Consider the following 72,089-nt stretch of genomic DNA (forward strand, 5'->3'; position numbering starts at 1 on the left):
CTGAACTTGAACTCCATTTTAGTGTAGCTCCTTTTCCTCCTGATCTTGTCTGTGGTCTTTGTGATTTCCTGTGTCTTGTTATCAAACTCTTGTATAAACTTTGGTGACAAATCTGTCAGAGATGGTACCATGCCCTACTTCTAGATATTGGCATTGAGGCAGTATTTGGATTGTACATTTCTAGGTATATCAAACAAGTCCTTTAATCAGAGTTGTCCATCTGTTGTAGCTTCCACTTGCTCTTATACTCAGAGTTATGAATCACAGATAATTCCCACTCTTTATACAATTTACCACCCCAGTCCTCAGGCATTTTAGCATCAGTGTCACAACTGTGTTCAAGATTTTCCAAGCTTCAGGTCTGTGGGGTTAATAACCTTAGCCAGTCTTCCTAGTCTTTCAGCTTGGTAGCTTCTGAATGCTTTCTGTTTGGAAGGTTGCTCAGGAAGTCTTTCCCAATCATTCTTGACACGATTTGGCATTGAGAGCTTTGACCTCATAGGTATTGTCTAGCTACACTGCTAGTTTGTACGCGGTCATCATCTATATGCCATCTATATAGCCGTGGTGATCAACATGCTGTTGCCATTGTAGCTGAGGGGAATTGTGTCTTATTGGTGCTGTGGCCACAGACGTCAGGCCAAATATAATGATGTGTTCTGAGTCTCTGTACATCTCCACCTAGGCCAGATTTGGGAAATAGCTTTATATAGCTGCTCCCAGATTGTTTGAAGTTCATTATCTTTCTCTTGATTGTTGTGGAACTTGCAAGAACCAAGGATGTGTTGGATAAAATAATGTTTGTGCTTAGATTCCATTGAGCTGTAAGTCTATTGTCTTACAGTTTCTATTGCTGTCATGAAACAACATGACCACAAAGCAAGCTGGGGAGGAAAGGCTTTATTTGGCTTACACTTTCATATTGCTGTTCATCTCCAAAGGAAGCAGGATAGGAACTCAAACAGGGCAGGAACCTGGAGGCAGGTGCTGATTCAGAGGCCATGGAGGGGAGCTGCTTACTGGCTTGCTTCCTCTGACCTGCTTAGCCTGTTTTCCTATAGAACCCAGGACCACCAGCCCAGGGATGGCATTACCCACCAAGGGCTTGGCCCTCCCCATTGATCACTGTTTGGGAAACTGCCTTGCAGCTGATCTCGCAGAGGCATTTCCTCAGCTGAAGCTCCTTCCTCTCTGATGACTCTTGCCTGTGTCACAATAATGCAAAACCAGGCAGTATATCCACCTCTCTCCTGCTGGAACTGTTCCTTGAAGATGGTAGCCTCAAATTCATGCAAGAAGACAAAGTAGCACATCAAGGAGGCATGGTAGTCACCAAGTTGGCAGTCAAAACTGGTGGCACTCCAGCTGTGAAAGATTGTGGACCCCTTGTTGTGCAGCATAGACCTCAACTGGCACCCTCAAACTTCCTGCAGGAAACAGATATTTTGGTCTGATAATTTTAAAACTCTGGTGTGAAAATTCCAGTCTTTGGATTATTGCATCTATTCATAAATGTTATTATTGATATTAACTAGATTTTTCTTCTGTTTGAGTTTTATTACCCATACTTGTCTTTTTTGTTCTCATTTGCCTACTTTTTCTTGCCTTCAATGACTATCTTATAATGTTACATTTTAATTTATTTAATAGTTTCTCACTATATAATTTTTATCTCCCTAGTGTTTGTTTTATGGGTTACTATTTATATATGTTCTTATAGCATTTTTAAATTACAACATTTATTTATTGTAGGTGTGGGGGTCAGAGGACATCTTTCTAGAATTGGTTTTCTCCTTCCATTATATGGGTTATGGGAAACTGAACTCAGATGATTCAGTTTGACAGCAAGTGTCTCATCTTCCTGAGTTATATCAGGGTCCCAATTGACACACTAGGAAAAATTCAATTTCTTCTTTTCTTCTTACACACACACACACACACACACACACACACACACACACACACACTTATGTATATGCCTATAATCCATCCTTACCACACTCATTACCCTGCCGTCTCATATCCCTCTCCCACCTGTGTCAACCTTGCCTCCTTCTAAAAAGTCTCCCCTTTCACTGCCATGTTTTTTGTTTTTGTTTTGTTTCGTGACCCAATGAGTTCAACCAGGTTCACCTGTATGGGCATAGGTATGGAACTATCCACTGGACCATGATTATTTCCCCAGTGGCTACACTGAAGACAATGATCCCCATTCTCCAATAGCCAACAACTGGTAGTAACTATTTAGGGCTGAGCCGGGCTCCTTGAACCACTGCTCCCGTCCATGACTGAATGCTGACAAGGCCTGTCTTATGCAAGTCTCATGTAGCTGCAGTTGTAAGTCAACTGTCTTAGTTACAGTTTTTATTGCTGTGATGAAACAACATGACCACAAAGCAACTTCTGTGAGTTCATAAGTGCAAGCTGCAAGTTCGTGTTTGCACTGGACCATGTCCTGTCCACAAGCAGCATTTTACAGTCCTTCTCCCCATTATGTTTCTCTTACATTCTTGCTGCACTCTCTTCCAGGACCTTCCCTGAGTCTTGAAGAGAGTGATAGGGATATTGAATTTAGAGGGAATAGTTAGCAGTCACTTAATTCTTACCATTTTTATTGGCCTGTTTGTTATTTATCAATCTTTGTATTACCACTGTTCACTACAAAATTAAGTTTCTCTGATCAAGGCATTGAGAAACACTAGTCTATGGATGTAAACACTTGTGAGTCTATTTAGTAAAATGTAGGTTCATCCTTAGGGCCTAGGACCTCCCCAACCATGTGACTTTGACCAGATATGCAGACCAGACCTTAAAACCAATCTGAAAGCAGTTGGTCACTCCCATAACAATCATGCTACTATTGCACCAGTGCTCATATCTTACTTGGCAGGCTGATATTACAGCATTCACAGCTGACTTTTCTCCTCCAGATGCCTATACAGCAAAGCTAGCCAGAAGAGAGGCAGATTCTAGCTAAGTTCTAGCATGATTTCTCTGTGCTCTGTAAGCTAAGTGTATGGTATCTTCAGTAATAGGATCTTACCATCAAATTCTGGTAGGTAATCTGGTAACCAAGAGTGACCATTTGTATCTTATCAAACAATTTGAGATTTATAGTAACTTAGTTCCAGAAAGTACAGAAAAATGTATCTTCTTAAATACTATCTTCAAAGCAGAATCATTAAGATATCAAAAGGAAAATTAGTCCACAGAACAAGGTGATAAGCACTCCCAGGGCCCCAGAATGGTAAGGGATAAAGTCACACCATTGACAACAGCAACACATTTGCAGGTCAGCAGCAATACTGAAGAACACTGGGGGGAAATACAGGGTGTGTAGCTTTCCCAAGAGCCCAGGAGTGATTGTGCAAACTCTCTTCAGCTCACTCACTATCTCAATTTCTACTACAGGAATGGCCTTTAGCCCTAATCTTCTCACCAGATTGGTTGTCTACTTAATTTAAAACCTTTTCCAGTTTTGCAACAAGCTGCCTTTCAAGGCATCTGCTTGCCTTCCAACTCTCTGAGAAGACCCACATGTAGAGAGAAGCCTTTTTCTTGCCAGCCGCTTTGGTTTTTTCCCCACCAGTTGCCTGGGCTCTGCCACGTTGCAGTCCCCAAATGAACACACAGGACGCTGTATTAATTATGAATCTGTTGGCTGTTTGCTTGTTCCTTACTGGCTATCTTTGACTTAAGTATTTAACCCATCTAAGTATTTCTCTTACCAGACATCTTACTTCTCTGGCGGGCTACATGATGACTGCCTGTGTTTCTCCTACCCAGAGTCCTCTTGGACTCCTAGTCCCACCTATCTTGCTTCCCTATTGGCCAACAGTGCTTTATTGACATATACATAGGACTTCCCCATCATCCACACATTCTCACCCCACCAAACTCTGGATGTGCACAGTTTGGATTGCTGCTCTCTTTCCTCGTTGTGCCTCAATATAGAACAGTCACTGCCAATATCACCCAGTGTCCCTGCAGATGAATTAACACACATATTCCAGTGTTCTGCAGACTTGCCTCTACAAACAGCATTTAAAAAAACACATAACAGACCAGTTTCCAGAATAAACTATAGTGAAGAAGTTACAATTCAGTGCAAATATTTTTAACTGCTTCATTCTAGTTTTCCTCGGGTGAAAAAGTGGTTTCATATTATTAAAAATGTAACAAAAACGCTCCACCCACTTCCCCCCATCTCTGCCACATTTTGAAAACAAAGTAAAATTTCCTATAGCCAGGAACTTTTTCTAATGTTACATATACTATACTCAAGGCACATCTGATGATATATTTTTAACACAGTAGGTACCAAAGTATGTTTAACATATGATTTCTTCAGGATCCCTCCCCTTTCTGAATTCCAAATGGAGGAACTGAAAGTGTGATATGAGACTGGCGATCCGTATTCTATCTTTGGCAAGCTTGTCAAGCACTATTGTAACTGTAATGTGAAAGAGCTGTAAACTAGGAACTTCCTTCAGTTATGAAACACCATTCTGCACTGCTGCTTCTTGAGTTCTTTCTTCTTTTAAGTTCTTAGTCCTTTCTTCTCCTGGAGTACGCGGTAGCTTAGGAATTTCATCGCCAGAAGCTCGGGTTGGATCATTTATTGCCTTTTCTGAAGGATCATGCTATTCAATCATATCTTTTGCCATTTCTTTCTTTTTTTAGCCAAAGTTTCCCTTGGGAGGTTTCTTTGTTTGCTCTGAGACTCAGCTCTAGAAATATAATCTACAACTGAGACTAGCCCATTTTCATTAACTAAGGCAGTATCCGATTCAGTCATTCCATCCATCAGAACCACATCTTCATTAGTCCTTCATCTACGAGACCATCTACATGGTTTTTAGTACTGTGAAGAGATTTGCTGGCATCAGTGTCTGTAGTCTGATCTGATTCTGTATTATCAAGTAAGCTGTATGGATTACTGTCTGGATCTTTGAGCACAGAACTGATGGAGGATTTGCCACCATGTGGTCCACCATGACCTCGACCCCCAGAAACACTTCTGCCTTTTCCTCCTAGGCGTCTCCTGCTGTCTTGCTGATGTCGAGTCTCTTTACTCATCTTTATGCTCAGATTCTGTTTCGGAGGGATTAGACAGCTCAGAATTTGTACCATAATCGGAGGTATAATTAGGACCCCGGCGACCTCTGCCTCTTCCACTATACGACCTAGAACCAATCTGTCGCAGCTGTTCATCAATCTTCAGGTGTTTTGTTCTTAGTTGTTCCACTTCCTTTAAGTAAGCAGTGAGATGTTCTAGAAGAATTTATGCATCTCCAATAATTTATTTAGTGCCAACAAATGCAAATGGAAACCATTCCATCTTCTCTAGGTAATTTATTTTCATTGTCTCCTTCAATTCTTACTCGAACCACACTGGATTTATCCACTATTTCTAAAATAACTTTGCCATTTTTCCCAATAACTTTTCAGACAAGATTCCTTGCAACTTGAATAAAATCCTCCACAAATTCCAAGAAACCCATAGATGTTTTTACAGCCTCAGCATTCTCTTCATAGATTGTAAATGTTCCTGTATCTTCATATAACTCAATGGCAGTTACTCCAGGAACCTCCTTAACCTGGTATATGTTACTACCATGTGTTCCTATTGCCAAGCCCATTAAATTTTCTCTCACAACAAATTCCTCATGAAAAGCTGCTGCAAGTTGTTTTGTGCATTCTAAAAGCATAGTGGCCTCTTCATTTCTGGACATAAGCATCAGCTTTGTCCGAATACTTGGCAAATACATATCACCTAAGATATTTACTTGCTTCACAGTTGCTTCACTGGCCGACAGTTTCATTAACTGGGTAGTTTTAGGACGACAAAAAGTTCTGCATGCTCCAACTGCTTTATTAAAATATTTATGGGCATTTTCATTAGCACACACCACTCTCAAATCCCCAGGAAAATCCACGGTGCACTTCAAGAAGGTGGGTTTTTTTGACAGTTTTATTTTGATTGACAGGCCTCAGTCATTCAAACGTGACTATTTCATTATAAGTGGCATCACAAGCAGCATATTCAATGACATAAAACTCTCCTTCGTCATTCGAACATTAGCTAGCTACTGTCCACATGTCTCTTGGTCATTTGCTCTCGAACATACCTCTACTTCATCTCCTTCACCAAATTCTTTTTTATATCACATGGTGGCAGTGATCGAACTTCATCAAACAGAACCTGGCGTTCTGGTTGCCAACTTGTAGAAAACCCTGTTGGAGCCACGAACCTTCACCATCAGCTCCGCTATGATGGAACACCAAAGGCCACTGGTGAAAATCTTAAATCTGTAAACCTTCTGACACAAAACACCAAGGAAATCTGGGACACAGATAAAATTCAGAATACTGGGAATACAATAAAGAGAAATATTCTAGCTCAAAGTCTCAGAAAATATTTTCAGCAGAATCATAGAGGAAAAAATCCCTAATCTAAAGAAGGACATGCCTATATAGGTACAAGAAGCTTACAGAACACCAAATAGACTGGACCAGAAAAGAAAGTCAGCTTGCCACATAATTATCAAAACATCATACAGAACAAAGAAAGAATTTTGAAAGTTGCAAGAGAAAAAGACCAAGTAACATATAAAGGCAGACCTATTAGAATGACACCTGACTTCACAATGGAGACTCTGAAAGCCAGAAGGTCCTGGACAGACATTCTGCAGAATCTAAGAGACCAAAAAAATCAGCTCCAGGCTACTATATCCAGCAAAATGTTCAATCGTCGTGGATGATGAAAACAAGATATTCTGTGATAAAGCCAAATTTAATCAATATCTGTCTACCAACAAAACCCTACAGAAGGTGCTAGAAGGAAAACTACAAGATTAACTACACCCAATAAATCACAGGAAATAAATTCACACCAGCAAAATCAAAAGAAGGGAAACACACACACACACACACCACCACCACCACCACCACCACCAGCACTACCACCACTACCATGACCAACGCCATCACCAACAACAAAATAACAGGAATCAGCAATCATTGCCATCTCTCAATATCAATGGTCTCAGTTCCCCCAATAAAAAGGCAAGGACTAACAGAATGGATGCAAAAAACAGGATCCATACTTCTGCTGCATCCAAGACACAAATCTCAACATCAAGAAAGGTCTTATTTCAGGGTCAAAAGTTAGAAAAATATATTCCAAGTAAATGGGCCTAAGATGGTATAGCCATTTTAATATCCAACAAAACAGATCAGTCCAAAATTAATCAAAAGAGCTGAGGAAGGTTATCACATATTCATCAAAGGAAAAATCAACGAAGGAGACACTGCAATTGTTTGTTAAAGATTTGTTTATGTGAGGGGAGTAGCTGTTCCGGATCAGGTACAACAGGACCCAGCATAGGGTCCAGGGGACCAGGTAGGAGGCTAAGCGCCCCAGATTCCTGTTCTTCTCCACCCACGGGACCAGCATTTGGACAAGGAATAGAAGAACCACCAGATTATTGGACTTGTTAGCACCCACCAAAAGGGAACTCTGGTCCCCAGACCAGTAAGGGGCTCTTTCTGCACCCACAAGAAGAAGAGATGGGAAAGAGACAATACAAAAACAAACTCAGCAACAGAAAAACAAATATGACACCACCAGATTCTAGAGACTCCACACCAGCAAGACCCCAACATTCCAGTGCGAACGAAGCAGAAGAGAACGACCTTAAAAGCAGTTTCATGAAAATGATAGAGGCCCTAAAAGAGGATATAGGAAAATCCCTCAAATAAATGGAAGAAAAAACAAACCAAAAAATTAAAGAATTGAAAGAAAAAACAAACCAAAAAAGGCAGGAAATGGAAGAAGAAACGAAGCAAAAACTGCAAGAAATGGAAGAAAAAAACAAAGCAAAAAATGCAAGAATTGGAAGAAGAAACATACCAAAAAAGGCAGGAAATGGAAGAAGAAACAAAGCAAAAAATGCAAGAAATGGTAGAAAAAACAAAGCAAAAAATGAAAAAATGGAAGAAGAAACAAATCAAAAAAGGCAGGAAATGGAAGAAGAAACAAAGCACAAAATGCGAGAAATGGAACAAAAAGCAAACCAAAAAATGCAAGAAATGGAAGAAAGAACAAACCAAAAAATTCATAAAAGGCTACAAATGGACGAAAAGATAAACAGAAAATTGCAAGAAGCAATGCAAACACTGCAAGGGTTGAAAACTGAAATAGAGACATTAAAAAAATACAATCTGAAGAAAGGCAGAAAATAGAAAAGCTGGACAAACAGTCAGGCACTGCCGATACAAGCATTACCAACAGAATAGAAGAGATGGAAGAGAGAATCTCAAGTGTTGAAGATACGCTAGGAGAAATGGATTTATCAACCAAAGAAAACCTTAAATCCAACAAATCATTAACACAAAACATCCAGGAAATATGGGACACCATGAAAAGACCAAACCTAAGAATAATAGGTATAGAAGAAGGAGAAGAAATCCACCTCAAAGGGGCAGAAGGCATATTCAACAAAATCATAGAAGAAAACTTTCCCAATCTTAGGAAAGACATGCCAATGAAGGTACAAGAAGCCTACAGAACACCAAATATAGTGGACCACAAAAAAAATCCCCTCGCCACATAATAATCAAGACCCCAAACATACAGAATAAAGAAAGAATATTAAGAGCAGCTAAGGAAAAAGGTCAAGTAACATATAAAGGCACACCTATTAGAATTACACCTGATTTCTCCATGGAAACTCTGAAAGCCAGAAGGTCCTGTGTAGATATTCTACCTACACTAAGAGACCATGGATGCCAGCCCAGACTACTGTACCCGGCAAAGCTCTCAATCACTATAGACGGAGAAAACAAGATATTCCATGACAAAACTAGATTCAAGCAATATGTGTCCACTAACCCAGCCCTACAGAAAATTTTGGAAGGAAAACTCCAACCCAAGGAAGCTAACTACAACCAGAAAAACATAGGCATTAGAGAATCCCTCTCTACCAACAGCCAAAAGAACAAAGGGGTGAAATTCCACACATAATTCCACCACCAACAACCATTGCAAATTGAAGAAGGATGAACAATCAATGGTCATTAATATCCCTCAATATTAATGGCCTTAACTCACCCATAAAAAGACACAGACTAGCAGAATGGATTCAAAGACAGAACCCTTCCTTCTGCTGCATACAAGAAACACACCTCACCCTCAAAGACAGACATTACCTGAGAGTTAAAGGTTGGGAAAATTTTTTCAATCAAATGGACCCAAGAAACAAGCAGGGGTAGCAATCCTAATATCTAACAAACTGGACTTTAAAATAAAATCAATCAAAAGAGATGAAGGAGGTCATTGCATACTTATCACAGGTGAAACCCACCAAGATGAAGTATCTATCCTGAACATCTATGCCCCAAATACAAAGGCATCCACATTCGTTAAAGAAACATTATTAGAACTTAAATCTCATCTAAAGCCCCATACAGTTATAGTGGGAGATTTCAACACACCACTCTCACCACTAGACAGGAATACCAGACAGAAACTCAACAAAGAAGCAAAGGGTCTAATAGAAGTAATGAACCAACTGGGATTAACAGATATCTATAGAACATTTCATCCACATAAAAAAGAATATACCTTCTTCTCACCACCACATGGAACCTTCTCAAAAATCGACCACATACTTGGCAACATATCAAACCTCAGCAGCTACAAAAAAATTGGAATAACTCCATGCATCTTATCAGACCACCATGCTTTAAAATTAGAAATCAACAACAACACAAATTGCAGAAAACCTACAAACTCATGGAAATTGAATAATGCTCAACTGCACCATCCCTGGGTCAAAGAGGAAATAAAAAAAGAAATTAAAGATTTCCTCGAATTCAATGAGAATGAAGACACAACATACCCAAACCTATGGGACACTTTGAAAGCAGTGCTACGGGGGAAGTTCATAGCACTAAGTGCTCACATGAAGAAACAGGAGGATAGTTATACCAGAGAATTAACATCACAGCTGAAAGCTCTAGAACACAAAGAAGCAAACTCCCCCAGGAGGAGTAGACGCCAGGAAATAATCAAATTGAGGGCTGAAATCAATAAAGTAGAAACCAGGAAAACAATACAAAGAATCAATGCAACGAAGAGTTGGTTCTTTGAGAAAATCAACAAGATAGAGAAACCTTTGTCCAAACTTACCAAACAGCAGAGAGTGAACACGCAAATTAACAAAATCAGAAATGAAAAGGGGGACATAACAACAGACTCTGAGGAAATCCAGAGAATCATTAGGTCATACTTTGAAAACCTGTACTCCACAAAATTCGAAAATTTAAAGGAAATGGATGGCTTCCTGGATAGCTATCACTTGCCAAAACTAAATCAAGAACAGATAAGCAATTTAAATAGACCTATAACCCCTATGGAAATAGAAGCAGTCATCAAAAGTCTCCCAACCAAAAAAAGTCCAGGTCCAGATGGCCTCAGTGCAGAATTCTACCAGAAATTCAAAGAACAGCTTATACCAATTCTTCTCAAAGTGTTCCACACAATAGAAGCAGAAGGGTCTTTGCCAAACTCTTTCTATGAGGCTTCAATAACCTTGATCCCAAAGGCACACAAAGATACAACTAAGAAAGAGAAATTCAGACCAATATCCCTCATGAACATTGATGCAAAAATACTCAATAAAATACTGGCAAATCGGATCCAAGAACACATCAAAACAATCATTCACCACGATCAAGTAGGTTTCATCCCAGGGATGCAGGGATGGTTCAACATATGAAAATCCATCAACGTAATCCACCATATAAACAAGCTGAAAAACAAAAATCACATGATCATCTCACTAGATGCTGAAAAAGCCTTTGACAAAATCCAACACCCCTTCATGATAAAGGTCCTGGAGAGATCTGGGATAACAGGGACATACTTAAACATAATAAAAGCTATATACAGTAAACCAACAGCCAACATCAAACTAAATGGACAGAAACTCAACGCAATTCCTCTAAAATTAGGAACAAAACAAGGCTGTCCACTCTCTCCATACCTTTTCAACATGGTACTTGAAGTTCTAGCTATTGCCATACGACAACAAAGGGGGATCAAGGGAATACAAATTGGGAAGGAAGAGGTCAAACTTTCACTGTTTGCAGACGATATGAGTTTACATCAATGACCCAAAGAACTCTACCAGGGAACTCTTACAGCTGATTAACACCTTCAGCAAAGTGGCAGGCTACAAGATCAACTCAAGAAAATCAGTAGCCCTACTATATACAGATGATAAAAGGGCTGAAAAAGAAATCAGAGAAACATCACCCTTTACAATTGCCACAAACAACATAAAATACCTTGGGGTAACGCTAACCAAACAAGTGAAAGACCTGTATCGTAAGAACTTTGAATCTTTAAAGAAAGAAATTAAAGAAGCCCTCAGAAAATGGAAAGATCTCCCATGCTCTTGGATAGGTAGGATCAATGTAGTAAAAATGGCAATCCTGCCAAAAGCAATCTACAGATTCAATGCAATCCCCATTAAAATCCCAGTACAATTCTTCACAGACCTTGAAAGAACAATAATCAATTTTGTATGGAAAAACAAAAGACCCAGGATAGCCAAAACAACACTGTTCAACAAGGCAACGTCCGGAGGCATCACCATCCCTGAATTCAAGCTCTATTATAGAGCTATAGTCCTGAAAACAGCTTGGTATTGGCACAAAAATAGACAGGTAGACCAATGGAATCGAATTGAAAACCCGGGTATTAACCCACACACGTACGAACATCTGATCTTTGACAAAGAAGCTAAAAATATACATTGGAATAAAGAAAGCATCTTCAACAAATGGTGCTGGCATAACTGGAGACTGGCATGTAGAAGAATGCGGATCGATCCAAGTTTATCGCCATGCACAAAACTTAAGTCCAAATGGATCAAAGACCTCAATATAAATCCAGCCACACTGAACCTCTTAGAAGAGAAAGTAGGTGGTACCCTTGATCAAATTTGTACAGGAGACAGCTTCCTGAACATAACACCAGTAGCACAGACAGTGAGATCAACAATTAATAAATGGGACCTACTGAAACTGAGAAGTTTCTGTAAGGCAAAGGACACAGTCAGCAAGACAAAAAGGCAGCCCACAGAATGGGAAAAATATTCACTAATCCCACATCTGACAGAGGGTTGATCTCCAAAATTTACAAAGAACTCAAGAAGCAAGTCTCCAAAACATCAAAGGACCCAATTAAAAAGTGGGCTGCAGAACTAAATAGAGAGTTTTCAATAGAGGAGTCTAAAAATGGCTGAGAGGCACTTGAGAAAGTGCTCAACATCCTTAGCCATCCGGGAAATGCAAATCAAAACAACTCTGAGATACCATCTCACTCCTGTCAGAATGGGTAAAATCAAAAACACCAATGACAATTTATGCTGGAGAGGATGTGGTGAAAGGGGGACACTCCTCCATTGCTGGTGGGAGTGCCAACTGGTTCAGCCACTTTGGAAATCAGTACAGAGATTCCTCAGAAAAATGGGAATAAACCTACCACAAGACCCAGCAACTCCATTCTTAGGCATATATCCAAAAGATGCCCATTCATACAACAAAGATGTCTGTTCTACTATGTTCATAGCAGCTTTATTTGTAATAGCCAGAACTTGGAAGCAACCTAGATGTCCCTCACCCGAAGAGTAGATAGAGAAAATGTGGTACATCTACACAATGGAGTACTATTCAGCAGAAAAAAGTAATGGAATCATGAGATTCGCAGGCAAATGGATGACACTAGAAGAAACCATCTTGAGTGAGGTAACCCAGTCACAAAAAGAGAAACATGGCATGTACTCTCTCATATATGGATTTTAGACATAGATCTGGGGAGTGCCAGCCTACAATCCTATGGCCAGAGAGTCTGGGAAACAGAAACTTCATTTAGTGGCTAATCGAAGAAGAGGCAGACTCTTTGGTTAAGTACTGAGCTGAACTCAAGAAAGCCAGTAACAGAGAGGGAGGACTGATGATCAAAGGGATTAAGACTGGGCTGGTTTAACCCCCAGATACAGCTGACCAGACAAAGGTTAACTCTTGAATCCCAGGCATCAGCCTGGGAATCCAGCATGGGACTGATCAAGACCCCCTGAATCTGGGTGTCAGTGAGGAGGCCTAGGTAATCTATTGAGCCTTGTGCAGCAGATCAGTACCCATCCCAAGTATACACACGGACTTTGGACTCTCATAGAACAATGTGAGGTGCACTCTCACCCTGAACTCTTGGGGAAGGGTCTAGGCCCTGCCCTATATGAAATGACAGACTATGGACACCCCCATGGAGGGCCTCACCCTCCCTGGGGGAATGAGGGGATACGGGGGGGGTTTGAGGGAGGGTACGGGAGGAGGGGAGGAAAAGGGAGAGGAACCTGGAACTGACTTGTGAAGCAACCTTGTTTCTTATCTAAATTTAAACTGGAAAATAAAATAAAAAAAGATTTATTTATGTATACAAATGCTGTATTTTTGTGTGTGCCTTCATGACAAAAGAGAGCATCAGATAGATGTTTATGAATCACTATGCGGTTGTTACTAATTGAACTCAGGACCTTTTAACCACTGAGCCATCTCTCAAGCCCCAGGCATTGCCATTCTTAACATCTATGCACCAAACAGAATGGAAACCAAGTTTGTAAAAGAAAAGTTGCTACAGCTTATATTATATACTGACCCTCACACACTGAGAGTGGGAGACTTCAGTATCACATTCTCACCAATGGATAGAGCATCCAGAAAAAAATCTAAATAAGAAATGCTGGAGCTAATAGAAGTTATGAGCCAAATGAGTCTAACAAATATGTGCAAAAATATTTTACCCAAACAAACAGAATGTAATTTTTCTTTGTACCTCATGGAACTTTCTCCAAAATTGACCCTTTCATACAGTTCCTCACGTTGTAGTGACTCCCAACCAAAAAAAAAATTATTTTATTGCTACTCTATAACTGTAAATTTGCTACTGTTATGAGTAGTAACATAAATATCTGATAGGAAGGATATCTGATATGTGACCCACAAAGGAGTTGCAACCCTCATTTTGGGAATCGTTGCTCTAGAGAAAAAAGGAGTAATCAAACCCAAGAGGCAAAGACGGCAAGAAATAATCAAACTTGGGGCTGAAGTCAGTACAACAGAAACAAAGAGAACAACACAAAATATCAATGAAACTAATAGTTGGTTCTTTGATAAAATACACAGATAGGCAAACCCTTATCCAAAGGCAAAAAGGCAGGGCGGGAGGAAAGGAAGGAGGGAGTAAGAAAGCGAGAGACAGAGACCAAAGTAAGAAGAGAGGGGGAGAAGAGGAAGAGAGAGTAGGCTATGGGGGAACAGGGAGGTTGAGTGGGGGGTAGAATAGGGGGAAGAGGTTAGAAGACAGATCTGGCACCAGTAAGACCTCTAGTGATCTACAAGGATAACACCAACTGGCAAACTAAGCAATAGTGGAGAGACCACCTTAAATGCCCATTCCTGATAATGAACAGTTAAACACTGAACTAAACCCATGGAACCCAGTGACAGAGAGGAGCGATGAGCAAATTGGCAAAGAATGGCAAAACCAGCAGAGACAGCTGATCTGAACAGGGGAGAGCTCTTGGACCCCAGACCCACAGCTGGGAGGCCAGCATGGGACTGATCCAGACCCCCTGAGTGTGAGAGTCAGTGAGGAGGCCTGGGCAACCTATGGGGCCCTGAGCAGTAGATCAGTGTTTATCCCTGGCATACAAACAGACATCGTGTGTCCATAACACAAAGAAGAATGCTCTCTCAGCCTGGACTCTAGGGGAGTGCCTGGACCCTGCCCTGAGTGAAACGACAGAGTATATATAGATATCCCCTATGTGGAAGGAAGTGGGCATAGGGTGGGAGGCTGGGGGGGGATAGTGAGGGGTGTGGGAGGAAGAGAGGGCGAGGGAACTGGGATTGACATGTGAAGCAAGCTATTTAAAATTAAAGTAATAAAAAAGTGAAGATGGAGTAAAGTAGGAGTAACATAGTAAAGATTCTACCAAAAGCAATCTATAGATTCAATGAAGTCTACATCAAAATTACAATATAATTCTTTACAGTTCTTGAAAGGACAAAGCTAAATTTCCCATGTAGAAAAACAAAAACCCAGGATAGACAAAACATTTCTGAACAATAAAAAACTATGGGAGGTATCACCATTCCTGATTTCAACTTGTACTACAGAGATATAACAATAAAATCTGCATGATTTTGGTATAACAGCAGACAAGTTGTCAATGGAATAAAATTGAAGTCCCAGACATAAATCCACATACATATGGTCACCTATTTATTGATAAATAAGCCAGAAATACACACTGGAACAAGGTAGTTTCTTCAACAAATTGTGGAGGTCAAACTGGATGGATGTTTGTAGAAGCATGCAAAAGACTCATACTTATCCCCATGCACAAAACTCAAGTCCATGTGGGTCAAAGACTCAACGTAACACCAGATACACTGAATCTGATAGAAGAGAAAGTGGGGCATAGCCTTAACCACATTGGCACAGGAGATAACTTTCTGAACAGAACAACGTTGGCACAGGCATTCAGATCAACAGTTAATCAATGGTACCTCATGAAACTTAAAGGCTTCTGTAAGGCAAAGGACACTGTCAATGATAAAATATCAACCCACAAAATGGGAAAAGATTCATACCAATTCCACATCTTATAGAGATCTAATATCAAAAATACATAAAGAACTCAAAAAACTAGAATCAAAACCCCAAATAATCCATTTTTAAAATGGTATAGAGAGCTAAACAAAGAATTCTTAATAGAGGAATCTCAAATGACTGTGAAAGACCCAAAGAAATGTTCAACATCCTTAGCCATCAGGGAAATGCAAATCAAAATGACTTTGAGATTCCATCTCACACCTGTCAGAATGGCTAAGATCAAGAGGAAGTGACACCTCATGCTGTGGAGAATGGGGAGCAAGAGAACACTCCTCCTCTGCTGGTGGGAGTGCACACTTGTACAGCCACTTTGGAAATTGGTCTGGTGGTTTCTCAGAAAATTGGGAATCAATCTACCTCAATATTCAGCTATACCACTCTTGGGCATTTACCCAAAACATCTTCCATCCTACCTCAAGGACACTTGCTCAACCATGTTCATTGTGGCTGACATTATTCATAGCAGTCAGAAGCTGGAAAAAATCTAGATGTCCCTCAACAGAAGAATGGATAAAGAAAATGTGGTACATTTATACAATTAATTATTAGTCAGCTGTTTAGAAACGGTATCATAATATTTGTAGGCAATGGATGGACCTAGAAAAAACATCATCCTGAGTTAGGTAACCCAGGCCCAGAAATATAACCCTTGCAGGTACTCACTTATCAGTGGATATTAGCCATTAGTAAATGATAACCAAGCTACAATCTGTAGCCCCAGAGAGGTTAGGTAAAGATGAGGGGATGCATGGATCTCCCTGTGAAGGTGAAATAGAACAGATTTTATGAGTGGATTGGGGGTGGGTGGGGATGGGATCAGGTGTGTGTGAGAGAGTGGGGGGTTAGGTGGAGGAAGAGAGTTCAGGGAGAGACTGATGGAATTGGGTGGCATTTGGGGAGTGGTATGGAAACCTAGGACAGTGGAAACTTCCTGGAATCCACGGAAGTGATCCTAGTGAGGATGCCTAAAAATCAGAGATACCGAGTCTCAACTGGCCATCCTTTGTTGCCAGGTGAGGTTTCCAGTGAATGCACTGGGCTTCATTCAATTTTTGGCCAAGGGAGGGAGATCCATGGATTGCTTTCCACAAACTGACAGCTAGGTCCCATTGCCAAGTACAACATCCACACAACTCATTGAACATGGAGAACTCAAGGTAGCACCTATTTGAAGCCCTCACCCTTATATTCTAGTCTCCCTGGTGTGGGAAGGTACTCTTCAGGCTACTAAAAGCAAACGTGGACACCAGTCCAGCTACCAAACATTTGACCTACAATCTGTCCTGCCTGAAAAATATGCTAGGGTAATGGTGACACAGAACATGTGGCAGTAACCAACAAATGTCTGGTTTGACTTAATATCCACTCCATGAGAAGCAACCAATGTAACCAAGAGCCAGGGACTAAACAGCCCATAGTCCTAAGGTAAAACCAAATACTACTAGTCTAAAAAAGGTATCAGAAAATGACCCCTAATGATGTTCTGCTGTACTCAGATTTGTGCCTTATCCAGTCATCATCACCAAGGCTTCTTTCTCCAGCAGATGGGAACACATGGAAAGACCCACGACCAGACATTATATATAGTGAGAGTCTAATCAGGAGGTCTCCATCAAATCCCTGCCCTCAGAGCTCAGGTAATCTCTAGGAAGAGGAGGCAGAAAGAGTGTAAGAGCCTGAGTGTGTAGAGGACACCAAAGATGGCTAAGGATATTGAGCATTTTCTTAAGTGTCTCTCAGCCATTTTACACTCCTGTATTGAGAATTCTCTGTTTAGTTCCTTACCCCAATTTTTCATGGCATCCTTTAGTGTTTTGGAGACTTGCTTCTTGAGTTCTTTGTAAATTTTGGAGATCAGCCCTCTGTCAGATGTGGGGTTTGTGAATATCTTTTCCCATTCTGTGGGCTACCTTTTTGTCTTGCTGACTGTGTCCTTTGCCTTACAGAAGCGTCTCAGTTTCAGAAGGTCCCATTTATTGTTGATCTCACTGTCTGTGCTACTGGTGTTATGTTCAGGAAGCTGTCTCCTGTACCAATTCCTTCAAGGTTACCTCCCACTTTCTCTTCTAAGAGGTTCATTGTGGCTGGATTTATGTTGAGGCCTTTGATCCATTTGGATTTAAGTTTTGTGTATGATGCTAGATATGGATCTAGTTGCAGTCTTCTACACGTCAGCCTCCAGTTATGCCAACAGCCTTTCATTTTTCTACTTGTCCATTTTTGTGCCAGTACCAAGCTGTTTTCAGGACTATAGCTCAATAATAGAGCTTGAAGATAGGGACTGTGATGCCCTGGAAGTTCCATTATTGTACAGGGTTGTTGGGGCTATCCTGGGTCTTTTGTGACCTGAAAAACTCTACAGGGGATTTCCTACAGCAGATAAACACCTTCAGTAAAATGACAGGATATAAGATTAACTAAAAAAATCAGTAGCCCTACTACATACAGACAATAAATGGGCTGAGAAAGAAATCAAAGAAACATCACTCTTTACAATAGCCACAAACAACATAAAATATCTTGGGGTAGCACTATGCCAACAAGTGAAAGACCTGTATAGCAAGAACTTTGAACATTTTTGTATTCTTTCATTTAAATTAGAAACAAGCTTGCTTCACATGTCAATTCCAGCTCTCTCTCCCTCCCCTCCTCCCCCTCCCCTCCACCAGCCTCCCCCCCCAGCCCCACGCTCAATCCCCACTCCATTCCCCAGGGAAAGTGAGGCCCTCCATGAAGGATCTCCAGAGTCTGTCATTTCATCCAGGGCAGGGCCTAGGCCCTCCCCCAAGTGTCCAGGCTGAGAAAGCATCCCTCATTGTGAGATGGGCACCCAAAGTCCATTCGCGTGCCAGGGATAAATACTGATCTACTACCCAAGGCCCCATAGATTGCCTAGGCCTCCTCACATAGGTAAGCATGGTACCCCAGAGAAGGGGAATGAGGCAAGATCTCCTGAGCAGATTGGGAACATAGAGGAAGGGGAGAGGGAGGAGGGAGGGAGAGGGGAGAAGAGGAGGGGAGAGGAGGACATGGGGAGCAGGAAGGTTCAGTCAGGGAAGAATAGAGGAGAACAGGACTCCCATAATAAAGAGAGTCATTATAGGTTTGAAGATCTGGCACTGGTGAGATTTCCAGAGATATTCAAGGATGACACGAACTGGCAAACTAAGCAATAGTGGAGAGGCTACCTTAAATGCCCTTTCCCAATAATGAGATTGGTAACTACCTTATGTGCCATCCTAGAACCTTCATCCAGTGACTGATGGAAGCAGAGACAGACACCCACAGCTAAACACTGAACTGAACTCCTGGAACCCAGCTGCAGAGAGGGAGGAGTGATGAGCAAAGGGCTCAAGACCAGGCTGGTGAATCCCACAGAAACAGATGACCTGAACAAAGGGGAGCTCATGGATCCCAGACTGATGGCCGAGAGACTAGCATGGGACTGATCCGAACTTTGAACCTTTAAAGAATCTATTTTCAAGAAAATGGAGAAAGTAAGATAGCATGAACATGAAATAAATAGTAACAAATTAAAATGTATAGTTTAAAATACCTTAGACATAAAATAAATTCAACAGTGGATCTCAAAGACAGTGTATAGAAGAATAGATACTTTCCTAGATGTACAGAAGTTACCCCAAAAAATCCAGAGAGAACCACAGAATCTTGATAGATATACAGTAATACATGAAATTAGGAGTTGAAATTTTGCCCACAAAGAGAAGTCTGAACTAAGATGGTTTACTGATAAATTCTAAATAATATTAAAGAAGAATTAGTCTTTTGTTTGGGGGCGCAACAGGCTTCTCTGTCTGGTCTTGGGTGTCCAGCAACTCCAAGCCAGGCTGGCCTTGAACTCAGAGATCCACCTGCCTCTGCCACCCAAGTTCTTGGGTTAAAGGCGTGCACTACCACTGTCTGATTGAAAATTAGTATTTTTACTATTTATTCTTATGAACTCTCAGAAAACAATGAGTATTTAATTAGCCTGATGTCAAAGTTAGACAAATACACATAAGAATATGATAAATATTGAACCCTCAACAAAATACTAGCAAATCTAATTATGTATCATATTAAAACGTTGTACATTGTGTATAACAGAGTGTAATTTATCTTAAGAATGTGTGTTGTTTTATCATCTAGGAATAAATATAACAAAGCCTATTACTGAGATAGAATAACCACAACAATCTGAGTAGATGTTGAAGAACATTTGGTGAAATTAAATCCCCATTTGCAAATTTGAAATGCCCTATGAGAAAACTAGGATAGAAAGGAAAGTTCTGCCAGGTGTTGGTGGCACAAGTCTTTAATCCCAGCACTCAGGAGGCAGAGGCAGAGGCAGGTGGATCTCTTGTGAGTTGGAGGCCAGTCTGATCTACAGAGCAAGTTCCAGGACAGCCTCCAAAACAATACAGAGAAACTCTGTCTCAAAAAAAGCAAGAAAAAAAGAAAGGAAATTTCCTCAGCTATATAAATGAAATTTATGAAAGACCTATCATAAAAATAATACCCACCAAAACACCAAAAAAAAACCACCCTCAAAATTCAGAACAAGGCAAGGATAATCTACTTTTATCATGCAACAAGAAAAGAAAATTAAAGCTTATATGTTGGAAAGCAGTATTAAAACTGTTTACAGACAATAAAATCCCAAATGTAAAATATCTTAGCAAATCAACAACAACAAAAACTTGCTAGAACAAATAAGTTTGGAAGATCCAAGATTAGCATACAAAATTAATCGTATTTTAAGCGCTAGCCAGGGGTGACATGGCTGCTGGGAACTGAACTCTGGTCTTCAAGAACTCTAAGCACTCTTAACCACTGAGACATTTTTCCAATTCCTTCTTCACTATTTTTACCAGTAACGAACAAAGATCCTGATTGAGGTATCTTCCAGAATTTGCTCACTAAATTCCTGGAAGTGAATTGCTCTTAATAGTTGGATATTACAGAAACTTAGGGCTTAAAGTGTCAGAATAAGGGCCTTTTTAACTAAAGGATAAAGTGTAATTCACCACTGGGTCTCCTGAGCTGACCTGAAGAAAATTTATTTTTCTGTTTGAAATTTGATTTTTACTAAGGACACGGAGAGTCTCTTACAGAAGGCTTAAATTCACTTAAATGTTTAATTTCATCACTTCTTTCTGCTGATGTTAATGCAAATATACTTTCAAGTGATTGCTTTTTAAAAGCAAAGAATGACTGTGGCCACATGGCGGCAGCAGATACTTGGTTTTTCTATATTTGTTGCTGGAAAAGGTCTTCCGCACTAATTCTCTTTGATCTTGAGTCTTTTGTGGACTTCTGAACAGGGAGTAAAGACTTCCATTAGAATATCAATGCCCAAAATCTCACATGATAATCAGAAACTGCTAAATTGTTGGGCACGGTGTTGCAAGTCTGTACTCCCAGTGCCTGGGAGACCAAAGCACGAGGATTGTGAATGCAAGGCCAGACTAATCTATGCAGCAAGACCCTGTCTTGTGTGGCTTGTTCTGTTTGTGCGGCCCCTGGCAGTGGGACTAGGGCTTATCCCTGGTGTGTGAGCTGGCTTTTGGGAGCCCAGTTCACATGATGGGAAGCCTTGCTCAACTGTGATGCAGGGGTTAGGGGTTTGGTCCTGCATCGACTTGATGTGACAGACTTTGTTGACTTCCCTTGGGAGGCCTTCCCTTTACTGGGGAGTGGGTGTGGATGGGGTGAAGTGGTGAGGGCTGTTTAGGGGTGGGTTGGGAGTGGGTGGGTTGGAGGAGGGTGGGAGGAAGCAGGAGAACAGGAGGGGGAACTGTGGTTGGTATGTAAAATGAATTAAAAAATCAAATTAAAATAAAGAAGACACTGTCTCTAATAAATTATATATAAATATATATGAGCCATATATGGATTAATGAATGAATAAACAAATAGAATTTTCTTTTTCATTTGTAATGGTTACATTCCTTGTAGAGGGCATTAAGGGTACAGGACTGTTGCTTAGCCACTAGAACATTCTTGGGCAATCATAGTCCTTATTACTTGGAGGATATTAAATATTGATTGTGTTAGGTATTCTCGGATGGTGACTACTCCAACTCAAAGCACCATCTCTAAGTTTAGACCATATCACCCAGGTGAAAAACTGCATTTCTTGAGCCTTGCACCGTTTAGCAGATCTGCACATTTTGTACTGTTCATCGTTCATGACTCCAGGGAGTGATTCAGTCCCTGGCGTCTCATAGCACTTTGTAAGTTGTTGACTCTGGGAGAAGCAAAGTTGACACAGTCACTTTTCTCTACCATCATGGTGCTGCGGATGGAGCTTTGAGTTTAGACAATATAGGGAGATGGGATGAAGCTAGGCTGCCTGTGCATAGTGCTCCATCATCCATTCTGTTCCCTAGCAGCCCAAACATCAGGCCCTCGCGGATGAAAGGAGGTACTTGAGTTCTCACCAGCAGTTGCCTGACTTTCACTAACACCCCCTTCCTTGTTTTAATGTGTTTTAGAGGCTGCTGGGAATGGAATCCAGGGTCTCACACATGCCAGTCAAACAGCCTACCATTGAACTGCACTCCAGCCCGGCGTGGATGTTTTGTGAATGTCTGTTTTTCCCTGGTGTTTTGTCTACCTGGGCCCACATAGGAAAGCTGCCTCCTGTCTATGCTTGTAGATGCTGGTTTCCCCCAGAGCACCCCTCTTTCCCCTTGTAGTCCTCCTCCCAGTCTAAGCCCCATAGCCTTACCATGTAGTGTTAGGTGTAGCCTGTGACAGATGCCCCAAGAATGTAGATGTAACTTAGTCTGACCCCTCAGCGCAGTTCAAGGGTCACACGCCTTCCTCTTCAGTAAAACTGATGTGGTCCTATACGGAAGCCCTTGTGGGAGACATACTGCCCCTTTAGCTATCAGACTATCACCTTTTTTTCTCCTTGCAAATCAGTGTATGTAACCGGGATTTGGGATGTGAGAGCTGGAGCTGACCTCTAAGAAAAGATCTGAAAGGTTTCCACTGGCCACCTATCAAAGATTCCTTACATGCAGAGAGTTTCCCGGGCCTGGAGTCTTTCCTCTTTCAAAATGGGATTTCCTTCAGATGCCATTTTCCTAAAGTAGAAACTCCTGTTATAGAGACTGAAGACAGCTGGGGTCCGGGTCCTCTTTCCTCTAGGAAAGGGCTGCTAGCTTGCCTCCCACTTCAATTTCCATCTGTTCTAGCTTTTGTCCCATGGCTATTCGGAAGTTGCCACTGGAGACTGTTGGCCCACTCCATTGGGCCTAAGCCTAAATAAATCCACTTTCTTTTTTATCAATTCCTGTTTCCTAATTTCCTTTAAACCAAAGACAGCAGGTCTGTATACCCAAGGTCCAGGTAACTGAGCTATACAAGCTCCTGGAGGTCAGAACCCTGCTTCACTGGACTCTCTAGGGTCCCCCAGAAAGCTTTAGAAAATGAGTAAAGGCATTGATTCATTTATCGCTCAGTGAGATGTTTTTCTTTCCTTCCCTTCCCCACTTAAAGTGCTTTGATACCTTTTTATCCCTCTTAGGAAATTATTCTTAAAATAAGCAGTCAGTTTCTACCTCCCACACAAGGAACATTTGAGAATATCAATCAACCGTAGTTTGCAAGTAGGACTTGCGGAAGGAGGCAGCTTGTAGTGTGAACAAACCTTCACCAGCATCCCAGGCACTATCAGGGCCAATGGGCTGTGGCCAAGCTCTAGGCATGCAGTTCTGTGATTCCTCATATGACCAGCAGCCAATGTTGTGACATAAAGGTGAATGGCTTCTAGATGTTTGTCTGTGTGCTAAGGTTGCTCTTCTCCAATTCCCACAGCATCCCAGAATGACAAGCAAGAGAATTTGAGAATCTCTTTCCCCATTTTTCTCTCTTTCACTCACTCTCACCCCCCTATTTAGAGACAGGGAGTTGAAACACAGAGACAGGACAAGAAAATAGCCTAACATCACTTAAAAGAAAGCAGTCAAGTCAGGACTCAACCAGGTGCTCATTCCACAAAACTGTGCTTTCTGTCACTTGAGCAAATCTGGGTCTTAGTGACTTCATGGCATGTGGGACATAATAATCAAAGTGATTGGCACTTCCTTTAATTCATGATCTGGTGAGGAATAGGTCATTTCTACCTCTGAATGAATTCTCACATGCTTAATTAGCGAGTAAAGGAACTTGACATAGGGGAAATGGGTGTGGGTGTATTGAATGATTTTTCATTGATATTTTTCTGCCATTTGTAGTCAAATCGTCTCTCTTTCCCTTCCAGCTCCATCTTTGCTCAAGAGCTATTGTTCTTGTATCTTCCCTGGCATTTTAGGGAGGAGTAGAGAGATTGTGTTCTAACAGTTTGCGTCATGGGGGAAGGAAAAGGTATTATTGGCTGTCTTCTCCATGAGCAGAGAAACCCATATTCCATTGTCCTCCATCCCTAGTGGCCCACAGTTCGTGGGCACTCATCTGAAAACAAAGAACTTTCTTTCTGGCCTAGGTTTGTGTTTCTCAATCCTACGAAGCCTTGTTGATGCAGCAGTCAGTGAAGTTTTGTGAATTTAGAAGTTTCAAAATGACCTGACCAATGCCTTCTGTCTTTGATGGGGCCTTCTAAAGCAGTCTTGAGAGCAGCAATGGTAGGGAGAGTATCCCATTGGTCTTAATGGCTGAGAAAAGATGCCGCCAAATACTTGTCATGGCCATTTAATTCTCAGTAAAAGTCATTCCGTTTGATGCCAGTGAGCTTAGGTAAACATCTGTGCCATCAATGCTGGCTTTTACACTATGTTCCCAAAGTGAATTGAAATTCCCCCACAGTCAGAGTTCTCCAGAAAATCTCTGATTGCAATGGGCAATGCTGATTTATTTTTCAGAGCCTTAAACTGAGTTTCTCAGAAGTGCCTTTAAAAGCAGATTTCTCCATACATTTTGTTCTTTCTTTCTGGTATCGTGTGTGCAGTTCTTGCTGGCTCACAGGAACTCTTTAAAATGGAATCTCTGAATGTTTCAGTGAATTGCATCCTTTTCTGAAACAGACTGCCATGGGATTATTTAGAGGCCACATCATTGCACTGCAGAGCTGAGTGATGTACTTCCCCATGCACAAGGCTTCAGGTTGGCCAGGCATTTTCAGACCAGGCAAAGTTGGGGGTTTCTAGAGCCTCAGGGTTTTCTTTTGTACTGCACTCTCCAGAAACAACATCGGAAGTTCTAGAATGGATGAATGGTCAACATGCTGAAGCTCCGTGTACGACCCTGGCGTAGCTGGCATTCAGGAAGAATCTTTCCCACCCCTACTCTGTGTTGAAGTTTTGTCTTTGTTGTGGTTATTTTTGTTTACTTTAACAAAAAAAACTTGCTTGGATATCAGAGTACAGAGCTCAGGCCAGGTGGGGTGGCACATGCCTTTAATCCTAGCAGCCACACTAGTTAACCATAGAGGTCAGGTGGTGGTGGTGCACAACTTTATTCCCAGCGCTCACTAGACAGAGGCAGATGGATTTCTATTAGTTCAAACCACCCTGGGATACACGAGATTGATTCAAGTCTAAAAGAGAAACAGAGCCTGGCGGTGGTGGCTCACACCTTTAATCCCAGTGCTTGGGAGTCACGTGCCTTTAATCTCAGCACTAGGGAGGTGGAGACAGGAGTGACATGGCTGGGTGGAGAGAGGAAGATAAGGCAGGAGGAGACAGGAGCTCATACCATTCAGTCTGAGGATTCCTAGAGACAGGATCGGCCCTTTGGTCTGGGGATTCGGTAGAGGTTAGAACTGGTGGCTGGTTGCTCTGCTTCTCTGATCTTTCAGCATTTATCCCTATGTTTGACTCTGGGTTCTAATTATTAAGACCAATTAGAATTTGCAATATATCCTGTAATACCTGAGTTAGAATATTTGGAATTTGTTCGCCAGCGGAATAAAGAGGGAAACCAGTTTCAAAGATCTTAGCTCAAATCTAAATATTGGGAAAGTGAGACAATGCATCTCCTGAGTTTGGAATTCATTACAGATGTGCAGATCTTGGGTCACAAAAAGAGAAATATTTTCCCAGGAGCTGTGCTGGGGGGGTACATAATATCTAGTCTATACAGCACAGGATGCGTGACAAGTCAGGGACACTCCCACGCTAATTCATGGTAATTCACTGAGGTTAGCTAGCTCTGACAACCACATGATTCATAGGTGTATATGATTGAACTGTCGCAGTCGAGGCTCCTGGTTCACACACAGACCAATGTCTGAGGTCAGGTTGAGAGTTGCTTCGTGTGCTGCCCTCTAAGTTGAAGGAAAGAAGGAACTGTCCTCTGCTTGATTCCATACCAGTTGGGCCATCACATAAAGAAATGAGGTTTTTCCATTTCTGTTGCCACAGGAGAATGGCTTAGGAGGAAGAGAACACGTTCATAACTGGACGGACTGTCTTGAATGTGAGCTGGTATCATTGATGCATTCCAGTCTTATAGAAGGTTCTCAGATTTGCATCCCATTTCTGGTTTTGAGAATAATTTTAAAATTTGAATGATGGATTCAAATCCCATGGCTCTGTGTGGGGGTGGAATGGGAGAGGACGCAGAAGGGAAAACAATGACTCATTGGCATGTCAGCATCAGAATCTGTACCAATTCAAATAACCTCCTTTTGAATCTCAAATTACCTTGGGAAACTGTCCGATTTTCTCCACAAGCATTTCAAAACTTTTAAGCTTGACTTAATTCCAAATATATATTACCCCTTACATAGAGAATGTGAGAACTTTTAAGTGGTGTGCAGTAAACAAGTCCTAGTAATTTGCCTCAACAAACAGATGATAAAACAAAGACTAGGATGTCGCAAAGTAGGTTTTGTCTTGTGAGCAATTTGGACTCATTTTCACCCCCATTTGACTGTTCAATAGCGTTAGGCTTTGAAGTGATAATTTCACAAACAAACAAAGTGACTTTTCTTTAGAGGTTCTATTGTATTTTGTTCCTTTTCTTCCAAACAGATACATTAGAAAGAAATGCTGAGATTCCATTTTCTGTTATTTGCGTGTCATATATAATGAAGCATAAATGAAATTAAAGAAGTTCCCTTTGTGTGATTTTATAGAGTTATAGGTTGGAAAATTATATTTTTGTTTAATAGGTATGTTTATAAATGTTCTTGAATGTTAACCTAGTTTTATTATCAGAAGCTACTATTCAAAACGGCAGTCAAAAAGTATGTCTTTCTGTTGGCATATTCTTTGAATACACAGAAACCAGGTAGAGATAGGCTTCTGAACATAACTTCAAAAGGCATTGCTGATTTCATTGTGAAATATTTCTCTTTGGGCAAACAGTGCAGTTAAGTTACTGAATCATTTGTGCTTAAACAGATACCATTAAGAATGCTGGATTTCTTTTGTTGTTGCTGTCCTTATAATCATAATTTAATGCAGGGCCTAGACCCTCTCCCGTGTGTCTAGGCTGAGACAGTATCGCTCTATGTGGAGTGGGCTCCCAAAGTCCATTCGTATACTAGGGATGAATACTGATCCACTGCCAGAGGCCCCATAGACTGCCCAGGACTCCTAAATAACACCCATGTTCAAGGTCTGGATCGGTCCTATGCTGGTTTCCCACCTATCAGTCTGGAGTCCTAGAGCTGCCCCTTGTTCAAGCCACCCTGGTCTTGTCTGCTTTGATCATGACACCTCCCTCTCTGCAACTGGATTCCAGGATTTCAGCTCAGTGTTTAGCTGTGGGTGTCTGCTTCTGCTTCCCTCACCTACTGGATGAAGGCTCTAGGACGGCATATAAGGTAATCATCTATCTCATTATTGGGGAAGGGCGTTTAAGGTAGCCACTCCGCTACTGCTTAGATTGTGAGTTGGGGTCAACTTTGTAGATGTATGGTCATTTCCCTGGTGCCAGATTTCTCTCAAAACCTATAGTGGCTCCCTCTATTCTGGTATCTATTTTCTTGCTCTCCTCTATTCTTCCCCCAACTCAATCTTCCTTCTCTCCCCTCCTCTTCTCTCCCCTAGAGATCTCCTAACCCCCTCTCCCTTCCCTCATGCTCCCAATTTTCTTAGGAGATCTTGTCCCTTTTACCTTCTCCAGTGGACCATGTATGTCTCTCTTAGGGTCTTCCTTTTGTTGTCTTATTGCTGTAACTAGAACTTCAAGTACAATATTGAAGAGATATGAAGTTTTTCTCCATTCAGTTTGATGTTGGCTGTTGGTTTACTGTAAATTGCTTTTATTATGCTTAGGTATGTTCCTGTTATCCCTTCTCTCTCCAAGACATTTATCATGAAGTGGTGTTGGATTTTATCAAAGTCTTTTTCAGCATCTAGTGATATGATTATGTGGTTTTTCTTTTTCGGTTTGTTTATATGGTATATATTGATAGATTTCCATATGTTGAACCATTCCTGCATCCCTGGCATGAAGTCTATTGAATTTTTCAAAGGCTTTTTCAGTGTCTACTGAGATGATCATGTGACTTTTTATTTCAGATTATTTATGTAGTGGATTAAATTTACTGGGCATTCTTGCATGTCTGAGATAAAGTTTACTAGACAATGGTGGATATTCTTTTTGGTGTGTTCTTGGATTCAGTTTGTGAGTATTTTATTGAGTATTTTTGCATGTATGTTCACGAAAGGAATTGGTTTGTAATCTTTTTATTTGTTGCATCTTTCTGTGGTTTCAGTGTCAAGGTAACTGTGGCCTCATAAAATGAATTTTACAATGTGCCTTCTGCTTCTATTTTTTGGAATAATTTTAGGAGTATCAGCATTAACTCTTCTTGGAAAGTCTGGTAAGATGTCTATTCTAAAACCATGTGGCTATGAATTTTTTTGGAGACTTTTAATGACTGCTTCTATTTCACTGGGGGTTATAGGTCCATTAAAATGTTTATCTGGCCTTTATTAGCGTTGGTAAGTATGTCTTTTTGTTTCCCTGGATTTCTTCAGTGTCTATAAATGTCTTCATTTTAATTCCTAATTTAATTAATTTGGATATTCTCTCTCTGTCTTTTAGGTATTTTGGATAAATGAGTTTGTCTATCTTGATGATTTTCTTATCTACTCATATTGGGGCTGCTTTTTTATGTTTCTTAGTCTCTTTATCTTTCAGGTTTTAATATTCTTTCTTTGTTCTTTATGTTTAGTGTTTTGATTATTATGTGGTGAGGGAACTTCCTTTCTGGTCCAGTCTATTTGGTGTTCTGTAAGCTTCTTGTACCTTTATAGGCATGTCCTTCTTATATTAGGAAATGTTTTTTTCTATTGTTTTGTTGAAAATATTTTCTGGGTCAATGAGCTGAGATCGTTCTCTTTCATATTATTGCTAGGTTTAGTCTTTTCATAGTGTCCAAAACTTCCTGAATGTTTTGTGTCAGGAATTTTTAGATTTAACATTTTCTTTAACTGATGTATTCTTTTCTTCTCTCATATCTTCAATGCCTGAGATTCTTGCTTCCATCTCTTGTATTCTGTTGGTTATGTTTGCCTCTTTAGTTCCTATTTGAATTCCTAAATTTTTCATTTCCAGATTTCCCTCAGTTTGTGTGTCCTTTATTGCTTTTAATTCTATTTTCAGTTCTTGAACAGTTTTATTCATTTCCTGTAGCTGTTTGGTTTTTAGTGGATTTGTTTTAGCAATTTATTCATTTCTTCCAATTGTTTGTTTTTATTCTCTTGGTTTTCTTTGAATGATTTTTTCGTTTCCTCCAGTTGCTTGCTTATGTTTTCCTGAATTTCTCTAAGGGATTTATTCACTTCCTGTATATACTTGGTTTAAATGTCTTTTACTTGTACTTCATCTATGATGGACTATTCATGCTCTGCTGTGGTTGGATAACTGGGCTTATTCAGAGTCTGCTGTAGTCGAACAACAGAGCTTTGGTGGAAACATATTGTATAATTTTTCTCTGTATTTTCAACTAGCTCCACAGTTGATTGGAAAAGACCTTGGCTTATAAGGCAATTTATTTTATTGTTTTTATTTATTTGGGGGTTTTCTTTTCAAGTGATAGTTTATTTTTATATAAAAGGGATTGCGGAATACTCTTTATTTTTTCTCAGATAATGGAAATCCTACTCATTTTAAAATGTGTTCCAACCCTTTTTGAGAAGTTATTGATTTCTACTCCTCCACACATACCGGGAAAAATTACTTTGTTTTCAGTTATCTCAAGGCTGTTCCATTATACGTACATCCCTTGGTTACACATGCCTTCTGAGTTCATTTATTCATTAGGACCTTACACATGTTAGGCACTGATACAGGCCTTAGGGATAGAAGTGTGAACAAAATTGGATGGTTGCTAATATCAAGGAGATTATATTTTAGTGAATATATAATCAGATAGTAAATGAGGATTAGTGGTAAAAAGAAAACAAAACAAGGTAGGGAGATAGGGAGTGCTAGAGGTGGGTGGAGAAGGGAGATTCTCTTTTCTAATTGTGAGGTTGGAAAGTGCCTGGCTGAGATAGTGACATTTGTGTGGAAGTTGTAAGAAACGGATGCGATGAGCTAGGCAAACATTCCCAGTAGGGAGATTTTTAAAAAAGCAGGATTCTGTTTGATATATTTGAAGATTAACAAGGTGGTGACTATTGTGACGTGGGTAAGGGTGAAAACAGAAGAGATGTCATTGGTCTGTGGAGGAAGACTAGTATCTGTTGTGGAATAGTCAAGTATCTTTACTCCAAGTGAGTTCTGAAGTCCCTAGAAGGTACTGGACAGAGGAGGAACAGGGGTGCAGTGCTGTGCATGGGTGGATCAAAGGAGAGGGAGGAAAGGAGAGGGAGGTGGCTTGAACTGGGAAGGGGTAAGAAGTGATCACATTCTGGATATTATTTGAAGGGAAGGGAGAATTGATGGATTGAATGTAGACAGCCCAGTAGTCCCAGGTTATGTCACAGTTTCTGTCCCAAGTAGGTGAAAGGTGTTTCCACGCCCCAGATATACATGATGGCACAGAGAGCAGGGTATGAGGCAAGATAGGATTTGGTTTTGGATTTGCTAATTATTTTTACCTTAAAAGTAACTCTTAACTATCACATTCTATCACTTTGTAAACACTTGGATCTATGTAAATAACTAGTTAAACAAACAAATAAATGAACCACTTTACTATGGTTTGAATGTCTTCACCAAAACTCATGTAGAAATTTATTATGAGGTATTAAAAATGAGACCAACCTGGGCATTATAGAACATACCTATAATTCCAGCACTTGGGAGACAAAGCCAGGAGAATTCCTCATCCCAGGCCAGCCTGGACTACATAACTGGACCCTGTCTCTCAAATACTAAACAACAACCCCTGTAAAGACAAAAACTAATTGCACAAAAACTTGAGTTAAAAAAAGTTTTACCAGATGGGATCTTTAACAAATGATTAGGTCATGAGGGTAGAGTGACTTACTTGATAAATGGATTGATGACCCATGAGTCACTTAAATGATTAATGGGTCATCTTAGAAGTGGGTTTGTTCTATAAGGCAAGTTGACCTTTTCTGGTGTGCGTGTTTTTCCCCATGTGGTACCCTCCCTGTGCTACCCCAAGACTCTGTAGAGTACTCAGTACCAAAATAACACTAGCCAGATACAACACCTTGGCTTTAGACTGGTCAAAGTCCAGAACTGTGAGCTCAATAAGCATTTATTCTCTTTGTAAAAGATTGATTTCATTCAAAATTGTGTGTGTATTCATGTGTCTGTGTGAAAGAATGTGCAGGTGTGCAGGCAAGTGCTCATGAAAGCCAGAAGAGGGTGTCAGATCCCTTGGAGCTGGAGTTACAGGTGACTGTGACCTGCTTGATGTGGGTGCTGGGAATCAAACTCAAGACCTATGTAAGAGTGGTACAGATTCATAACCACTGAGCCACTTCTCCAGTCCCTAAACCTTTATTCTAAATAAAGTATCTACTTTGTGTTAATTTATTGCAGGAACAGAAAATGAGCTAGGACACGCTAACAAACAGAGCAGTATGGATTTCAAATAGGTCACTGGATGTTAACATTTATAGTTAAGGGAGACATAAATGTAAGATCTGGCAGTATACACATACACATAGTGGTTAAAGCCTTGAATTGAAATGCAATAACCTGGGAAGTGAATGTGAATAAAAAAGAGGCCAGAGGACTAAACGGTGTGTCCTCTGTGTAAAGGTGCACAAATATCTCATTAGGAAGTGTAATTAGTATATGCTCTGAAGGAGACATAATGAAAACATTTGAGGGTTCTGACTTAGTTTGGAATGGATTGTCTAGGGAAGGGATAGTGAAGTTGCAGCTTAAACAATGAAAAAGGATTTCCCAAGTTCAAATTTTGGGGGAGGAGGTGTATTCATTTCTTAGGGTTGTTAAAACCATAATTTTAGCAGATGGAAGTCACAAGTCAAGATGCAGTGAGCCTGTGCTCCAGATCAAAGCTCTAAGGGAGAGTCCTTTACCTTCTCTTCTGGTTTCTGAGTAGCCTTAGCTGTTTCTATTCTTGTGGCCACATAATTATTATCTGTGCCCCTGTCTTCACATGGCCTCCTTCTTTGCGTTTGTCTACTCCTTTCTATGTTTTGTTTTCTTGAGACAGGGTCTCACTAAGAGGCCCAGGATTGATGATCCTCCTGTCTCAGCCTCCTGAGTGCTGGGATAACAAGCATGGGCTGCCACACCTGGATCTGCTTCTCTTCCTATGAAGAAACCAGTGATTAGATTTAGGGTCCACTCTAAATTTAGGTAATTTCATTTTAATATTCTTAACTCAAGCCATCTTCAAAGAGTGTATTTCCAAATGAGGTCCTGTACCAAGGCTCTGAATTTACACAAGTACAGGTGGTACACATCATTCAACCTACTGTAGTGAAAATACTGTACTTGAAGCAGTGGTGCACTATAGCTAACTCCAATCTGTTTTCAAGAGCGAGCTTGTTAAACTAGATGTGGTGGTGTACCTGTGTTCCCAACTACTTGGGAGGCTGGAAGAGGAGGACTATTTAGAATTCAAGATCTTGTCTCAAATTAAACATATATAATGTATATATAATCTATGTATTTATCTCTCACTTATCTATATATACATCTATCATCTACTATCTATCTACAAAAGCTAATTGTTACGTTTTCACCCTTTTTGTTTTCTTTTTTTTGTTTTGAGACAGGGTTTCTCTGTATTGTTTTGGAGGCTGTCCTGGAACTCGCTCTGTAGACCAGGCTGGCCTCGAACTCACAGAGATCCTCCTGCCTCTGCCTCCCAAGTGCAGGGATTAAAGATGTGCGCCACCAATGCCCAGCTCCTTTGTGTTTTCTGGTTGGCGTTATATTGGTAAACTGAAATTGGTCCTGGTGGTGGTACTTGCATTACAGGTACTGGAAAATGCTACACATCACATTTCTTTTTCTTTTGGTGAACTCTTAAACATTTCCCAGCATACTACTAACTTAGAGGCCTTAATTTAAAAAAGAGATGCATCTAGTATAGATGGATTCTAGCGAAGTTGGCTGCAGGGGAGAGCATGGTTAGATTTTAATTTCTTTTTTTAAATGCTTTATTAACTTTCTTTTATGTGCATTGATGTAAGAATGCCAGATCCCTGGGGCTTGAGTTTCAGACAGTTGTGAGCTGCCGTGTGGGTGCTGGGAATAGAACCCGGGTCCTCTGGAAGAGCAGTCAGTGCTCTTAACCACTGAGCCATCTCTCCAGCCCCAAGATGTTAATTTCTTAAAGCTTCGATTTTTGATGTGTGTGTGGGTTTTTTTTGTGTGTGTATGCATTGTAAGTGAGTGCAAGTGACTGTGTAGGTCAGAATGGGGAGCTAGCATCCTCACAGCCAGAGTTATAGGCAGTTGTGAGTTATCTGATGTGGGTGGGTGATCAGAACTGAACTCACATCTTCTGTAAGAGCAGTATGTGCTTTAAGTGACGAGACTAATTGGGCCTGGTTAGGTCATTGTATGTATGTATGTATGTATGTGTTATATGCATATGTAAATACGTATATATGCCAGTGTTTTCTAAAAAAATACTTGTAAAAGATTTTATTTTTTAGTTGCTATGTGTGTCTCTGTGTGTTAATGCGAGATCATGAATGTGCATGCAGTGCCTGTGGAGGTCAGAAGAGGTCATCAAATCCCTTGAAACTGGAGTTATAGGCAGTTATGAGCTGTTCTTGTCTATTGCAAGAGCAGTAAGTGCTGCAGTCATAAGCCGGTCTTTTCTAACAAAGAGTATGTGGGAAATTCTTGAGAGGAATTCATCTCAAGCTTTTGTATCTCCCATAAGATTTTGCACATAATGAGCACTTATTGAGTGCTGGTTGAATAGTAAGGTTTTACAGATATCATGCACACTGATGAACACAATCATCAAACACGATTAAACCAGACTGTTATCAGAATGAGATTGAGAATCACCAGAGATTTCTGCAATTGTATACTATCCATTTAGCCGATATGTATTTACAGCTGTCTACAGGCATGGTGGAGACACAACAAATTATACATATCAGCCAGGGATGTTACTACGTCTTTAATCCCAGCTCTGGGAAGGAAGAGCTAGGTGAATCTATGTGAATTCCAGGTCAGCCAGGGTTATATGGTGAAACCCTATCTTTTAAAAAAGATATATTATATCATTAAAACAGAGAATTTACACACAAAGGTCCACCAAAATATGATAATCTAAGAAATCAAACAGTGTGGTAGGGTCTCTTGAATTCGAAGGACTTGGAGATAGGAAGCATGTAATGTGTATTCTTCCTGACAGCCTAGTCCCTGTGCCACATCAGTCCCAAATGAACACACAGGATGCTATATTAATTATAAAGCTGTTGGCCATTTGCTATGGTTTCTTAATGGCTAATTCTGACTTAATTATTAACCCATAATTACTAATATATATTTTTATAAGGTCTTATCTTACCAAGAACTCCAGACATATGCCCTCTCCTCCTGGGATCACATGGTGACTCTCTATTCTTGACTACATTTCCCAGAATCCTCCTCGACCCACATATAGACTGGATCTTATCCCCTCAGTTAGACCTATCTCTTCTATCCTGGGAGCTCTTACAGACACATCCAAGGGATTGCCTTACCCTGGATGTTTTTTCATTGAATCAATTTGACAATAAAAATTAAACGTCACAATTCCCTATAAGAGTCATCTTTATATAATCATCCCCTCTGACTGTGGTTAGAAGTCTTGAATTTAACAATATGCTTGGACTAATAGCAGAAAGGAGATTATCCTGGGTGGGCCTGGTCTGTTCAATCCAGCCCATTAAAAATAGACTGTTGCTCATCACCGTATCCTGGCCCACAACTCCAGCAGAAGCCCCCTGCTCCACCAGAGGTTAAGCGGGCAGCAAGAACCTCACATAATCCCCCAGCTTGCAGACCATCAACACTCCCTCAGTGCCCACCCTGACTACCCTCAACTGCTCATTCTCTCCTGTTACCATATCTTGGCCATATCTCTGGTGGAAGCCCCTGGCCATACCAGAGGCCATGCTGTGCACCAGCACTCCACACAGACAGCTAGTGACCACCCCCACTCTCTCAGTTCTCACCCATCCTACCCTAAACCACTTCTCCCTTTCTTGTCCCCCAGCTTTACTAGAGACCATGGTGGCCACCAGAACATCACACTGCTCAAGTTCTGTTCCCACTAAGTGCTTGCCCAGCTTACCCCTAATCTCTTCATCTCTTTCTGTCATCATAGCTCAGCCCCAAACTCCTGTAGAGGACCCATAGGACCCAATTTGGGCAGAAAGCCTCTGCTTGGCCAAAGACCATCGGAAGTCCAGCTCTTAACTTGTCTCGCCAGCAAGAACGACGCGGCACACTTAGGATCCTTCTGCAGAACAACTTTAACGCGTCTTGAGAGGGAGAGCATAAGCTTACAGAGCGGAGACCCGGGGAGCGAAAAGCCCAACCCTTATACAGCTCAGCAGTCCCCGCCTCGGACGTGTCATCTCCTGACTGGCTCCTGCTCGTCAGCCCATATGACGCCACGGGAGAGGCAGAGAGTAAGGGATGGAAAAGTAGCAGGCACATGCGCACCAAGGTTGTTTACTCCAACTGACAACGGGTGTCGGCGCCATCTTGTAACGGAGAATGTGAGGGCGGCTCCCCACATTAACTCAGGTGGAGATCCTCACTTAACCACAGGACATATTGGCCAGAAGACCAGAGAGGAAACTCATCCAACAAAGATAAAGACAGAAGTTAGCACCTAGACCTATAATCACTCCCAAATTCAAATGCCTAGATGCATAAGAACACAATCAATAACAGCCAGGGAAATATAAAAAACTAACACAGCCCAGGGGTCCTACTATAGCAAGTCATGAATATTTCAGTTCAGCAGAAACGCAAGAAAACAACCTTAGATTCAACTTCATGAACATGATAAAGGCCCTTAAAGAAATATAGGAAAAGACAAACAAAAAATTGGAGGAGATGAATAAATCCCTGAAAGCCAAGAAAAACAAGCGAACAGTTGAAGGAAAGAAAACTGTTCAAGACCTAAAAATGGAAATAGAAGCAATAAAGAAAACACAAACTGAAGAATTATGGAAATGGAAAATCTAGGTAAGAAATAGGAACTACAGATGAGAACAGAACAGCAACAACAAAATAAAAGATGAAAGATGTTGAAGGTACAATAGAAGAAATAGATACATTGGTCAAAGAAAATGTTAAACATATTTAAAAAATTCCTGCAACTATCTCAAGGTGACATCTCAGAACCACCGATATTCCTAAGCACTCAAACACGGCAAGCCGTTCTCATACATACCTGGTGTAGGAGTATCAGGAAAAAAAATAGGTAATAAAAATAACTATATAGACACATTCCTCTCTCCACCTGAGGCAGCAGAGCCCTTTTCTGTTGATTCGTGTTTGATCATTTTGATAGTTTTCCTCCCATCATTTCTGCGTTCTCTGGCTTTTTGTTTTCTTGGCTGAAAGCAAAGGTGACAGTTAGGTATGTGCAGGGGCCTGTGATTTGGACCCATCTATTTCTGTGTTTTAGTTATTAAAAAATTCTGTACACAAAGGGACACAAAGGTGTTGTTTGCATTCTTAGTGTGTCCAAAGCTGCGCTTGGCATCGAGAGCTGGAAGGGTGTGTCTCCCAGTGGGTTTCCTTCCCAGTTTGTCTGGAGAAGAGGGGTGTGTGGGGTCCCTGCAACTGAGTGTCTGAAGAGCAGCCAGGAGAACAGCCAGTCCCGAGATGCCCTGTCCTCAAAGCACAGAGAGCAGTCTTCATGTAGCCATAAGGCATGAATGCCCCTCCCCAGCTCATACTCCCTCTGGGACCCGCTATGTGCTGGCCTGGGTGTGTGCCTTCTTTGTCCCACTGGCCATCAGTATTGGGCTGGTTTGTAAATTTATTTATGTCAGCTCAACCACAGTATTTAATATGATTCATGTTTTCTTGTTTATTTATCCAATCTGTTTTGATGTGCTCCCCCACTGAGATAATTTCCACATTTCTGACTGTTACAGACTTCCTACTACCTCTACGAATCTGCTGTCTCCTTGTTTCCTCATGGGATTTTACAGTGTTGCGTCTAATGTTCCTTAGACAATAAAGGGTTTGGTTGTCTACACTGTGTGTCTCCCCTGCCCTTCAACCCTGCACTCTTCCTGGTCCTTGTCTTGCTCACTCGGCCTCACTCCTCCACCTCTCACCTCTTAGTCTTTCTCCTACCTCTTCTCTCACACTTCCTCCTCGTTTCAAATGCGAATAACACGTACGGAGTTCATCAGAATCTCTTAGGTGATTTAATCTGTTCTAATTCAGAGAATGAAGATTTAAAGTCACGACTAATAAATCGGTGGATTCTAATGGTCCCACCCCTGGAGAGTTGCCCAGGGTACCTGTCGCCGCCGTGTCTGCTGGCTCTTGGGAGTCTCTTCAGTCTCTTAGGTGGAGGCAGCTCAGCCCCCCCACACAGTACAGTTTCCAAGTCAAGTGGGTTTTACCTTTTTGGTTCTGAAAATATTAGATAGTTTAAAGAAGTTTCCCTATATTTACTTATTTATTTTTAAGTCTAGAAAGACACTGGTTTCTGAAAATTAGGTGCTCCAGGAAGTACAAGGTCACTCCATAAAAATAAAAGAGCACCAATGTTCCAGTGGACTGTAGAGTCACCTCTTGTGATTGGCTGCTGTAAGGCACTGGGACTGGAGTCTCACCCCTTCCAGGTGCCTTGTTCAGCACAGCAGGTGGCCGTCTACCTCTGCCATCTCCAGGGCAGGTAGCCCTGGTCTTTTCACCTCCTTGGAGTCAGGAGGGTGGCTGCTCTCGAGTGAGATGACAGTGTTTTCCGGTGACACCTGAGGGTGCGATTCTCTAGGAAGGAAGTGCTCCCGGGCCTGTTAGAGACTTGGCCAACCTCTGTAAGACAAGACCCCTCCCTGCCACACATGCAGAACATGATTTGTTTTTCAATGCTTACTAACCTAGCAACTTCTAATAGCAACTTTTATTTGCTGAGAGAAAAACAAAAACAAAACTAAAAGAAAAGAGCCCTGCCAACTAGGCCTTCTAGGACACTGGTGATTGCTGCAAACTGCAGAGCCTGCATGCAGTCACCATCAAGCAAATGTTCTTCACCAACTTCACTAATTAGTCTTTGAGAGGGTAAGATGCAGAAGACCATAGTGTTTGTATTTCTTTCTAAAGTTTTAATTTATAATTTTGTATGCTTTATTTTAGAATTTGTAACTATATTGATGTATTTAACCATTTCTGAGAAAAAATTCAATGTTACAACTGTGTGATAAAATATATTAGATAAAAAAATTCCTAACACAAAACATTCATGAAATCTGGGACACCATAAAAAGACCAAGCCTAAGAATAATAGAAATAGAAGGAAAAGATTCACAGTTTAAAGGGCCAAAAATATTTTGAACAAAATCTTAAAAGAAAAAATTTCCTAATCTAAAGAAGAACATACCTATAAAGGTACAAGAAGTTTACAGAACACCAAAAAGATTAGATGAGAAAAAAATCATCTTGCCACATAATTGTCAAAATACTAAGTACACAGAACAAAGAAAGAATACTAAAAGCTGCAAGGGAAAAGAAGGCCAGGTAACATACACAGGCAAACCTATTAGAACTATTCCTGACTCCTCAATGGAGATTATCAAAGCCAGAAGATGTCTTGCAGATTCTAAAAGATCATAGATGCCAGCCCAGACTACTTTACACAACAAAACTCTCGATTACCATAGATGGAGAAAAAGAGCTGTTCCATAATATAGTCAAATTTAAAAAAATATCTATCCACATATCCAGCCCTAAAGAAGGTACTAGAAGGAATACTTGAATGGAAGATTAACTATTCCCATGAAGACACAAGAAATAATCTCATACCAACAATACCAAAAGAATGGAAGCACACTCTCTCTCTCTCTCTCTCTCTCTCTCTCTCTCTCTCTCTCTCTCTCTCTCTCTCTGTCCCACCATCACCACCACCAATAAAATAACAGGGATTAACAATCATTGGCCATTGATATCTCTCAATATCAATGGATTAAATTGCCCAATTAAAAACAGAGACTAACAGAATGGATGCAAAAACAGGATCCATCCTTCTGCTGCATTCAAGAAACATGCCTCAACATCAAGGATAAACATTACCTTAGACTAAAGGGTAGAAAAAGATTTTCCAAGCAAATGTACATAAGACACAAGCTGTTCTAGCCATTTTAATATCTAACAAAATAGACTTCAAACCAAAATTAATAAAAAGACACAGGGAAGGACACTTCACAATCATCAAAGGAAAAATAATCCACTAAGATAACCTTTTAGTTCTTTTTAACATCTATGCACCAAATGCAAGGGCACCCATGCTTGTAAAGAAAGACTACCAAAACTTAAGTCACACATTAGCACTCTTACATCGATACTGGGAGACTTCAATACCACACTCTCACCAATGGACAGGTCATCCAGACAGAAACTAAACAGGGAAATACCAGAGCTACTAGATGTTCTAAATCAAGTGGACCTAACAGATATCTACAGAACACTTCACTGGTAAACAAAAGAATATACCTTCTTGTCAACACATCATAGAACTTTCTTAAAAATTGACCACATACTCAGTCACAAATCAAGTCTCAATAAATAAAAGAAAATTGAAATAACTCCCAGTATCCTATTAGACCACTGTGCATTAAAGCTGTATTTCAACAACAAAAAACTTACAAACTCATGGAAACTCTGCAACTCTGTACTGAATGAAAATATACTGGGTCAAGACAGAAATAAAGAAAGAAATTAAAGACTTTCTAGAATTCAATGAAAATGAATACACAACACACCACAAATCATGGCACACAATGAAAACAGTGCTAAAAGGAAAGTGCTTAGCACTTAGTGCCTACATGAAAAAATTGGAGAATCTCATACCAGGAACTTAATAGCACACCTAAAAGCTCTAGAATAAAAAGAAGAAATCACCTGTGAAAGAGTAGATGGCAAGAAATAAACTTAGGGCTAAAATCAATAAAATAGAAACAAAGAGAACAATGCAAAAATCAATGAAACAAAGAGTTGGTTCTTTGAGAAAATCAAGAAGATAGACAAATACACAAACCCTTATACAAACTAACCAAAATTCAGAGAGAGAATATCCAAATTAACAAAATAAGAAATGAAAAGGGGGTCATAACAATAGACACTGAGGAAATCCAAAGAATTATTAGGTCATATTTTAAAAACATATACTCCACAAAATTGGAAAAACTAAAAGAAGTGGATAATCTTCTTGACAAATATGATTTATCAAAGTTAAACCAAGATCAGATAAACAATTTAAATAGACCTAAGAAAATAGAAGCAGTCATTAAAAGTCTCCCAACCAATGAAAGCCCAGATCCAGATGGCTAGGCATTGAATTCTATTAGACTTTCAAAGAAGAGCTAATGCCAATATTCCTCAAATTAGTCCACAAAATAGAAACAGTCACTGATATAATACAGAAATTCTGAATTTTATTTAAATAATATGCTTGAATTTAGAGTAGGAGAGCTAATCCAACTCCAAAGCCAGCTTCCGTTAAATGAATGGGGACTGAGGTATGTGAAGAAAGAAAGATAAAAGGGTACTATGAAAAAACAATATAGAGAGATTTAGACTTTGATACCACACAGTGAGTTATTGTTTGTTTGATGGTCCTCAGGGTAGCTATTCATTCTTCTTCAGGAATCCATATGTCCAGTATTCTTTGCTGAGTTTACCTGTGAAGACAAAAAAACAAAACACTTCTCTTTCCTTTTAGGAGGTCATTTTACCCATGTTAGAATATGAATTTGTAGATGAGCTGTTATCTTCCTCCTCCTGAGATGGCTTCTGTTCTGATCGAATCTTAATTAATTTTGATGGAACCCAAAGCTTTTCTTCTCCTGTGGAAACAAAAGGATAACCCCTTCCCCCAACGTAACACATATCCTGGTTTCCAGACTGAGGTCATAACATCCTTAAAATACACTGATTGGTTCAGTTCAGAAGTCTTCTCTGTAGTCCAGTGTCTTTCTGCTGCAGTTTGTCCTTTTTCATCAGCATTAAGAAAATTCAATGTTAGTAAAGCATTATGTAACCTGTGTTTAGGGGTCTTTGTTCTCCCTGGCTGTTTATGAAGCATCTCTTTTAAGGTTCGGTTAGATCTTTCAATCACTGCCTGTCCTGTGGGATTGTAAGGTATACCAGTTGCATATTTTATAATTATAATATTTGAAAAATTGTTCCAATTTACTGGAGACATATGCCGGAGCATTGTCAGTTTTTATTGTTTTAGGTATACCCATAACAGCCATCACCTCTGTCAGTATATGTCTTTAGTCATGCCTAAAGTGGGTGTGGTTAGTGGTGTGGTAAACCGCTCTTTTTATTACCTCATCTGTATGTGCCTCTAGTAAGTCACATGGTTAATGGCGGCACACGGCTTCCTCCTACAAGTCACCCTGGTACCCAAACCATACAAGGATACAACAAAGAAAGAGAATTGCAGACCAATTTCCTTTATGAACATACTTGCAAAAGTAACCCAATAAAATACTTACAAATGTAATCCAAGAACACATCAAATAGATCACCCACTATGACCAAGTAGGCTTTACCTCAGAGATGCGGGAATGATTTAACAAATGAAAATCAGTAAAGGTAATACAACATACAAAAAAAAACTGAAAGAAAAGACACATGATCATCTTACTAAATCCTAAAAAAGCTTTTGACAAAATCCAATATCCCTTCATGACAAAAAGCCTTGAAGAGATTAGGTATACAAGGAACATACATCAACATAATGATGACAATTTATACCAGGCCTGTAGCCAACATGAAATTACATGGAGAGAAACATAAAGTAATTTCACTAATATTGGGAGTAAGATAATGTTGTCCACTTTCTTCATATCTATTCAATATAGTACTTGAAGTTTTAACTAGAATAAGAAGACAATTGAAAGTGATCAAGGGGATACAAATTGGAAAGTAAGAATTCAAAGTATTGTGCCATGACCAGCAGGGCACAATGGGTTCGAGCCTACGGGAACCTGGAATGAATGAGACAAAAGACAAGAGAAGAGATGGACAGCAAGACATGTCTGATCAAGCTGCCATTTAATGAAAGTTCTGTACAGGCTTAAATAGGGGAATGTGGCTTTGGTCATGGGCGGAGGTTGTTAGACCGGAGATGCTGGGAAGTGAGACATCCTTCTAGCTTCCTTTTCCAGGGAAATGCATGCATTTCTCCAAAAACTGCTAAGTAACTAATAATCATGTTATAATTTACAGACCCATAGAAACCAAGGAGCAAGGTGGGTTCTTGGAGGAATGCATGCATTTTCCTGGAAAAGGAAGCTAGAACAGATTTTATAGGTGTACTGGGGGCAGACGAGAATAGGAACAGGAGTGATTAGGTATGGGGGATGGAGGGAGAGAGTATGAAGAGAAATGACTGGAATTGGAGGGCATTTGTGGGGCAATGGGGGAAACCGAGTGTGTTGGGAAGTCCCATGCATCTACAAGGATGTTCCTAGCCAGGAATTCTAGTAATGGAATATATGAAGCCTTATCCAGCCATCATTTGTAACCAGGCAACTTCCTCTGGTGGGACTGGGACACCAACCAAACCACAAACCGTTGACTTGCAGTCTGTCCTGCCTGCAAGATATGCTGAGGCAATGGTGATGCAGAACTTGTGGGAGTGGCCAACCACTGGGTGGTCTAATTTGAGGCCCATGCCTCTTGATTAAGGGAACTGATGACAGCTTATGTTGGATGATCAAGAACCAGAGCCAGATAGAAAAAAAAGATGTCTATGAAATTATTCCTGGTGATATTCTGCAAGATCTGTGCCTAGTTCAGTTGACATCACAGGAGCTTCCTCTGGCAGCTGATGTTAGCAGATACAGAGACCCACAGGCAAACATTAAGTAAAGAGAGATCCCAAATTGGTGATCTCCATTGGATCCCTCCCCTCCCTTTGGAGCTCAGGGAACCCTGTGGAAAAGAGGGAGGAAGATTGTAGGAACCAGAGGGTGAAGGACACCAGGAGAACACAGCCCACAGAATCAACTAAGCAGGGCTCATAGGGGTCCACAGAAACTGAAGAGGCAATCAGGGAGCCTGCATTGGTCTGCACTTGGTCCTCTACCTATATGTTATGGTTGTTAGCTTGGTGTTTTGTGGGACTCCTAACAGTGAGAGCAGGGGTGTCTCTTACTCTTTTGCCTGCTCTTGGGACCTCTTTCCTGCTACTGGGTTGCCTTGCCCAGTCTTGATAGGAGGGTTTTGTGCCTAGTCTTACTGTATCCTGTTATGCCATGTTTGGTTGGTATCACTGGGAGGCCTGTTCTTTTCTGAAGTGAAACAGAGGAGGAGAGTAGATGTGGGGGAGGAACTGGGAGGAGTGGTTGCAAGGGAGGCTGTGGTTGGGATGTGAGAGGAATAAAAAATTATCTTAGGCCAAGGGAAGGTGTTTGGATTTTATTTCTGTACAATGGGAAACTATTGAAGATATCTGAAAGAGGATTAGAAATATTATTTAGTTTTACATGTATGAGTGCTGCCTGTGTGTATACATGTGTGCAATACTCATGGAGGCTGGAAGAGGGTAGTTCATTCCCCGGAACTGGAGTTACATATAGTTGTGAACTGCTGAGAAATGAACCTTGGTCTTCTGTTAAATCCATCAGTGCCATTAATCAATGAGCCTTTTCTCTAGCCCTAGCAGAGCAGGATTTTAACCAGCTTTGAAACTTGATTTTAATGGAGTTTGGAACATGTCATCCCCAAATGCACCACTTTTGCCTGTTGATTACTTAAAGTTAAAAAAAATCAAAAAAGAGTTAATGTAAAAAAAAAGCCCTTATTTTGCCTCAGCTGCCTAAAATAAAGTATAATTTTCTCTTACAATAAAGGAAATGTACCTTTATAAAAGAAATCTCCATTAGTAAAATTATCTGTGCAAGAAAGAGAGCTACTATGATAAAACTCTCATTGCCTGAGACTTTCATCTACATAATAAGGTAATTTCATTCACCATGCATTTCATCTTCCTTCCTTCATATAATTTGCTTCTAATATCCCATATCTTAGTCCATTATTGTTGCTATAATAAAATAGCCAATTCTCAGTAATATATAAAAAAGAGATTTATTTAGCTCCATAGTTCTGGGCATGCAAGTGCATGGTGTTGGCATTTGCTTAACTCTGGTGAGTGTTATATGGAGTATATATGTGTGTGATCACATAGTGAAACAAAGCCAAAGGGAAGCTGAGATAGCAGAACTTGTCTTATAAACAACTCATTTCACGGGAAACTATCTAGTCCCATAAGTGACATATTAATGTTCTAACTATACTACCACTATCTTTTTTTAATCATTTTTTATTTTAATTTTAAATAGCTTGTTTTACATGTCAATCCCAGTTCCCTCTCCCTCCCCTCCTCCCGCACTCCCCTTCCCCCCCCCCTCCCACCCTATTGCCAAATCCTTCCACATAGGGGATATCTAGAGTCTATCATTTCACTCTGGGTAGGGTCAAGGCACTCCCCTAAGAGTCCAGGCTGAGAGAGCATCTCTCTTTGTGCTATAGGCACACGAAGACTGTTTGTATTCCAGGGATAGACACTGATCCACAGCTCAGGGCCCCATAGGTTGCCCAGGCCTTCTCGCTGACACTCACATTTGGGGGGTCCAGATCAGTCCCATGCTGGCCTCCCCACTGTCGGTCTGGGGTCCAAGAGCTCTCCCCTGTTCAGATCAGCGGTCTCTGCTGGTTTTGCCAGCCCATTCTTTGCCAATTTGCTCATCACTCCTCTCTCTCTGTCACTGGGTTCCTTGGGTTCAGTTCAGTGCTTAATTGTGGGTGTTTGCCTCTGCTTCCATCAGTCACAGGATGAAGGCTCCCGGATAGTTATAGACATCAAGTTCATTATCAGGAATGGGCATTCGAGGTGGTCTCTCCACTATTGCTTAGCTTGCCAATTGGTGTCATCCCTTTAGATCACTAGAGGTCACTCTGGTGCCTGATCTATCTTCGATCCTAAGATTCCCTCTTCCCCCTATTCTACCCCCATCCTCTCAACTTCCTGTTCCCCCATGACCAACTCTCTTCCTCTTCACCCCCTCTCTTCTTCCCAGGTCCCACTCCCCACCACCCCTCGCCGTGTTCCCCATCCATTCAGAGGATCTTGTCTCAATCCTCTTCTCTTGGGTACTATGCATATATGCATATCTTTTAGGTTCTTAGCTGTTTCCCAGACTCTCTATCAGTGGAAGTGCAGACTGGCACTATCCTGATCCATGTCTAAAATCCATATATGAGTGAGTAGATACCATGTTTGTCTTTTTGCGACTGGGTTACCTCACTCAGGAAGGTTTCTTCCAGTGCTATCCATTTCCCTGCAAATTTCAAGATTCCATTGTTGTTTTCTGCTGAGTAATACTCCATTGTGTAAATGTACCACATTTTCTTTATCCACTCTTCAGTTGAGGGGCATCTAGGTTGCTTCCAAGTTCTGGCTATTACAAATAATGCTGCTATGAACATAGTGGAGCAGATGCCCTTGTTGTATGAACTTGCCTCGTTTGGATATATGCCTAAGAGTGGAATTGCTGGGTCTAGTGGTAGATTAATTCCCATTTTCCTGAGGAATCTCCATACTGATTTCCAAAGAGGCTGTATGAGTCGGCACTCCCACCAGCAGTGGAGGAGTGTTCCTCTCTCTCCACATCCTCTCCAGCATAAATTATCTTCGGTGTTTTTGATTTTAGCCATTCTGACAGGAGTAAGATGGTATCTCAGAGTTGTTTTGATTTGCATTTCCCTGATGGCTAAGGATGTTGAGCACTTTCTTAAGTGTCTCTTGGCCATTTTAGCCTCCTCTATTGAGAATTCTCTATTTAGCTCTGTAACCCACCTTTCAAGTGGATCCTTTGGTGTTTTGGAGACTTGTTTCTTGAGTTCTTTGTAAATTTTGGAGATTAGCCCTCTGTCAGATGTAGGGTTAGTGAATATCTTTTCCCATTCTGTGGCCTGCCTTTTTGTCTTTTTGACTGTGTCCTTTGCCTTACAGAAGCTTTTTAGTTTCAGAAGGTCCCATTTGTTAATTGTCGATCTCAGTGCCTGTGCCACTGGTGTTATGTTTAGGAAGTGGTCTCCTGTACCAACTCGTTGAAGAGTATCTCCCACTTTCTCTTCTAAAAGTTTCAGTGTGGCTGGATTTATGTTGAGATCTCTGATCCATTTGGACTTAAGTTTTGTAAAAGGCGATAAACATGGATCTATCTGCAGTCTTCTGCAGACCAGTACCCAGTTATGCCAGCATCATTTGTTGAAGATGCTTTCTTTTTTCCATTGTACAGTTTTAGCTTCTTTGTCAAAAATCAAGTGTTCATAGGTGTGTGGGTTAAAATTAGGGCTTTCGATTCGGTTCCATTGGTCTACCTGCCTATTTTTGTGCCAATACCAAGCTATTTTCAAGACTATAGCTCTATAATAGAACTTGAAGTCAGGTATGGTGATGCCTCCTGAAGTTCCTTTATTGTATAGGGTTGTTTTGGCTATCCTGGGCCTTTTGTTTTTCCATATAAAGTTGATTAATGTTCTTTCCAGGTCCTTGAAGAATTGTGATGGAATTTTGATAGGAATTGCATTGAATCTGTAGACTGCTTTTGGCAAGATTGCCATTTTTATTATGTTGATCCTACCAATCCAAGAGCATGGGAGATCTTTCCATTTTCTGGTATCTTCTTTGATTTTTTTATTTAAAGACACAAAGTTCTTGATATACAGGTCTTTCACTTCCTTGGTTAACATTATTCCCACATATTTGATGCTGTTTTTGGCTATTGTAAAGGGTGATGTTTCTCTGATTTCTTTCTCAGTCACTTCATCATCTGTATATAATAGGGCCACTGATTTTTTTGAGTTTACCTTGTATCCTGCCACATTGCTGAAGGTGTTTATCAGCTCTAGGAGTAACCTTGCGGAGTTTTTTGGGTCACTTATGTAAACTATCATATCATCTGCAAATAGTGAAAGTTTGACTTCTTCTTTTCCTATTTGTATCCCCTTTATCTCCTTTTGTTGTCTTATTGCTGTAGCTAGAACTTCAAGTACAATATTGAGATATGGAGAGAGTGGACAGCCTTGTCTTGTTCCTGATTTTAGAGGAATTGCTTTGAGGTTTTTCTCCATTTAGTTTGATGTTAGCTGTTGGTTTACTGTATATTGCTTTTATTATATTCAGGTACGTTCCTGTTATCCCTGATCTCTCTAGGACCTTTATCATGAAGGGGTGCTGGATTTTGTCAAAGGCTTTTTCAGCATCTAGTGAGATGATCATGTGGTTTTTCTTTTGCAGTTTGTTTATATGGTGGATTACATTGATAGATTTTCTAATGTTGAACCATCCCTGCATTCCTGGGATGAAGCCTACTTGATCATGGTGGATGATTTTTCTGATGTGTTCTTGAATCCGGTTTGCGAGTATTTTATTGAGTATTTTTGCATCAATGTTCATGAGGGAAATTGGTCTATAGTTCTCTTTCTTAGTTGTGTCTTTGTTTGGCTTGGATATCAAGGTAATTGTAGCCTCGTAGAAAGAGTTTGGCATATACTACCACTATCTTAAAGCTTTCATCATCTCTCAATATTACCACACTGAAGGCCACACTTCCAGCACCTAATAAATCTCTGGAAGACATGTTCAAACCATTATCTCACCAGAATAACCTATTCTTTTGTATGATTTTGTATGTCCATTTACTCAATGATCACATTGTGCGTGTGTGTGTGTGCACGCGTGCACGTGTGCATGCATATGTGTATGGACACACACATGCCACAACTTATGGGAGTTAGTTCTTTCCTTCCTCATGTGAGTCCTAGGGATTGAACTTGGACATCAAGTTTAGCAGCAGGTGGTTTTACCTACTGAGCATTCTCTACATCCAAGCATCACATTTCTCTCAGACTCTTGCACATATTTCCATACTGAAAATAATTTTTCTCATATTAACCTGTTTTTAGTCAATTTAATTTGTGTAACAATCAAATAATTTGGATGATTAAGGGGACGTGGGAAGGGGAAAAACACTCTTTAGACTCTGGTTATATTACTTGATGGCTGAGAGTCAAAATGTCAACATGACTAACAAAATCAAGTTTGCCCACAGAAACAACATTCCTTTTTCTAGGAGATAGTCCCAAATAAGGATGGTATTATTAAAAAAATGGTCTCCGGAACGTTATGCCTTTTAGCTTAGTTGTATCAACACTCCTCTTTATTTTCTCAACACAAACAATGTACCTCCTCAGCCTGCCTAACAATTTCACTTACAAAAGAAATTCTGTAAGATAAGAGAAATAAGTAAATCATTTCATATTTTTTCTTGATTTTTTTTAAAGTAATCTTTAAACAACATTGTCAATTACATCTTTTGGGCAATGTAATGTCAAAAGTCTCTCTCTCTCTCTCTCACACACACACACACACACACATTGCTAAGATAGTGATGAATGGCTCTAACTTTTGAAGAGCCTGCACTCATGTCTTGAGTGTGTACTGTCCCTTTCATAATTCTTTATTTTAAGTTTCCCTCCTTATCCTCCACAGTTCTTATATCTGAAGCATGTACTCACCTTCATCTCTATTCACTAAATAGACTCATCCTGGATTTCTTTTCAGGGGCTTATTCAAGGCTCCAGTTTTACCTGGGTGGAGGAAGGACTTCCTCAGGCTATTGGCAATAGTCCAATCGCATCACCCTCCTACTACCACCACAACCTGTCCATCTCTCTGCACTATTCCCAGTGTTTAGAACAGTACCTGATGTAAAGTCATTTCTTAATATTTGATTTTTAAAATGTCACTAATAATTGTTGATCTTGGAATCAAATAAACTGAATTTTTGCATAACTTATTGCGTTCTGAGTGAAACCATTGATTCAATGAGCCTCAATTTTCTACTTGGATATTAAACACCATACACTAGTAAGTACTTAGAGTATTGAATGATCTTGTGTGAGAGTTAGAACTGGGAGAATTTGAAATCTTATCATTGTTCACAAAGATTACATTTCTTCAGCGCAAACAAATGTAGTTGAGGGATGTGGTCAGTTCAATATACAAAGGAGAGAGAGGAAGAAGGCAGAGAGAATACAAGAAGGTGTCTTAGGGTTTTATTGCTGTGGAAAGACACCATGATCATGGCAACCCTTGTAAGGAAGGCATTTAATATTTAATTGCGGCTTGCTTAGAACTTCAGATATTTAGTTAATTATTGTCTCAGTGGGAAGCATGGTGGTATGCAGGAAAACATGATGCTGAAGAAAGAGTTGAGAGTTCTGTATCCATGTTGGCATGTAGCAGGAATTGACAGCTACACTGGCCAGGCTTGAAATTCTGAGACCTCAAAGTCCACCCCTTAGTGACACACCTCCTCCAACAAAACCACACCTATTCTAACAAGGTTACACCTCCCATGTACCACTTCCTATGGGCCTATGGGGGTCATTTTTATTCAAACTATTACATTCTATTTCCTGGCCATCATAGGCTTGTAGCCATATTATAATGCAAAATGCATTTAGTCCAATTTCAAAAGTCCCCATATTCTATTACAGTTTCAAACTTGTTTAAAAGTCCAAAGTCTTTTCTGAGACTCATGAAATCTCTTAACTGTACTCCCCTATAAATCAAAATGAAAAAGCAGATCACATACTTCCAACATATCTGACATATAAGTCACAGGATATACATTACCATTCCAAAGGGGAGCATAGTGAGGAAACACTAGACAGAACTAAGTCTGAAAGCAAGCATCTACAAACTCTGCATCTCCATGTCAGATGCCAAAGTCTCTTCAGATCTCCAGTTCCTTTCAGCTTTGTTACTGCAGCACACTTCTCTTTCTTGCACTGGTTCCTGATAGCAGCTCTCATTGGCAGGTATCCCACAGCTCTGGCATCGCTAACATTTTGGGGTCTCCAAGGCAATCCAGGCTTCAACTTCACAGCTTCACACAATGGCCACTCTGGGACTCCATGCAGGGATACCCTTGACACATTCCTGGCTTCAGGGGTTTTCCTTAGTCTTAGAGGGAGATTCCATAACCCCTTTCTTCTGTCTTTGACTATAAACTCAGAACCACGTGGCTTAAGTTGCCAAGTTCTGCTGCTTGCTGGGGCTGGAACACAGCCCTCATTCAGTTACATCTTCATCAGTTTTCTGTTTTAGATGGTTTCCTTCACTGCCTAAACTTGGCTGTCCTGAAACTTGATCTGCCTTCCTCTGCCTTCTGAGTGCTAGGATTAAAGGCACATAGTACCACACCTAGCACTAACTTTCTCTTTAATTCCTTCCCCCCTTTTAAAATTCAAACCACCATAGAAGGTATGATTATTATTGGTACCAGTATTAAAATATAGTTTCAAACATTTTAAGTTGAGAATCCAATTTGGGCCAGTGATTAGATTTTTAGAATGAACTTAAATGATTTAATGCTGAATTGACATATTTATTGGGTTATATGATTCTGATATTCAAAGAAATATAAACACTCAGCTAAAGGTTCCAAAGGCATCTGTCAGAAATGATCACCAGAAAATTTATAAAACCTTTTTGAAGTGGATAATTATCTATTAGGGGGAGAAGACTTGGATATTTTCCCTTTTGTAACCATCTTATATTGCTTCCTTAATGCTGACAGTAGTTAGAAATTTAACCTAAATTTATTTGAGCAAAATATATGGGTATGGGAAGAGTTAATAGTTATCTCACTTTATATAACACAGTTGAGAAAGACTGGAATCAGAACAGGTGCGTGTGTGTGTGTGTGTGTGTGTGTGTGTGTGTGTGTGTGTGTTCACACATATGCAGAATACTCTTCCTTCTAGTCTGATAAGAGTCTGTGCAAGTGTTTTTGATCTGTGGTGCAGTTGCAGATGACAGTGGGGTTTTAGAGTACCACTCTGTTCTTAGCCCCTTAATAATAGTAACCCTAACTAAGACAGAAGCAAGCCCCATACCTTAATTTTGAAATGTTTCCTCTGATGATCTCCAAGCAAACAAAGGACTAAACACTATTTTTTTTCCATTCTGGGAACCCAGGGCCTCACACATGCTAACTTTTTCTCCAATATATTGTAAATAGTATTTATTAATTATTATTGCTGTTGGTGGTGATGTTTTTGGAGGCATTGGTGATGTTAGTGGAGTGTGTGTGGGGGAGTGAGGGTGTGTGTGTGTGTATATGGGTGTACATGCCACTGTTAGTAGATGGAGGCCAGAGGACAGCTTTGTGGTGTTGGTTCTCTCATTCCACATTTGGGTTCTGGAAATCAAAATCAGGATGCCAGGCTTGCTGGGCAAGCACTTCTACTTGTTAAGCCATCTAATGGGCCCCAGTCCTTCACTCTTACCAATGCTCTATGGCTGAGCTATACCTCTAGCCCTCCAATCTTACAGAATATAAACAGAGTCTGTCTTATGCTTTGTGAGTGTGGGCTAAATCAGGATTTGGAAGTACATATAAAGGGTGAGGGGATTGGGCAGTGGCTGGAGAAGACTTTGTTTGGATTCCTTATTGAAATGCAAATGTCCTGGGAACCTGTCATACTTTAAATTCTGATCAGTCAAACAAAATTACTGAGATCAAAACCTAGAATGGTGGGATGAGAACCAGGAAGAGAAAAAAGAGGACTGATGTCAGAAATGGTAGACTGGTGTCAAAGGGCAAATGTTGACCCTCTCCAAGTTGGCCTGGAGCCGTCTCCTTCACTCAAGACTCAGGAGGTCGTGCATGATGGCAGAAGAGGGTTGGAGTAGTGTGAACAGTGCTAAGGTTACTTACACTAGTTACTGACTTGCTATCTTGTTTTGCATTGAATAATATTTACCTGATCTGCTCTTTTGCCATTTCTCTCTGGTGTCCAAAGACTACAAAATTGTTTTCTCCTGTTTTAAGGTTGTATTGGAAGACCCATCTCTTCATTGTCTCCCTTCCTGCTCTCAAGGCTCCATTGAGTTGGCTCACAGAACTGAAGAGGCCCCATATAAAAGATTAGCCCATTCCCTATGGAGGGATACTATTTCAGCCCAGACACACTGAGGAGGGCCTAGGCCCTCCCCCAAATGATGTGACAGACTTTGATGACCCCATGGAAGGCCTCATTGTCCTTGGGGAGTAAGTGGAGAGTGGTTGGGGAGTTGGTAGGGAGCATGGAAGGATGGGAGGGAGGGATTGATATGTAAAATGATTGTTTCTTTAAAAAAAATGATTGGTCCATCATGGGAAAATGTCTGATGCAGGTGAGCAAAAGGAGCAATAAATGTTAGTAGAAAATAATCCCTTATATTTTTCTCTTCTTGGTTTAATGGCTTGGAACTCTGAATTCAAATGATAAAGGCATATTACCAGGAGGGGAAAGCCAATAGTTTTAAGAAATGGTACCCAGGAAGGAGACAGGTGATTGAGACTTATATCCTGTTTTAGGCTTTTATGAGGAATGGTTGGGGCAAGTTTTGGGAAGGAGATCAAAGCAGCATGGTAAATAAGGACAGTCATACTATGTAGGTAATAGAGTCTCAGGTGATAAGAATGGTTTCTAATCATTATGTTATATGTATGGGGGCTTTGTCTGCATGAATGTTTGCTCACCACATGCAGACATGGTGCCTGTGGAGGCCAGAAGAGGGTGTTTGATTCCCTGGAACTGTAGTTACTGAATGTGAGCTGCCATGTGGGTGCTGGAAATGAAACCCAGGTCTTCTGGAAGAGCAGCCAATCCTCTTAATCACAGAGACATTTCTCCAGTCCCAGGAGATGTTTTCTACAGTAATTTGATTGTTTATATGAGATATTTTTACATGCGAAATTTAAGAGGAAAAATTTTATACTCTCATTCAGGTAGCTAGAGGTCTTCTATTGTTACTGTTATTGAATGTCTTCTTTTCTGTAATTCAAAAGAATCCATATGCCAAAGGAGTATATTTTAGGGCAGCATATTGTTTTTTAAATTTTATTTTATTTAATTAACATTTTTCATTTATTTTACATACCATCTACAGTTTTCCATCCCTATTCCCCCCCCCCGTGATTCCTATCTACCTCTTCCCCATCTACCCGCTCCCCATCCACTCCTCTGTCTTCTTTCAAAAAGGGGCAGTCCTGCTATGGACCTGAACAAAACATGGCACATCACGTTGAGGTAGGACTATGCTTCTCCCCTTGCATCAAGGCTGGGTGAGATAATCCAGCATGAGGGACAGGTTCCCAACAGCCAGCTAAGTGCCAGGAACAGGTCCTGATATCACTGCTAGGAGCCTTTTAAACAGACCAAGCTACACAACTGTCAGGCACATGCAGAAGGACTAGGTCAGTCCATTGGAGGCTCCCTAACTGTTGATCCATAGTCCATGTGCTCCCACCAGCTCAGGTCAACTGTCTCTGTGGGTTTCCCCATAATGACCTTGACCTTTGGCTCATACAGCCAATCCTTCTACCCTTTCTTCAGGAGGACTCCTAGAGCTCTGCCCAGTGCTTGGTTGTGGATCTCTGCATTTGCTTCCATCAGTTACTGGATAAATGCTATCTGGTGACAATTAGGGTAGTCATCAATCTGATTCAGTAGATGATGGCCAGTTCAGGCGTCCTTTCCACTATTGCTAGGAGTCTTGGCTGGGGTCATCCTTATGGATTTCTGAGAGTTTCCCTGGCACCAGGTTTCTCCCTAATCCAGAAATGGTTCCCCCTATCAAGATGTCTCTTTCATTACTCTTCTCCTCTGTCCTGTCCCCAACCCACCGTCAGTAGCCAGCCTGTCAAACTTGCTCCCACAAGTTCCCATTCCCCATCCTCCCACCCCTGGCCCCAGTTTATCCAGGAGATCTCTTCTATTTCCCTTTCCAAGCATCCCTCTTTGGATCTTCTTTGTTATCTAGCCTCTCTGGGGCTGTGAATTGTTGGATTTTTATCCTGTACTTTACTCCTAATATACACTTATGTGTGAGTACATACTATGTTTGTCATTCTGGGTCTGGGTTACCTCACTCAGAATTATTTTTTTCTAGTTCCTTCCGTTTGCCTGAAAGTTTCATGAGCTCATTCTCCACTGTGCAAATGTACCACATTTTCCTTATCCATTCTTTGGCCAAGGGGCATCTAGGCTGTTTCCAGGTTCTGGTTATTATGAACAATGCTGCTATGAATGTAGTTGAGCAAGTATCCTTGTGGCATGATTGAGTATCATTTGGGTATATGCCCAAGATTGGTAGAATTGGGTCTTGAGGTAAGTTGATTCACAATTTTCTGATCAACTGCCATATTGATTTTCAAAGTGGCTATACAAGTTTATTCTCCCACCAGCAGTGGAAGAGTGTTATCCTTACTCCATATCTTCTTCAATATTTCCCTGACCTGCAAAGCACAACAGGGTTCGAGCCCATGGGAACCTGGAATGAATGAGACAAGAGACAAGAGAGATGGACAGCAAGACAGACCTTCCAATCAAGCTGCGTTTAATGAGAATTTCGTACAGGCTTAAATAGGGGAAATGAGGTAGGGGGATGGGGCAGAATAATGCAGGAGAGTGAGGGAGGGGTTGTTGCCTAGTAACCAGGACACTGAAGATAAGCAGGCAACAGGTATTGGCAGAGTTAAAGGGTTGCAGAGGGTAGAGGTTAAGTGATCTAATTGTGGAATGTTTCCTTCTTGCCATTGGCTATTTCCTTTGAGCCCAAGTTCTATTCATTAGGAAGCTGGGGAGGGGATGGATTATTCTTTAAAAAGACTGACTATATTTATTTATTCCCAACAATTCCTCCCTTTTTTTCCAAGTAAGAAGGTGAGCTATTGACACTATCTCACCACAAGTGGGAGTAGGGATCCTGGTTCTCCTGTACGGTATTGTGACATATATCCTGCAGCGCGCTAACCCAGCCTTTGCAGGCAAGCTTGCTTAGGCCCATCACGATGCCCTTTTGTGGATGGAATGGTTTTTATGACATTGACTTTCATGCAACCGGGTATACCCCCATGAAGCCCAGGATAGGTACCTTTGACAGCCTCTTCATTGCACCCACACGGTGCACCTCAGTGGGAGACGATTTAATTTTGTCAAAAGCAGAAGGAGGTCTCCTAGGAAAGTGGCCCCCTCGATTGTGGGTTGTCACCTTCTAAAGGTGTGGCCATGATCCTCGAGGTCAAGTCTGTGATAGTGAGTTTGGGTAGGCTTTGCTGTCAGGAAGTTGATTTGTTGGCTGATAAAGTCAGTTAACCTCTTGATGGCCCCAGGGCCAAATATGAGAAAAATTAAAAAGCCAGCAAGTCATCCTAAAATGGAAGGGAGTAGGGTGGTAAACAAAGGTGAGGCTGAGAACCAATTTTGGAACCAGCCTAATTCCTGTTCCTAGGTCATACTGTGTATTCTCACTCCTGTAACCTGTGCAGAAGCAGCATTCCTCTTTAAGGGCTGCGCAGATTCCTCCTTGTTTGAGAGCCTAAGGAATGAAATCCTAGTGCCTGCTCCAGTGGCTCCCAGCCCCAAAAGCACATCTTGTTTTAGAATAATAGTTAAGGTGGGGAACTAATTTAACTAAAATGTAATACATAGGGGCAGAATTTAGGAAGAGTGAATAGATACAGGTAGTAATGACATCCTGACAGGCCCACCGGTTCTCAGGGATCAGATAAGCGGAGTTAGTATTGGGGAAGACAGTGAGGTTGCAGAGGTGGGGATGAGTTGAGGGAATTTGGAAACTGGGCAGGGGAGGGGGCTATGCAGAGTCAGGAACACTGGTCCAGCATGTTTCACTGGACCAAATGTTTTGGAAGCCACAAAGCTTTGTTCTTTTCCTGTAAGGAAACACGAACATTCCCTCTACCCCAAATTAGGTCTTTTCCACTGTTTTATGTGGAGACAAAGGTGATTTTATAGCCATTTTGCAGGCTACATGTGACTAAGGTTCATCACAATTGTATCCCATATTGGCCATATCGAGGTGGTAACAGTGTACATGGATGAACTGTGCTGTCGCAGCGTCAATCTGGTTTTTAACGAAAGCCATCAGTTTGTTAAAAAGAAAAGGTCCTAGCGACAGGAGGATCAGTAAGCCAAGCAAGGGGAGGAGATAGGGTAGAAGTCCACTCTAGGCACTTGAAATGGGCCGGTGGAATAATTCTCTGCAGCGTTGTTCAAGTTACTCCTGGTGTTTCTTGATTTGGTCTCAAACAATGCCTGATTTGTTGGTATAAAAGCATTTTTCCTATAAAGTCAAACAGATGCCTCCCTTGTCTGCTGTAAGCAAGTCTAGGCCACTCCTATTTTGTAGGACCACCTCAGCCAGGGAATTGACCTGATCCTGAAGGTCTTGTACTGACTTATAAATTGTGTTTACATCGTCAGCAAGCTGTTGGGAGAGCTTTGAATATGTACTGAGGGCAGTTCCAAGTCCAGAGGCACCCGTGGCCAGGGCTCCAGTTACCCTGAGCCCAATAAGAAGGGGAATAAACTGAATTGCTCTTTTTGTCTGGGAACAAAATAATCAAAGCTGGGTATAGAAAGAGGCTCATCTCCTGGAACTAAATCTACACCAGGAAGGAGAGCGGTAAGGACGCATAGTCCTGTCCAGTTGGCCACTTCATTTCCATAAGCAAAAATTTGCCCAGACCCTCGACAGAGAGTTGTGGTAACTTTAGTCACTGAAGAACAGGAAGTGAATTATGCTTCCCCTGCATCTACATCAAAGTTATTGTTTTGAATATGTTTGTAAAAGCAGGAGGAAAAATTAAACCCAGTGGGTTGAATCTTAAAGGGGGTACCAAGAGAATGACTAGTTGGACAGAGAAATTTTGTAGGGGTGGAATGGTCAATGGCCAGGAGGCTTCTAAAGTTAGACATAACCAAAAATCTTCTGCCAGTCCAGGGTTAGATGTATTTAAGGCAGAATGAGTAGCAGTTAAGATATCAAAGTTTTGAGGATCTATATCAATACCTATAGGTTTGGGGAGTAAAAGGGGGTGGATGTGAATTTGTGGGGTCATGGAATCAATCATGTGTCGGATCTGAGTGTGTACCTGAACTTCTCGTACTGCATCAGTGGGATCTCCATCAGAGACATGAATGGGAGCTACTTTATTCCAACAGGCTGGTTTTCCCAGAGGGGCATGGCAGGAAGCCCGGGCATATTTATAATTGCCAAAAGTCTGGGGCGTTACAGACCAATTGCTGCCTACACTACCAGAGTAGTAAGAGTGGGGTATGGCTATAAAGTATGTATAGCCATCATGTGTACATTCTTGGAATGAGCTATAGCACCTGGCATTCGTCTGTTCTATAAAATAACATCCGGATGGACATGGCCCTGGCTGCCCATTGACAGGGGGGCACAATTTTTGGCTTTTTAATGCATATCCACCTCTGATCATACCCTCCAGCCAGCTGTGGGGAGGCCTCTAAGTGTGCTGTTTTATCTCCACAATTATCAGATCAGGTATAGGTCCCGAGTTTGATTTGGAAGCCTCCTTTGCAATCACATAGGGGCCCAAACAGGCTCAGCAGGAGCTTATCTGGGTTGACAGGTTCTCCAAATCCTGTTTCTGTGAGGGGATGGGTAGAAAGAGGGCTTGGATTAGCATCTGAAAGGGAAGAGGAAAGAACGGTCTCAGGGAAAAGTTTGTTAGCCTCCCTGGATGATGTTATGACATTGGTTATGACAATCTTTCAGGGAGCCACCTTGGACCTCCTATTTCTTGATCATATACACAGGCTGTACCTCATCCCCAGATTAGGACCTTGCAGTTAAGGGGTCCCACCATTTGACATGGCTTGTTCTCTAGCCTGGTCCCTGGTAATTTTGTATGTATAAAAGGCATAGGGTTTGAGCATTGAGGTGATGGAGGGAAAGCGCATGTTGGGCACAGGAAAGCGGGTCAAGGAGTAATGGAAAAACCTCAGTGTATGTGGCAGCATCTGCAATGGCATTTCCTTTGGAGAGGGGTCCAGGAAGGGAAGTGTGGGCACACAGGTTTCCCACGTAGAAGGGGCAACTCCGGGCAGTTATAAGTGAGTGTAATTCAAAACACAAAGTTGAAGCATTGGTAGATGGCTTAATAAAGGGAACTGTCTCTAATAGGGGAACAGAGCAGGCAACATAAGCACAGTCAGTAAACAAATTAAATGGCCTTGTGGGGAATTCTTTAAAAAACTTAACAGCATATAGCTCTACTAATTGAGCCAAGGTATAGGGTGTTTGAAAAGGGGTAGCCAGGTTATCAACAACATAGGCAGGTGTCCCATTAACAGAACCATCAGTGAAAATTAGGAGCACGTCCTCAAGGGGTGTGGGGGAGGTCACTTTTGAGAAGACAAAGGGGTGAAGATTAGCAAACTGAATGAATGGATCAGATGGGTAATTATTAGGTGTACTACCAGAGAAGGAGGCAAGAGCAATAGGCCATTCCTCAATGGTTTGGAGAAGCTAGTCTAGCTGCTCTCGTCCACAGGGTAGAATTAATGAATCGGGTTCCTGCCAAAATACTGGCTGCCAAGTGTTCTGGCTTTTATAAGTAATTGAGCCACGAGGAAAGGGTAAGTAGTGAGAATCTTTTTGGGAGAAGCAGGCAAATACACTCAGAGTAAGGGAAAACCACGTTTTCGAGTGGGAGAGTTTTGCCAAAACACACCAGTGGGGGCATGAATTGTAGTGCAGACAACAAAAAGTAGGGGTAGGGAATAGTCAACTTGCCAAACTGACTGTTAATAGCTATGTTAATGGAGTTGAGTGCATGCTTGCCTCTGTTGTTAATGTCCTAGGTGACAGGGGGTTGGGATCTCCATTTAAGATATCATTGAGGGGTAGTAAAACGCCTGGGGGCAGCCCAAGATTTGGCTTTAACCATTGGATGTCTCCAAGAAGTTTTTGCAAGTCATTTAAGGTTTTTAATTGGGAAGTCCGTAATTGAATATGTGGTACATAGAAGGTGGGGCAGTCTGAACTTTATCAGGCACCACCTGTAGACCCCAATGGCTGAGACTAATTTTAAGGTCATGAAAATAATCAAAGAGAAGATCCTGTTGGGCTTTGGCTAAGAGGATGTCATCCATATAATGCAGAATATAAACAGAAGTCCACCTTTATACAATGGGGTCAGCATCAAGGTCCACAAATTTTTGGCATAGAGTGGGACTATTGGCCATGCCTTGAGGCAAAACCCTCCATTGATAGTGAGGCATAGGGTCCCGAAAAATTGGTTGAGGGATACTGAAGGCAAAGCAAGGCATATCTTCGGAATGTAAGGAAATAGTAAAAAAAAAAACAGTCTTTTAAATCAATAACAACATTGAGGTATCCAGAAGGAAGGGCTACAGGGGATGGGAGGCCTGGTTGAAGGGCCCACATAGGGAACATGACCTTATTGATGGCTCTTAAATCTTGAAGAAGTCACCACTTTCCCGACTTCTTTTTTATAACAAAGATTGGGGTATTCCATGGGGAGTTTGTGGGCTCTGCGTGTCCAGCATCAAGTTTTTCCTGCACTAACATCATTGCTATCTCTGTTTTTCCCTTATTTAAAGGCCATTGATCAACCCAAACAGGGTCTTCAGTTTTCCAGGAAATCTTATCTGCCTGGGGAGCAGGAGTGTCAATGGCCATTAGGGAAAAGGTGAAGGAGGGGCAGCTCCTAATCCTGATCTATCAGGTCTACTGATAACAGGCATGGGCATTTTTATTCCCTGGGCATTTTTGTCTACGCCCTTTCCTTGAAGGAATCCTTGATTAAACATTTGTTTGGTTATTATCTCATTAGGACTGCACATTATAACATTCATCTGTGTAAGGATGTCTTGTCCCCAGAGGTTAACAGGCAATCCCGGAATTACAAAGGGGGTTGCAGTGCCAGAATTTCCCTCTTCATCAGTCCAGGTTAATGTCTGGGAACTAACTTTGGGACTGGAGGACTGGCCAATACCTTGCAGGTGGGTGTAGGAGGCAGTTAAAGGCCAAGCTGAAAGCCAGTCTTTTTCGGAAATTACCGTAGCATCAGCCACACAATCCAGAACTCCCAGGAAGGGCTTGCCGTTTAGAAAAAGCTTGAGGGAGGGGCGGTTATGAGAAATTTGTTGGATACAATATATATCAGAGGACCCAGCCTTTAAATCTTTTTTTAAAAAAGAAGTTGTTATTAACATGTCTAAGGGGGAGTAGAATGAGTTGTGCTAGTTGATGTCTGGGGGCAATGGTCTGAATGCTGGTTTGGGCAAAGGCAAGTATTTTGAACCCACCTGTGAAATCATTATCTATAACCCCAGGGGCCACATGAAGTCCTCTAAGTGTATAGCTGGCTCTACCCAATATTAAACCAAACATATGAGGAGGCAAGGGGCCATAAACTCCTGTGGCTATGGTCTGAGGACCTGTTTCAGGTGTTAGTACTGAATGGTGGAGGCACAGAGGTCCAATCCTGCACTGCAGGCTGTGGCACACCAGAAGTCTGAAACAGATTGGTGTGTGTGTGTGTGTGTGTGTGTGTGTGTGTGTGTGTGTGTGTGTTGGGGGCTGGCAGAAGGATTCTGCATGGTTAGGGGAGAAACCTGATAGCCCCAAGGTTTGTCCTCTGGGTAGGGGCTGGGGGCTGGCCCCGTTTAAAGTTTCCTGACTGTCAGGGATGCAGAGGCTGACCCTGACTATTAGTTTTGGATCGACATTCAGAAGCCCAATGTTTTCCTTTTTGACAATGTAGGCACAGGGTGAAAGGAGGAGGGAGCATGGCATGGGGCACAGTACAGTCCCTAGAAAAGTGGCCACACTGTTTGCAATTAAAGCAGGTACTGGAAAGCTGGCCAATGCCAATGCCTCAGAGGGCAGCTCCTATGATGATTCCCACAGCATGAGAAGTGGGATTAATGCCAGAGCAAAGTTTGACATACTCTGAGAGGGTGTCGTGTTTGTGAGGGCCTATGGCCTCCTGGCAAGCAGAGTTGGCATTTTCACATGCTAAATGTTTAACAAAAGGGCTATCTGTTTTGCCACTTCCAAAGAGTCGCTCAGCTGCCTCATTTAGGTGGCTAATAAAATCGCTCTATGCTTCTACCAGGCCTTGCCTAATCTTTGCTAAGGAGGTGGTGGCTGAGCCTTTGGAAGGGAGATGTTTCCAGGGTCCAAGACCAGGCTTCCAGGCTGGACTTGAGTCAACAGGTCAGGTGGGTAGCGGGCCTGAGTCTCATTGGTGTGATAGGGACTTTCCCCAACCAACTTTTTGAATGACCAATTTTTTGAAGATCTACTTCTTTCATTGTGTTGAACCAATTCCCTACTGTTTTCTATGAATTCTTTTCTCCATAAGACAAAGTCCCCTCCTGTGAGGGCAGCACGGGTGAGCCGGCTCCAGTCATTTGGAGGAAGCCATTTTTCACTAAGGCTTTCTAGCAGAGCAAGGGTAAATGGGGAAGTGGGTCCACAGCTGGAGACTGAAGATTTTAACTTTTCTAGAAACTTTAGATTTAAATTTTTATATTGGTGGGAGGAGGTATCTACTTCCTCATCCTCAGAGTGGGGATGAACTTCCTCACACCTGGGTTTAATCCGAGGCGAACGGAAGGAGGGGACAAGGGAGGGACATCAGAAGGTTGGGAAAGGGCTTCATCACCATCCTCCTCTTCCCTCAGATTCAGGGTTATTATCTGTGACAGGTAAGAACTCTGGCTACATGTAACTGGGAATGCCACAAAGGACTTGTTAGTATTTAAAGGCCTAATCTTACTGGGAGTCTGTTTAACGGGAGGGGAGGTAGCAAAAGAGGCAAGCTCTTGTGTGATCACTTTAAGTTCCTTCATTAATTTTAATTGTATTTTTTTTCTCAGCTAGGACCCCACGGAGGGTAGAAATGCCAGTGAGCACCTCCTGCTGGGCCTGATGTATCACAGGGTCAGGGGATGGATCCTGCTCAAAAACAGGAGCACAAAGGGAAGGTTTGTAAGGTGGGGGATTAAGTGGAGGGGGTTTGGCAGTCAAGGCAGTTGCTATGGATAGTTGATTGGACTCACGATAATGAGCCTCTTCCTCCTCAAGGGAGTCTTTCTCCTCAAGGGTTAGCTTATCTTTAAGGCATGTTAGAGAGGGATATAACTGTTTAGGCTTTGGAAGGTGAAGAGATTTAGGAAGGTCCTCTAAGAAGGTTTGAGGATGATGAGAGGGGACATCTGAATTAGATGGTATGGTCTCCATGAGCCAACAGGTTTTACAGGCTTAGCAGAAGTTAGGTCAATGATAACAGAGGGGCATGGAGATTGGGAGCCTATTCTGGACGATGGGCAGGAATTCTCCCAAAGGACTTTTTCTCCTTCTTTAATGAGTTCCTGTATGTCAGGATGTCTATTGTAAATCTTTAGAACATCATTAATAAGATTCCAATAAGAGAAGGTCTCTACAGGGACCTTTTCAGGACCAAAGATCCGGTAATAATCTTGAAGGCAGTCACCAAGCTTTTTCCATCTTTTTTCATCTATCTTCCCTTCTTGGGGAAACCAGGGACAAATATCTCCATTATAAATCTTTTAAATCTTTTTTACCCTTGTTCCTCGTATGTTGAGATACTCTTTGAGTCCATTAATATACAAATCTTGCCTACTAAATGCTTGTCCCATGGCGTAAGCTTACCTTGTGCTGCTGCATTACTCCTCTAGATTTGACTCACTGGCTGGGTAAAGCTGTGGCAATCACTGCAGGTTCTTCTCACAGCCATGTGGAGCCATGGTGACCTCTCTGCAGATCTGTCTCACTGTAGAGTAGGGCCGTGGCGACCTCTGCAAGTCTGTCTCAAAGTCCTGTGTGGCAACTTTTGCGAGGCTGGTGCTTCTGGCTCGGTGGGTCAGTGCACATGGGCAGGCCTGCCTCTCTGGGTGCGCCAGCGTTCCTGGGGTCCCTAAGGTTTTCGTGCCTCTCATTGGGCACCAATCTGCCCTCACCTACAAGGCACAATGGGGTTTGAGCCCACGGGAACCTGGAATGAAGAGACAAGAGACAAGAGAGATGGACAGCAAGACAGACCTTCTGATCAAGCTGCATTTAATGAGAATTCTGTACAGGCTTAATTAGGGGAAATGAGGTAGGGGATGGGGCAGAAGAATGCAGGAGAGTGAGGGAGGGGTCATTGCCTAGTAACCAGGCCACTGAAGGTAAGCAGGTAACAGGTGTTGGCAGGGTTAAAAGGTTGCAGAGGGTGGAGGTTAAGTGATCTAATTGTGGAATATTTCCTTCTTGCCATTGGCTATTTCCTGTGAGTCCAAGTTCTATTCATTAGGAAGCTGGGGAGGTGGCAGACTATTCTTAAAAAAAGACTGACTATATTTACAAGAGGTTCTAAATAACAATGATTACTCCCAACACAGCATAAGCTGTCATCAGTGGTTTTGATCTTAGACATTCTGACAGGTGTAAGATGGTATCTCAGTGTCATTTTGATTTGCATTTCCCTGGTGACTAAGGATGCTGACCATTTATTTAAGTGGTTCTAAGTCATTTGAGAGTTCTCTGTTGAGAATTCTCTGTTTAGATCCATACCCCATTTTTAAATGGATTATTCAGTTTGTTGATGTGTACTTTCTTGAGCTCTTTATATATTTTGGAGATAAGCTCTCTGTCAGATGTGGGGTTGGGAAGATCTCATGCCATTCTGTATGTTGCAGTTTTGTCCTTTTGACAGTGTCCTTTGTCTTATAGAAGCTTTTCAGTTTCATGAGGTCCCATTTATTAATTGTTGATCTCAGAGTCTCTGCTACTGGTATTATATTCAAGAAGTGGTCTCTTGTGCCAATGTGTTCAAGGTTATTTCCCACTTTCTCCTCTATCAGATTCAGTGTAACTGGATTTATATTGTAATCTTTGATCCCCTTAGACTTGACTTTTGTGCAGGGGGAGAGGTATGGATCTATTTGCATTCTTCTACCTGACAACATCCAGTTATGCCAGCAAGAGTGGTATATCTTGTACCATTCATGGGTAAAGAATTTTGACCTTGTAAACAATTTGAGATGTATCAGGAGTTTAGCTCTTTGCTGACAAGGTCTGTAACATCAGATACCACTGTACTTCTCAGAGTTAAGACCACAAAGCAGGAACTGGAGAGATGGTGTAGTGCTTAAGAGTGCCCACTGTTCTTGCTGAGTTCAATTCTCAGCAGCCTTATCAGTTGGCCCAAAACCACCTGTAACCCAGGGGATCTGGGATCTGATGTCTCAATGAATACACACACACACACACACACACACACACACACACTAAAAATAATGAGAATAAATGTTAGATCATAAAGCAGAAATAACCCCTAGTGTTTTAATCAAAGTGGATGATAACACAGAAACATAGTTGCTGATGTGACTGTTTGGAGAGATGGGGGAGTAATGGTCAGAAAATGATGCTGCTTGCTCTCAGACTTACTGCTAGCTTTGAGAGAAAGAAGACATCACTTCTGCTCTGCAGGGAAGGAATTGCAGGAAATTGCATGATGCTTACCACTTAGCAGGAAAGGAGAAGGGCAAGCAGGTACATGTATGAAAAAGACAAAGGGGAGGCTAGCATGCATTGTGACAACCCACCTTTGTGGCAGTTAACTAAGTGTGAGATCTAAATGACTCCTGTCAGCCAAGTCTTTGGAGAACTAACCCAGTTTTAAAAGAAAGACATGCATTCATTCATGAAGGCAGTGCCCATATGATCTATTTACCTCTTATTATCACCTTTTGCTTTTTACCACTACCACACCAAGGCCAAAGCTTCTGGTACATGAAACTTTAGGGGAGGAAAAACCATATTCAAGCCATTGGTGTAACTTATACAAAGCTTAAAAACAATTTATCTCTTTTCTTACACTAGAAAATCATCATCCCATAAAGGAAAATCAAGTACTCTTTCAAGGAACAAACACAAAAATAGTTTGTGTTACTTAAATCCATTTAAACTGCTGTAAAAATAATAAAGCTCATTGTCCAAAATTTAAAAATACTGTCAAAATAAAATGCACTGAATCATCAAGATTGTTTTATTTAAATTATTATAATAGGAAGAGTGCTCATGAATTCTTCATTGAAGAAGGAAAACATCTGGAGTTTTAAAGAGAGGGAAATCATCAAGGTGGATTGGGCATGCTTTACCTACTTCCTAAACTTTCACTTCCTCTTCTGTGTCTGTTTATATTATTTTATTTTGGAGACAAAAAACCTGGAAATTGGTCTGACCTCTTCATTCTCCCACTCCCCTACAATGGTCCTAGTTAAAAACTATGAAGGTGGAGCTGTCACAATTCCGAGCACCTACATGGCAGGCTAAGGGTGGTTGTAACACCAGTTTCAGTGGATCTGGAACTTTCTTCTGAACTCTAGACACTGGATGCCCATAATACGCAGATATCTTTGCATGTAAAAACACCCATACACATAAAAATAAAGAAGCATGAAAGTCTAGTAGTTTGAATGAGAATGTCTCCAGGAGGCTCAGGTATTTGAACGTTAGGTCATCAGTTGGTGGTACTGTTTGGGGAGATGGTTCAGCCTTACAAATGGAAGTACTAGGGGTAGAACTTCAGAGTACATAACTTTACCCTACTTCCATTTTTATCTCTCAGCTTTGTGCTTATGATTGAAGATGTGATCACTCAGCTTCCAGTTTTGACTGCTTACTGCTATGCCTCTCCTGCCATATGGATTATGTTACCCTGAAACTATATGCCAACAGCACAACAACCAACCAACCGAACAAAAACAGCAAGCAAACGAAATATCACCGTTTCTTGTATACGTTGCCTTTGGTCATGGTGTTTTATCACAGCAACAGAAACGTAACTAATATAGACAGGTGAAGAGAAAATTATTTTTTCTCTTCTATAGTATTGTCACTGTACAAGCAATTGTGAGAGGTGTTGAGACATGGTGGTAAAGTTGATCTTAGAGATCATGCATTTCAAAAGAATCCCTAAAGTGATAAAGAGCAACATTGTTTTAAAAATAAAAACGTTGTATTATCCCAAAGAATGGGGGGAAGTCTTTATCCAGGGATCAAGAAATTATCAAGTGTCTTTTCTACTCTGTTAAATGGAAATATGATATCAGAGAAGTTGGGGTGAACACATTCATAGTAGTTGCTTGCAAATATTGCAGATGCAGTACCTCTAGAAACCATAATTATGTGGGCATAAGTTGATTAAATAGGCAGTTCATCTTATTGGCTTTCTTGAAGCTCTCAAGCTAGGTTACCGTTCTCTCAGTGATATTCTTCACAGTTTTGGTTCTATATCATACAAGGGCCTTCTTAGTGCTCTAGATAGCAGTTCAGTAAGTTAGAATTCTGGCCTGTCCAACAGTAGATAGAAATAGTGGAAATAGTAATCTACAGAGTTATAGATAGATGTTGAAAACTTGGTAAGGATCAACACTCTGAATAATTTGAGAGTCAATCTAAGTTGCAGATAGGAACCCCAGCTGTTTTTTTTCTAAAGGAAAGGGGAGTTGAATGTCTATCAAATACCAGGATTTGCATTTGAAATTTATACAAAGAGATACACAATAGTTCAAAGACCAGAATCTGGTAATCTACAGACTGTGCTATACACAACTCATTTGTTGCTGTTACAGAGGACCTATGTTCATTTTCCTGTACCCACATAGAGGCTCACACAACTCCCTATAGCTCCAGTTCCAGGGGATCTGACTTCTTTTGGCCTCCTTAGAGTTTTCCATTGAAATCAATTTTTGTTGGCTAATGAAAAATAATCACTTTCCAGTATATGAACATTTGCTACATAGTTGGGACTATAATGAATATTCAATTTGATATTCTAATTTTTAGGTGCTTTTTTCTCTGTTACAAAGGAAATTTTTAGAGAGGAAATGTTACATATGTATATGTAGAATAGCATAACACTCTGAAAAGAGAATCTAGTTTGTAATACCAAAAAATTAGCAAATTAAGTTTCAACATCAACAAGATATAGTTTAAACCTATGGGAAGTAGCGAGGAAGGAAACTATACTACACAATGACACATATTTATGTGCTGGACTCTCCCAAGTGACTTGTCACATATTTGTGTTTGTGTTTCTCCATCAGGAGCATAGGACATGGGCACTGAGAAGTCTGTCATTGAAGGACAGGGGTGAGTGTGTTTTGATCCTAATTGGAAGCAGTGCTTTATCTTCTTTATTAAAGGAGGACTTGAAGAACATGGCAGTCACTGTTTATTCAAGTTTTCTGTTAAGATTATATGTACCTAGCCCACTTTTATAAATAAAGTTTTATTGGGATATAGTCATAGCCATTTGCTTATATATTTTCTGTGACTGCCAGAGACATTGTCATACAACCTAAACTATTTACTTTCCAGTCTTTTAAAAAAATGAAAGGAAAAATCAACTGACATTGTGTGTGGATATTTTGTCTCTGAAAATAAAAACCATACAAACTTTGGTCTGTAGGAAGATATTCACTATCCTAGCTATTGTTATTAAACCTCAGTTTAATATATGACTTTTTACAAATTCCTATTAACTGCAAGCTTCAGGCTTTGGACACAACCTCTCCCCTGCAGGAGTTTTTCTAACAGGAAAATCAAATGCAGGACTGCCTGTGATCTGAGGCATCTCTGGGAGTATTAAAACCAAGAAGAAGATTGACTATGTGGATCTCAGTGAAAGATTATGCAACGTATAAAGTGTCAATGAGACACAGAAAGAAATGACAGTCCACAGAGAGGAAATGATAGTCAATTGATAGGTAAGGATTGAGAATGTGAGATTCCACACTAACAGGACATCGTTCATTTACTTATTCATTTAAAAATATTTATAAAATTGCATAGGTGCTGAAAATACTTTCAGTGTGCCAGTTTTTCTTCATAGAACTCACATGTTACATTATGATGACTGTTTGTAAGCAAAACTATGTTCTGATAGAAGAATGTAAGGCATTTACAGAGATACTGCATTGTTTTCTGTGGCTGTAGAAGAGGACTGGGGTGGCTGGGATATTGGGAAACCACGTGGTCTAGGAGACTAAACAGAGGTCAGATCACTGAGAAGTATATTTTGCTTTGTGTCACTTGGTTTGTTTCTGGCTTAGCAATAGGAAGGATTTAAAAGTGATATATACCTTCCGTTAACAAACTGATCTGCTTTAGAAGATAAACCCTAGATTCATACAGATGGAGCAAGAAGAACTAGCCAAGAGGAAGGAAACTTCTTCTGAGGTAAACATTAAGAAGGAGCTAAAGGAGAAACACCAGAGACCTGAAGACTATGCACACAGGATCCGGATCCCAGCCCGATGGGATTCAACACGCCCAGAGACTGCCAGCTTCCAAGTCCCATTCTTCACCCATGGGACAGGAGAGGCAAGGATCCAGTCTACCCTGCATTTGCTAAGGTCTCCAGGCAATCAATGGTCATTAATATCCCTCAATATTAATGGTCTTAACTCGCCCATAAAGACACACAGGCTAACAGGATGGATTCAAAGAGAGAACCCATCCTTCTGCTGCATACAGGAAACACACTTCAGCCTCAAAGACAGGCATTACCTAAGAGTTAAGGGTTGGGGAAAGATTTTCCAATCAAATGGACCCAAGAAACAAGTGGAGTAGCAATCTGAATATATAACAAATTAGACTTTAAAATAAAATTAAAAAAAAGAGATGAAGGGGCTGGAGGGATGGCTCAGAAGTTAAGAGCACTGACTGCTTTTCCAGGGGTCCTGATTTCGATTCCCAGCAACCACATCTACAATTCAATTTGGAGCCCTTTTCTGGCATGTAGGCAGAACACTGTATATGTAATAAATAAATTTTAAAATCTTAAAAAAAAAATATATATATATATATAAAGAGATGAAGAAGGTCACTTCATACTCATCACTGGAGAAATCCACCAAGATGAAGTTTCAATTTTGAACATCTATGCCCCAAACACAAAGGCACCCATGTTCATAAAAGAAATATTACTAAAACTCAAATCTCATATAAAGCCCCACACGCTTATAGTGGGAGACTTCAACACCCCACTCTCACCTCAAGACAGGACTACCAGACAAGAAACTTAACAAAGAAGCAAAACAATTAATAGAAGTTATGACCCAATTGGGATTAACAGACATCTATAGAACATTCCACCAAAATAAAAAAGAATATAACTTCTTCTCAGCACCACATGGAACCTTCTCAAAAATCGACCACATACTAGGCAACATATCAAACCTCAACAGGTACAAAAACCTGGAATAACTCCAGGCACCTTATCAGACAACCATGCGTTAAAATTAGAATCCAACCACAACACAAAATGCAGAAACCCTACAAACACCTGGAAGTTAAATAATGCACAATTGCACCATTCCTGGATCAAAGAAGAAATAAAAAGAGAAATTAAATACTTCCTAGAATTCAATGAGAATGAGGACACAACATACCCAAACGTATGGGACACTTTGAAAGCAGTGCTACAAGGGAATTTCATAGCACTGAGTGCCCACATGAAGAAACTAGAGAATTAATAGCACAACTGAAAATCTCTAGAACACAAAGAAAAAAATTCACCCAGGAGGAGTAGACACCAGGATATAATCAAATTGAGGCCTGAAATCAATAAAGCAGAAATTAGGAAAACAGTACAAAAGATCAATATAATGAAGAGTTGGTTCTTTGAGAAAATCAACAAGATAGACAAAACTTCATCAAAACTACAGGGTGTGAACATGCAAATTAAGAAAATCAGAAATGAAAGGGGGGACATAACAAGGACACTGAGGAAATCCAGGGAATCATCAGGTCATAATTTGAAAACCTGTACTCCACACAATTTGAAAATCTAAAGGAAATGGACAATTTTCTGGATAGATATCACTTGCCAAAATTAAATCAAGAACAGATGAACAATTTAAATAGACCTATAACCCCTAAGGAAATAGAAGCAGTCATCAAAAGTCTCCCAACAAAAAAAGCCCAGGTCCAGATGGCCTCAGTGCAGAATTACACCACAAATTCAAAGAACAGCTTCTATCGATTCTTCTTAAAGTATTCCATGCAATAGAATCAGAAGGATCTTTACCAAACTCTTTCTACAAGGCTTCAATAACCTTGATACCCAAGCCACACAAAGACATAACTAAGAAAGAGATCTTCAGACCAATATCCCTCATGAACATTGATGCAAAAATACTCAGTAAAATACTGGCAAATTGGATCCAAGAACACATCAGAAGAACGCATCCACCATGATCAACTAGGCTTCATCCCAGGCATGCAGGGTTGGTTCAACGTATGAAAATCCAACAACATAATCCACCATATAAACAAGCCGAGAAACAAAAATCACATGATCATCTCACTAGATGCTGAAAAAGCCTTTGACAATATCCAACACCCCTTCATGATAAAGGTCTTGGAGAGATCTGGGATAACAGGAACTTACCTCAGCGTAATAAAATCTATATACAGTAAACCAACAGCCAACATCAAACTAAATGGACAGAAACTCAACCCAATTCCTCTAAGATCTGGAACAAGACAAGGCTGCCCACTCTCTACATACCTCTTCTATATTGTACTTGAAGTTCTAGCTAGAGCAATACAACAACAAAGGGAGATCAATGGAATACAAATTGGAAAGGGAGAGGTCAAACAGTCACTATTTGCAGATGATATGATAGTTTACATAAGTGACCCAAAAAACTCCACCAGGGAACTCCTGCAGCTGATAAATACCTTCAGCAAAGTGGCAGGATACAAGATCAACTCAAGAAAATCAGTAGCCCTACTATATACAGACATAAAAGGGCTGAGAAAGAAATCAGAGAAACATCGCCCTTTACAATAGCCAAAAATATACAATGGAAAAAAGAAAATATCTTTAACAAATGGTGCTGGCATTAACTGGATGCTGGCATTTAGAAGAATACGGATAGTTCCATGTCTATCCCCATGCACAAAACTTAAATCCAAATGGATCAAAGACCTCAACATAAATCCAGCCACACTGAACTTGTTAGAAGATAACTTGTTAGAAGTGGGAGGCATCCTTGAACGAATTGGTACAGGAGACCGCTTCCTGAACATAACTCCAGTAGCACAGACACTAAGATTGACAATTAACAAATGGGACCTCCTGAAACTGAGAAGCTTCTGTAAGGCGAAGACAAAAAGGCAACCCCCAGATTGGGAAAAGTTATTTACTAACCCCACATGAGACAGAGGTCTGATCTCCAAAATTTACAAAGAACTCAAGAAGCAAGTCTCCAAAACACCAAAGGATCCAATACAAAAATGGAGTACAGAACTAAATAGAGAATTCTCAAGAGAGGAGTATAAAATGGCTGATAGACACTTAAGGAAGTGCTCAACATTCCTATCCATCCGGGATATGCAAATCAAAACAATTCTGAGATACCATCTCACTCCTGTCAGAATGGCTAAAATCAAAAACTCCAATGACAGTTTATGCTGGAGAGAATGTGGAGAGAGGGGACCACTCCTACACTGCTGGTGGGAGTGCTGACTTGTACAGTCACTTTGGAAATCAGTATGGAGATTCCTCAGGAAAATGGGAATCAGTCTACCACAAGACCCAGCAATTCCACTCTTAGGCATATACCCAAAAGATGCACATTCATACAACAAGGACATCTACTCCACCATGTTCATAGCAGCATTATTTGTAATAGCCAGAATCTGGAAGCAACCTAGATGCCCCTCAACTGAAGAGTGAATAGAGAAAATGTGGTATATTTACACAATGGAGTACTAATCAGCAGAAAAAAAATTGGAATCTTGAAATTT

The 72,089-nt window shown here is 40.9% G+C and overlaps 1 pseudogene; it reads right to left on the reverse strand.

Moving 5' to 3' along the window:
* Positions 1-5,071: 5,071 nt before the first annotated feature.
* On the reverse strand, positions 5,072-58,186 carry LOC101832066 (annotated as a pseudogene).
* Between the last annotated feature and the right edge of the window lie 13,903 nt (positions 58,187-72,089).

Source organism: Mesocricetus auratus, unplaced genomic scaffold (assembly GCF_017639785.1).
Source record: "Mesocricetus auratus isolate SY011 unplaced genomic scaffold, BCM_Maur_2.0 Super-Scaffold_100033, whole genome shotgun sequence".
Lineage (NCBI taxonomy): Eukaryota > Metazoa > Chordata > Mammalia > Rodentia > Cricetidae > Mesocricetus > Mesocricetus auratus.